The following is a 65,199-nucleotide window of genomic DNA, read 5'->3' as shown; positions in this document are numbered from 1 at the left end:
GTTCGAATTTTGTCCATATTTGTTTGACTATATCCGCTTGCAATTTGTGATGTATATTTGAATTACGCAACTCAGATTTAGCGCGCACATGATTTACAAAATGCAGGTAGCACCTCGGTTGAGAATGGTCGCAGTGAACTAGACCCACTTGCCTCAGATTGATCATAGTCAGTCCAATTTTGAACATATGTATCTCTTTCATCCTCAACAATCATATTAAGCAATATGATACATGACCTCATGATAATAGCCAAATCAGTTATGTCCCACATCTGAGCAGGTTCATGAATGATTTTGAATCGAGCGTGCAACACTCCAAATGCACGTTCGATGTCCTTCCGATATTCCTCTTGATATTGTGCAAATAACTTCTCTGGTTCACTCTGAGGAAGTCTAATTGATTAGACAAAAGTTGGATAAGAAGGATATATACCATCAACTAGATAGCATGCCATATTATATGGTTCACGAAGAACTTCACTTTTGGAGTATTTCCTTGTTGAACATCATCGAACACTGGAGAACGGTCTAGAACATTATGTCTTTCAATGTGCAAGGACATTGATGTCGTATCAACTGCATGAGGGAACAAGTTTTACCGTTAACAAAACAAATGAAAGCCGCAAGTGCACAACTAATCAGTTGTAGTATTTAGGGATCGAATCCACAGAGATTTGTGTGCCTGGTATTCTTCTACGGTTTTTAACTTTATGTCTAGACTAGATTGGTTTTTAAAGGTTGGTTTTTTGTTTTGCGAATTAAACTAAAAACAAAGAAAGCAAATAAATCTATCCTAAAAAGCAAGTAAGAAAATCGAATGAAATGCAATTAGAATAAGCAAAATATCGAATGAAAGACTAATAAGGCAAGTGAAATATCGCATGAAAGGTAAATTAAGCAAGTAAAATATCAAACTAAGGGAATTGAAATGCAGGTCTAAGAAAGGAAATAAAAATCGATGGAATTGTAAACTATGGCTAAAAACGCTGAGCTTTTGGGAACTTTAAGGGATCATAATCGGTTTTAACACTAGGGTAAATAGATTGGGATTGACAGATATCGATATATGGGTTCTAGAGCTAGAGTACGGTGGTATGACTACGTCACTGTCGTGATCATAACCAACTGTTTCTCGCAACCCTGACCAGTAGGTTTCCACTCTGGCCCTGGAAGGGAGAGAACGCAAGAGCTACACAAGACTCGTCAATACTCACGATCTCGCCGCAGGTAGGTTTCCACTCCTACGGAAAAATCGCCTGTTTCATTCTAGGGCTGATACATAATGAAAACTTTGGCAACCCTAACTATCTAGATCAGATACTAGGTGATCAATCAAGCATACATGCAATAAGAACAAGAATAAACAGAGAACAGGTCGAAATCCCAGATCTATAAACCTAGATGTTTTAATCGATTATGAGAGCCCCTTTCGGGAACCCTAAGCCCAACTCAGGATCTACTCAGACATGGCTGAGGTCGACATCATCATCGGTTTTAATAAAAGTAATGAAAAACAGTAAAGAAAAGAGATAAAGAAAGCTTCTCTATTGAAGAACTAGGACTTGAACAATCTTCTACAAAAATCTCATAAAAACGGCTAAAGGAAAAGGGTTTCTGTAAAGTGTGTATTGCTCTCTCTAAAAACGACCTAAATGACATGTATTTATAGTCTCCAATACTCCATGGTCTCTAGGGTTCCGGAATTGAGGCTGAGAATGACTTTGGGCTTCAGATACATGGGCTTTAATTCGGAGATTGATTGCCACGGTCGGGGAGTGTTGTGACCACAGGGATTGGCTGGTTGGCCGCGGTCGGGAAGCTTCTGACCGCGGGAAATAGGTTGATCACCGCGGTCACGTGACTTGCTGGCCGACTTCGAGTGGCTCCGGGGCTAATGGAATATCTTGAGATCCAACCGTTGGAATGTCTCCAAACCAAGTGCATTTGAAAGCTGGTGGATTCTTCTATAAGTTGTCCAATTTTGAGGGTGATCAGACGGTGAGAAGGTCTTTTTCTCTCCATGAGAGTTCTGACGGTCTGCATTTGTCCAAAAGAGTCTTTTTGTTCCATTTTGTGCCTCTTTATCCCAAATTACCTGAAAAGTCTTTTAAAATCCGGAAACATAGAAATCCTTTGAAAACCTTTGAAAATGGAGTAAAAACACCTGCAAAAGATATTAAAGCGATCCATAAAAATGGTCAAAATCCGGTGTTATCAGACATCCAAAAAAGGCATGCCAAATCCATAGATCATAAGATGCAACTGCTTCCAGAAAAACAGTTGTGGTTCCTTTATCTCCTTGAGTAAATTGACCTTCCCATGCCGTAGGACAATTTTTTCATTCCCCGAGCATGCAATCAATACTTCCAATCATCCCCGGAAACCCTCGCATTTCACTAACGTGCAAAAATTTTTGCAGGTCATCTTGAGTTGGAGCTCTCAGATACACTTGCTCATACAAATGTATGATTCCTTTACAAAACCTACGCGAGCACTCCAATGCTGTAGACATCCTAATTTAAAGTATTCATCAACCGCATCGTCCGCCACAGCATATGCTAGCATTTTCATGGCTGTGGTACATTTTGCTAATGAAGATATACCTTCTTTCTTGGCTGCGTCAAATCATTGAGTGACGTAGTTGTCATTGCTTGGTAGGTCTGCAACAATCTGAAGGAAAATATGTCTTCGCATCCGGAATCGCCGACGAAACATTGCATCATCATATATCGGTTGAATGGCATAGTAGTCACCAATCAATCTTTGATTGGCAGTTACGTGATCTCTCTTGAAATATTTTCTCTTGTTTCGAGGTGCATAATCCTCCTATATTTTGTTGTGACGATCTCTAAACCGGTTGACAATATGCTTTTTTCAATTTCACACTGCCTCTTGTAAGCTTTGATATCAAAAGAAAATTCTGATGGATCTATTGATATTTTTTAGTATGATGAGATTTATGGTATTAGTACACCAATGGAAGAATGACTCTTTATTTATAAGAAAATGAATGGTTGAAAGCACCAGAATCCAAACAAACATTTCATTACATTTTAATATATAAATATTAGATTTTTCTTTAAAAGCCAAAAAAGACAAAGACACATTATTAAAGAAGAAAAAGACAAGCACACATTATTAACGGAGAAAATTACAAACACACATTATTAATACTAGAAAATGATAAAACAGAGACATGCATTATTAAAGCAGAAATCAAAGATTACTGACAAAAAATAATAGTCCTGAAAGTCACAGATTACTTTGTCAAAAATTTAAAGATTACTGACAAAGAAAAATTATTAATGCAGAAAATGACAATGACACATTATTAAAGCAGAAATTATTAAAAGCACACACTTATTTAAAAGGACAAGCACACATTATTAAAAGAGATTACAAACACACATTATTAATGCTAGAAAATAACAAAACAGATACACACATTATTAAAGCAGAAATCACAAACAACATTATTAAAAAACCAACACATTTGACATCAATTAATTTCCAAATAGATCATGGTTTAGCTTCTCCAACAGCTCTTTTTGCGATCATCGAGATGCTCTTTTTCACTTAGCTTCAAAAACATCTTCATCTTCTTCAATTGGTTTGTCTCTTCTTGTTTAACAGCTATTTTGCCCTAATCGTTCCAACTCTTGCTCCTTGAATTGTTTAAATTAATTCCACTCTTCGTTGACCACTTCCAAAGCTGCTCTCTGGCCTTCTTTTTATCCTTCCTTTTAGCTGCATCTCTCCTCATTGGACGAGCACTGGATCCTACAGAGTTGGAGCCACTTGCATCACTCTCACGGGATCTCTTAGATCCACTACTTCCCGATCCAGTATTTTCTCCTATCTGACTACCATAACATGGTTGATTACAAATAGCGTGCAATTCTGACATTAAACTGAAGTGAACATTGGTACCATTTGAATAAAATTCATGCGTTTTTGCCAGTACATCATTCTCTGACCACCCATTTTGTTGTAGACGCTTAGCATTATCATAAGTTTTAATCTATTTGCCAAATATTTTGTTCATGTAGTTAAAATGATTTCTGCACGAAGATCCATCACACAGAGGTTGAAATGAGCAATGCTCATTACAATATTCAGAAATTTTTCCCCAATATGCTTTGCTTTTTTGGGAATGCTCATTTCAATATTCAGCAATTTTTCCCCAATATGCTTTGCTTTTTTGGTTTCTTCCAACAATACTGTCTGTTCCGTATTTGATCCATCCACTGAGTAGCACCAAATTTGGATCTGTGGTCCAGTTGCGGCTTTTCTTACGAGTAGGTGTTGATTCCTCCATAGTTGGACTAGTCACATGTGCACTGCTCTCATTTGGACCGCTCGTATAACCAAAAGCCATTTGTGTTGAAAATTCTAGAAATTTCTTTCCTTGAGATGAATATGGCATCATCGAGCCATAATACGGATAGTGAAAATGGTGGATAATTTGGAACATCTGACGGCATTGTGAAATTTGGTAAAAATCCATAACTTGTTATATTTTGGGGGGTGTGGTTGATTGGAAAACTAATTAGGAATTTGGTAATTTTTGGGATTTGGGTAGTGAAAAGGATGATTATTAAAATTTTGGGCATTGAAAGGGTTGTTATTGGGATCCTAGTTACCCAAAATGTGTTTAAAAATAAGAGTTTATGGAATGATAGTTGAAAATTATAGGAAAAAAATAATTTTTTCTGTGTCCAAATTAAATGAAACAATTCTCTATTTTTAGAGTACAAATAATAATAGGTTTTGGTATAAATTTTAAAAAAATAATAATAATAAAAACGAAATATTTGAGTTATAAAAGTTATGGACTAAATTGTTCAGGTTTTATTACTTTTTTATTTGATTCAACATTGTTGAATAAATTCAACAGCTGAATGTTCATGTCATCTTTTTTAATTATTTAACACCCCTATCTATATACTTATTTGTGCAGTGATTTGCTTAACTGTCGGCTTCTCGTCATGTTTAATAATATTTTGCTGACATGTCGCATTCTCAGAGAGTTTTGGCTGCGGAAAGTTGGGACTATGTGGTAGAGATGAAAATACACTTCTGGATGTTGATGATCTTATCCAAACTTGCTTCAGCAAGTGAGATATGCCGAATTATTTTCTTATAAGCAACAAAGTTGTCATGTGTTTACTACAATATATTTTTATAAAACAGAGTTTTATTACAATTCTTCTTTGTTTTGTTGAAGAATATCTCTTTCACCTTCACTATTTTTAATTGTTGGCCTTCTTCTCATCCTCTTTTTAATGTTTTGGATTATGTACAACAACATAATTATTCAGAGGGGCTTCTAATAATTATGATATCTTTGCTAAAAAAATTATTTTTTTATTTGTTACTCGATAAAATTAATGTGATTAAACTTCAAAACATGGGAAGGTAGGCGAGCAAAACTTAAGAAAACAATTTATTCATGAAAAATATTAAAACTACTTTTTATCCCTAAACTGGTATTGAAAAACATTATCCAAAGAATTTCCTTAAGTTTAAAAGCGAAATGGAAAATTTAAATACAAGATGGGTTTAGAAAATTGTGGTAGCTAAGATCACTTTCCAAACTCTCGAATATTTGGATAAGGGTTAATTTTAGGACGGGTATTTCAGGAAATTTGGAACCCTATGGATAATTTTAGGTATATTACTACTTTTTAAAAATTTTAATTCTCAAACGGATAATTCAGTTACCTTATTTCAGTTTCGCTCATTTCCTTTACTTTTTATGTACCCATTTGAATTAAGCAAATAGTTTCAGATATGAAATTATTTGAACGCGATTGAGGATAAGACGAGAAATTTGGGATGGATATGCATTGGGACCGGGTTTTCGTCCCAAATTGGATATGCCTAACTGATAGTATGAAGACTTTCGATACAAGTTATACACCCATGAATTTTTGAATATGGTCAAGATTTTTGGTTTGTCTAACTATATATTGGTTTTCAAAAACTGGTTCTCCATATATTGGTTTTTAAAAACTGTCCACACTAGAGTACTTCGGTGCGTTCCTACCGGGCCGACCGGATCAGCTGATAGGGTTTATCAAAAAAAAAAAAAAAAAAACTGGTTCTCCATCCTGATTGTAACGCCGCCTGTCTCTTCTCTAGATCCAATGGTGTGTGCTCTCTCTCACTCTCCTCGTATATTTCTCTCTGTTTATTTTCTGATCATATAATAATGGCTTCTCTATTTGATTTCAGGCACCTAAGAAGGACAAAGTTCCTCCTCCGTCGTCTAAACCCGCCAAATCAGGTGGTGGCAAGCAAAAGAAAAAGGTTAGATTTCTAAAAATCAAATATTTTCGGACAATTACCTATTTTTTATCCATAAAATGGATTAATCTCATCTGGGCATCGACACTGTTCCCATTTTCCCCTGTATTGTTCTACACTAAATTCGATTGGTATTTGTTTGGAATTAACAGAAGTGGAGCAAAGGAAAGCAGAAGGAGAAAGTGAACAACATGGTTCTATTTGACCAAGCTACTTACGACAAGCTTCTCTCTGAGGCTCCCAAGTTCAAATTAACCACCCCCTCTATTCTCTCCGACCGTTTGAGGGTAAAATTTTTCTTCGTCTCTTCTCTGTTGGATTTGTTAAAGTTGGAAACTTGTCTCTGATAGAATGCATTATTACTTGATCGTTAGTGTTTGCCTTCAGTGACTATGGATTAAGATTAAGCTAGCTATTTATCGTCTTATTTCCATTTAGTTTGTTGATACTTAAATGTTTCTTTATGGTTATGTAGTAATTGTATCACTGCACAACTGTATATGTTATAAAAACGGTAAAAAAATGTCTCCTCCTTTTCTCTGATAGAATGCGTTGGTGATACATCAGTTAAGTGTTAGTGTTTGACCATTAGCTTTGGCCTTATAGTATTTAAGGGTTTATTCAGTGACTATGGATTATGATTTTACTTGAATGTTTCTCTATGAGAAAAAGTAGTAGCTGTATCACTGCACAACTGTAGATGGTATAAAACAGGTAAAACTTTCTTCTTCTCCTCTCTCTCTTGGATTAGTTAAAGCTCAAAACTTCTCTCTGATAGAACGCATTGGTGACGCTTTAGTTATTAAAGTGTTACGACTTGATCATTAGTGTTTACCTTAGTATTTAAAGCTCTATTCTGTGACTATGAATTAAGATTTCGCTAGTTCCTTATCCCCCTTTCTTTTATTAGTTTGTTGATACTCGAATGTTTCTCTATGATTGATTATCTAGTAATTGTATCACTGCATAACTGTATGAGATAACCATCTATAGTGAGAGTGCGGTGAGAAGAGCAATGTTTATGATGCTTTAGAATGAGGTGAATGCCGAATGTCTCCTAATCACCATTTATGGCTGTACATGTTGCGAGATTGTTTCATGAAACCTTAAGATTTTGTTTTTAATGGAAACGTCTCTTAGTGTGTGATTCTTTAATGCACTCGACTTCTCTAGACTCTATTGGTAACACACGGGTTTTTTTTTTAAAAAAAGATCAATGGATCTCTTGCTCGGAGGGCGATCAGAGAGTTGATGGCTAAGGGAACGATCAGGATGGTCTCTGCTCACTGAAGCCGGCAGATCTACACTAGGGCAACCCACAACTAGTTTCTTTCGACTGTGTTTGCTGTATATCTATCTTTATCCAGTGGCTTAATGAACCATTATCCTCCTAGAATGAACCTTAACTTGCATACCTTGGAATTTTACTGTTTAATTCTATGAGAATATGGAGACAATTTTTTTAATCAAGATTCTTGAAGTTTACTTGTACGTGAGAGTCGATAGCTATCGTTTTTTCAGACACACCTCCCAAGTTTATTTGAAGTAGCGTTTAGTAATGTTTTGGACACCAGCGATTGCCATTGCGGAATGTTTGTTACCTTAGACCTGAGCATTCCAAACAAAGAGGGAGTTGCCCTTTCTTCTGGAATTAATTTTACAGTCACTTGTTTTTTTGAGGAAAGAAGTCTTTAGATAAAAGACCTTTTGATCAGTATCAGAATCTTAGAAAAATAAACATATTCCACGGGTTTTTTTTTTTTGGTCGAAACATATTCCACGGCTTAAATGAGGTTTTTAGGCGTCGACAAAAAGAAAAAAGAAAAAAAGGCTTTTAGACAAAAGACTTTCGATTTAAGTCGGTAAAAAAAAATCCATGACTTAAATGATGTTCTTAGACATAAGACTATAAGACTTTGGATTGATTTAGTTCCTAAAAAAAAAACTAGAACCCACGGCTTAAAAAGTTTTTGAACCCATTGGTACAGGTTGCTTCAAAAATGAATGTGTAAACCACCCACGGCCTAAAAAAAGTCTTTAGTGGAAAAAAATAAAACGTTCGATCAATATGCAGTTATTAAAAAAACACACTTCTTAAAATAAGTTTTTTTGACAAAATACTTTCTAATGATTTTGGTTCTTAGTAAAAAATAAAAAACAGAACCAACGTCTTAAATGTATTTAAGCAAAGACGAAAAACTAAAACAGAAACTCAGAAGCTTAAGGTTATTTTTTTTTTTTTTTTTTTGATAAGTAGCTTAAGGCTATTTCGAAAGCTGATCTCCAATCACCCATAGCTTAAAAAAAAGTCTAAAGAAAAAATTCGATCAACTTTTTTTTTCTTAAAAAAGAAAAGTATCCATAGCTTTTCTTTTGGGCAACAAAAATACCCACAGTTTAAAGGAAGTTTTTATGACAAATTAGATTTTGCATTCATGCAATGTATGAGTATTTTGTTGATAAATATTTTATACAATCAATTATATTTATTAATATGTTATTTTTATATATTAATATTTTCATAATATTATTAAAATATTATGGTATTAATCTCATAATAGTTAGGTAAATTGTGAGGTTTTTATGGTTTTGTTTTAATTATATATATGTCATGTTTAAAAAAATAATTTAAACATATTATTTCATCGAATACTTATAAATTAATATACCAAAACCAACTAAAACTGTTACAAATTAATCAATTTCTATTTAATAAACATAGTAGTGACATTAGATAAAATATTATATATAAAAAAATTCATCATTTTCATTTTCGTTATATATGTGTTTTATAAAAACAATAATAAGTAATAAAATTTAAAAGTTTCTTTTTTTCATCTCTACTTTAAGTAATACAAATTTCTATTTTGGTTTATTAATTTGAATAACATTGCTTTTAGATTAAAACAACTTTAAATTTGAAACCAAAACAATAGATAAATCCGAAATGAATAAAATCACATTAGTTACATGAATTAAATGATCCAAAATTGACTTCTAAGATTTCATCGCTGTCCTTCCCATTGAGACCTAGTCTCCGGTAAGAGGCTCCGATTTGCTCTTCCCCCCCCCCCCCACCCACCCACAAAAAAAAGCCAAAACTGTTTCTCCGAGCAAGTTCCCTTTATGGAGTGAAAAAGTCAGGGAATTCTAAATCTGCTATTCAAAAAGTCGATGTGGCCCTATGTGGTTATCAACGGAGTTTAGGGTTTTAGATGCTTGAAACAAAAACTAAGATTTTGGTTTTTATGGTTTTGCAAAGATTCATAAGGGAGAGGAAGAAGAAAATCAAGCAGAAGAGGTGGAAGAGGGTCAATAGATATGGATAGTGATACTGTTTTGGAGCCAAAAACTAAGCAACATAGTTTCATATTTCGTGGAAAATCCAAAAACATCCATAGGCCGCTTATGAACAAGAGGGACTTATTAAATGCAAGGTCGATTACCAACAACAAGAAATCTTCATCTCAGAAGAACTGATGATGTCCCTCTTCTCTTAGAACACGCATGGGTTCAATAAGCCACATAAGCACAATATAGTTCACCAGTTGGGTATAAGCTACTAAGCCTTTTTTTGGTTGTTTGATTGACACGAGAGTTAAAGAAGATAAGTATTGTTCTATTGTTGAATCATGTTTTCTTGGATGGGTCGTATTTAGGTTTGCTGGTCTGACTCGAGTTCAGTGAAACTGCTGCACAAAACTCCACAGATTGTTACCTGTGCAGTTCACATAGTTGACAACAATGATCATTTTTTATACTCATTTGTATACGCTTCGAATTTTTTACAAGAGCGACAACTCCTCTGGACAGATTTGCATGCAATTCTAGCTACCTATGCGCATTTATCTCTCCCTTGGATTGTCCTTGGTTATTTTAATGAAACTCTAACCTCATCAGAGCACTCACGAGCAATGGAATATTCTGTAGATCAAAATGAACCAATTTCAAGACATGACAATAGATTGTGAGCTAAATGATCTTGCCTTTACGGGCCTTCTCGACACATGAAGGAGTGAAAGAGGTTTGAATCCAATTGGAAAGAAGTTGGACAGAGCATTAACGAATGGAGAATGGTTGTCCACCTTTCCTCACTCTTTTGCTTCTTTTGAAATTGGTGATGTTTCAGATCGTGCTTGCTGCTAGATTCAGTTGACTAGCCAATGTTCAGGTAATAGGAAGCTGTTTAAGTTTTCCAACTACCTCATAGATCATGAGCTTTTTTCTATCCACAATAGCAAAGGTATGGGATGCAGCGAGCCTTTATTTCTGATATACTCATATTTTGTCATGTTTAGGATTGCATTTTTGTCCAAATATTGAGTCTCATGCATACATTTAGGTAGTTTTACATATATTTTTAGTTAGGAATTGCATTAGGTCCTAGAGTGTCCTGCATTTTTGGAGTGTTCTCAGGTAATTTGGAGACTTTTGGGAGCAACTTGGAGCTGGGATCATGGAGGAACCCTCACCTGTGTACAGCAACTCGGACAGAAGGTTTGGTACAGACAAAACCCTCACTTTTATTGCGTGGGACGAAGGACTTGCAATGCGATTAAACCTCCGGTGTCTTCATCAATAATCAAGAGGAATGAGTCTAGTTTCCGGAACACTTGGAATCAGACGATTTGGAGTCGTGAACTGGGAGATATCGCCATCGGAAGGAACACATGTCTCGCGGCCTGATCAGGTCTTATGCGATGCGCCTCAAAGAACCGGTGGAACGGAGCCCTTGCAGACGTTACTTGAACCCAAACCCTTCACCAAAGTTAGAGATATTTGAGTTGTCTTTCCAATGAAGTTGAAATCATGGAGCCATATCCTGTAATTTACTCTCCCCTCAATGTAAAGTGGTCCGAGAAGGCTTAGGTTGTGCGATACGGTACTGCGACTTGATTAACTCGCACCCATGAATGTTCAACGCTCTGGAAATAAGTTGAGACTTTAGAGATGAGTGTAAGGAGACCCTGAGCAAGGTAGAGACTTCCAGAATCAAATTTGAGTAAGTCCACAATGCTGTGCGAGATAGACCTGCGAGTTGGACATGAAGTGGAACCATGTAGCACATGTGTTCGCAAATTACACCGACTTGGGCATGCGACTTGGGCAAGGAAATGACCATCTCGCACACATATTATCTCCATAATGCATCCTGCTTGTGCGAGTTGAAGAGAAGGAAGCCTGAGCAGCACAAACATTCGCTGTTTACACCTAGATAGGCATGCGGCTGAGGCTGAGGGATTTATGGCGCACAAGGCTGCTTCTATAGCTGTGCGACTTGGGCCTGCGACTTGGGAAGCACCTGACCATGTCGCACACCAGCCACCAGACCCAACTGAGCCGGGTCAGCACCCAGTTTGTCCTGGGCTGACCCGGTCCATTAGCACTTAGTATATATAGTTTTTTGGAGAAAACCCTAAACATCTTATCTTCTACTTAGTTTTCTCTCTAGTTTTCTTTTCCCCTTTTGTTAAAAACGAGTTTGTTAAGAGATATCTAAGGGATTTGATCATTCCAAAGCTGTTTCTTATCATCTCATATTCTTATCTTTGCTTCTAATCATGATTAACACCACCTCTTGCAAAAGATTAGGTGTGTTAATCATGATTAGTGAGTAGAGTTCTTTATAGTCTTTGGGCATGGTAGATTAGGGGATTTTGATGTTAAATCTTTGATGTCTAGGTCTTAATCCATAGTTTCCTTTCTTGTTTAGTGTTCTTAATGCTTGATTAGGCTAGAAATAGTTAATCAAAGGTCTTAGGGAATTTCATGAACACAAGGTGTTTGATGAAATTCCCCAAAGAACTAAGCAAGAGTTTTTCATGATTAGCCTATGAGAATGGATGTCTAATGTGATTAATTAGTTAATGGAACTTATTTATAATGCTTTTGATTGCTAATTTCACTAATGAGAGTTAGTTCTTGAATTTGGTAAATAACAAAGTGATTAGTGCCTTGAGAGAGAATTAGTCAAAAATAGAGTTCTAGACTTAAGGATAAGCACTTTTGTGAGGTTGTAGACATCATGGGTTATCATTAAACATCCCCTAATCAATTACCTTGCCCAAAGACTTGTTTTTTATTGGTTGATATTTGAATTTTCGTTAATGACTTTTGTTGACTTTTTATGTTGACTTTTGTTGACTTTTAAGTTGACTTTTGTTGACCTCTTCTATTTTTGCTTTTTTTTTTTTTTTCTTGTTAATCTTGGTTGACTGTTTGATTGCTTATTTTAATCATTTGTTCAGTAGTTAATCAAACCAAAACCCCTGATTTGCTTAGCTTAAGTAATTTCTTGTATTCTTGGTGTGTTAATCTTAATCCCTTTGGATTGATACCTTAATATTGCAATGACATGAGCATATTAAGGAATTGATTTAGAAAAAAAATCTTTTATCAGTTTGGCGCCATTGCCATGGGGATTTAGCATTAGCCATTAGGATTTAGATTCTACTTGAGACTAAGCTTTTATTTTTACCTTGTTTCCTCATCTTTGGTTGAGATGATGAACTTATTTTTATTTATTGTTACTAACTTGTTTTCCTTAGTTCTCTTATGCTTTCAAAGTTACCAAAACAAGAAGAAGAGAAGTGAGAAGACAAGAGCATATGAGGTGTTGGAGGTGAACCATCAAAATGGTATTCAAGAGGATCCACAGCCTCAAGAGGTGGCTAATCATGGGAGCATAATTAATCAACAAGCTCTAAAACCTCAAGAATTGCCACTACATCAAGAATTGGCTTCAAGTCTAACCCAAGCTCCAAAGAAAAAGCCAACAATTGGAAGCTATGACACTCCTTGTTGTCATGGAAAATGGTATGGAATACACCCTCCTCCAATTGAAGCTGAGGCCTATGAGATCAAAGCAAGCTTGGTTAGGTTGATTCAAGACTCTAAGTTCTTGGGGTTAGGAATGGAGAACCCATATGATCATTTGGACTCCTTTGAGAGGTTGTATGACAGATTTAGAACTGGAGGAGTGCCCCAAGACAGTATCAAGCTCATCTTGTTCCCATTTTCACTTGGGGAAAAGGCAAGCAAATGGGAAAGAGCATTACCATCTCACTTGGTCAATTCTTGGGATGACTGCAAGATGATCTTCCTTCAAAGGTTTTACCCTATACAAAGAACTGTTCAAGCTAGGAAAGACATCTTGAGCTTCAAACAAGGAACCCATGAGACCTTTGATGAAGCATGGGAGAGACTTAAAGGATACACTAGAGAATGTCCTCATCATGGGTTCAAACAAGAAGCTATCCTTAGTATCTTCTACTGGGGAGTTGATGTAGAGCATAAATGGACATTGGATGTAGCTAGCAATGGGCGTTTTGCAAATCTTACCATAGAACAAGGAGAGCTACTTGTTGAGAATTTGGCCAAGAGTAATGAAAGATACAATGAGCTTGATATTGATGCTTGTAAAGATGGTCAAGGTGAGGTGGAGCTCTGTTTTCAGCAAGAGTTTGTTCCACAAGGGCAAGTTGCTTCAAAGCCTCAAGAAATGGAGTTGAACAGCATGTTCCAACAACTTCTCAAGGGACAAGATGAGATCACCAGAAGAGTGAAGAGTTCTTACAATGATCTCCACAACAAAATAGAGAGTTTAACCTCTCAAGTGAATCACATGGAGATCAAAGATCATGAAGCTGCTATAAATGAGATAGAACGTCTACTCTATAGTCCACAACAAGACATTGCTCTTAAAGGTCTTTCTTCACAAGACAATGAGGACATTGAGCAACTCAGTAGGGAGGTGACCCTTGAAACTGAAGTTTTTGCTATAAAAGACGTCCATGGATCTTCTAGAAACAAGGTTTAAATTGTTGCTGAAGAGAAGGCCAAACAAAGGCTCAAGAAGGAAGAAAAATCTATTGAGCCTCCAGCCTATGTGCCTCCAAGTCTCTGTGATGAGTTTCAACACTTTGAGATGAAGTATGTGGGGAATTGTGGAATGAAAGAGAAGGATCAGCATTTTAGAGCTTGTGAGAAAAAGAAAGAACGCCAAAGAAAGCTTGATCTTGAGTTCATTGATGGTGAGAAGTTCTTTTGTGATGATGAGGATTGCTTGAAACTTTAATCTTCTACACAAATTAGGAAAGAAGTTTCTTGCAAAGTGGTTCAAGAGAAAGGTGAAAGTCCTAAGTCTAAGATAAAGAAGCCTAAAGAAGCTCACTCTCCTACAATTTTCAAGAAGAAACCAAGCAAGACCAAGGAGGAAGAAACTTTGCTAGACAAATCCTCCACTATCACTCTCATTCCATTGACTCATCAAGATGGAGTGATTGAGTATAAGGTCAAGTGTAGAGGAGGGTCTAAGCCATTTTCAAAGGTCAGAGCAGTTCTCACTCAAGGGCTGAAGGACAAAGGTGAAGATGGTATTGAGGAGCTCATGAGGAAAGTGGTGAGGCTTGAATTCAAAGAAAATCCAGGGAGTTTCTCTACTCTCTCTATCTCTCACTAAGCAAAAGGTATGGAAATTCAAACTTAGTGACTTAAAACAAAGTGCACTTGGGAGACATTCCCATATCTATCATTGTATATACTCTTTTTATTTGATTTCCAATTTTAATTATATGTTTTGGGAGCCTTTTGATCTTTTTGTTAAGTGTGTGCAAGGTTATTTGATGGTCTAAGGGTTGAGAGGTGTTGGACATAGACCAAGGACATGCATCAGCTAGTCCATGGTGATGATTTAGTGTCCATCCCCGTCTCCAAAGGTAACACTCCAAACCTGTACATAGCATTCAAGCATCTAGTTTTTCATTTTCTTAGTCTATCTTTTTCATGTTTGTTTTTCCTTTTTCTCATGCTTTTATAACACAGGGGACTGTGTTATTTAAGTGTGGGGGACGGGTTTTGTGTTTACTAATCATGTTTTCTCTTGTTCTTATTTTTATTTGCATCTTGAGTCTGCATCCAAGTGCGTATAAAAACCATAAAAATTGAAAAATCTGAAATTTTTTCACAAAAAAATGCTCATGTAGTTGCATTCACATTTTAGGTTGAGTCTAGTTTGCATTTTCATATAGGTTGCATCATATGCAAATGGGAGTAATGATTGATTTTTTTCTTGAAGAGAGCATCATTTTAAGAGCTTGGTCCCTTAAGGCATTGCAAAACTGGTATGAAATCAAGTGTGAACCATGCTTTGAACTGGTGTATCAATACTTCTGTGCTAGCTGAATCAAGTTGTGAATAGCCTCAACCTTAATTAAGTGAGAACCCTTGAATTTGACATCTAATAATCATGTTTGTGCATATCATTGTGAATTCATGGGTACCACATACATATTTGAGCTTTCTTATCCCTTTTTATCACTCTTGCTAGCTTTAATAGCTGATCTCTCATCTTGAGACAGTTCCCTGCCTTTAGCCAAACCTTTCTTTGAAGCCTAAACACCCTTCTTGTGTGCATGATTTGTGAGGCCTTGTTTCTAGTAGACTTGGTAAAAAGTGTTGGGTTTAGAGCGACAAAGATAGTGCTGCATGTAGATACTAGTCCAACATCAAGGGCTAGTCTAGGTTTAGGTGAAAGTGAGAGCATTGATTTTGAGTGTGTGAGCTGAAAAGAAAAAAAAAAATCTGAGTGATGAAAGTGGAAAGAACCGGATTGGTTAGGGGAATGAATGCTTAAATGAAAGAAAGTGAGTATGTGCTGAAATGTAAAGCTCATGTGTTGAAATGAAAAGAGTCTCATAAAAAGAAAAAAAAAGAAAAAAAAAGAAAAAAGATTCAAAAAGAGGCTGAATTAAAGAAGAGCTTGTGTGTTAAAGAAAAGAAACCCACTAAGTGGTTGTTAAAGAAAGCATTCCCCTAAGAGATGAAATGAAGAGAGTGATGAGAGCTGATTGAGTGTCAAGGATAAAATGCCATTTGGGGTTAGTAGACTAGAAAAAGAATCTTGAGAGGTTTAAAGTTGAGTGTGAAAAGCATTTTGGGTGTGGGGTAGATGCAGTTCTATCTTTGTATGCATCCATTGCTTTTTACCCTTAGCATTTTACTAAAGTCTACTAATTTTGGAGTGATCCCCTTGCATGGAATACCAGTTACTTGATTGAGATCATTTTAATCTCAAAACCCAGTCCCAAGCCAAATAAATTCACTTGATTTGCATGAACATGATCCACTTGAAACTTTAAATGAATGTCAAAAGATTGAGGTTAGGAATGCTTGTGAAGGTTTGTGCTTGAGTTTGGTTCATTTGGTGACAAGTATGGCTAATTTTTATGAGTAAACCAGTTTGCATTGCAGTCTAGAATTGGTAACTTGAACAATGAGCTTTGAATTCTTTTAATGATGATCTCTCTTTAAAGAAATATGAACTCCCATGCATTCAACCTCTCTCTCTCATTTGTTCTTGTTTGCTTCAGGACAAGCATAGGACAAGTGTGGGGCAGTTGATATACTCATATTTTTTCATGTTTAGGATTGCATTTTTGTCCAAATATTGAGTCTCATGGATACATTTAGGTAGTTTTACATATATTTGTCTTTGCTTTTGTCTTTAGTTAGAAATTGCATAAGGTCCTATAGTGTCCTGCATTTTTGGAGTGTTGTCAGGTCATTTGGAGACTTTTGGGAGCAACTTGGAGCTGGGATCATGGAGGAACGCTCACCTGTGTACAGCAACTCGGACAGATGGTTTGATGCAGACAAAACCCTCACTTTGATCGCGTGGGACGAAGGACTTGAAATGCGATTCAACCTCCGGTGTCTTCATCAAGAATCAAGAGGAATGAGTCTAGTTTTCGGAACACTTGGAAGCAGACGATTTTGAGCCGTGAACTGGGAGATATCGCCATCGGAAGGAACACATGTCTCGCGGCCTGATCAGGTCTTATGCGATGCGCCTTAAAGAACCGGTGGAACGGAGCCCTTGAAGACGTCACCGGAACCCAAACCCTTCACAAAAGCTCTAGATATTTGAGTTGCATTTTCAATTCAGTTGAAATAATGCCATTTTGAGCCATATCCTGGAAGTTACTCTCCCCTCAATGCAAAGTGGTCCGAGAAGGCTTAGGTTGTGCGATACGGTACTGCGACTTGATTAACTCGCACCCATGAATGTTCAACGCTCTGGAAACAAGTTGAGACTTTAGGGTTGAGTTTAAGGAGACTCTGAGCAAGGTAGAGACTTCCAGAATCAAATTTGAGTAAGTCCACAATGCTGTGCGAGATAGACCTGCGAGTTGGACATGAAGTGGAACCATGTAGCACATGTGTTCGCAAATTACACCGACTTGGGCATGCGACTTGGGCAAGGAAGTGACCATCTCGCACACATATTATCTCCATAATTCATCCTGGTTGTGCGAGTTGAAGAGAAGGAAGCCTGAGCAGCACAAACATTTGCTGTTTACACCTAGATAGGCATGCGGCTAAGGCTGAGGGATTTATGGCGCACAAGGCTGCTTCTATAGCTGTGCGACTTGGGCCTGCGACTTGGGAAGCACCTGACCATGTCGCACATCAGCCACCAGACCCAACTGAGCCGGGTCAGTACTCAGTTTGTCCTGGGCTGACCCGGTCCATTAGCACTTAGTATATATAGCTTTTTGGAGAAAACCCTAAACATCTTATCTTCTACTTAGTTTTCTCTCTAGTTTTCTTTTCCCCTTTTGTTAAAAACGAGTTTGTTAAGAGATATCTAAGGGATTTGATCATTCCAAAGCTGTTTCTTATCATCTCATATTCTTATCTTTGCTTCTAATCATGATTAACACCACCTCTTGCAAAAAATTAGGTGTGTTAATCATGATTAGTGAGTAGAGTTCTTTATAGTCTTTGGGCATGGTAGATTAGGGGATTTTGATGTTAAATCTTTGATGTCTAGGTCTTAATCCATAGTTTTCTTTCTTGTTTAGTGTTCTTAATGCTTGATTAGGCTAGAAATAGTTAATCAAAGGTCTTAGGGAATTTCATGAACACAAGGTGTTTGATGAAATTCCCCAAAGAACTAAGCAAGAGTTTTTCATGATTAGCCTATGAGAATGGATGTCTAATGTGATTAATTAGTTAATGGAACTTGTTTATAATGCTTTTGATTGCTCATTTCACTAATGAGAGTTAGTTCTTGAATTTGGTAATTAACAAAGTGATTAGTGCCTTGAGAGAGGATTAGTCAAAAATAGAGTTCTAGACTTAAGGATAAGCATTATTGTGAGTTTGTACACATCATGGGTTATCATTAAACATCCCCTAATCAATTACCTTGCCCAAAGACTTGTTTTTTATTGGTTGATATTTGAATTTTCGTCATTGACTTTTGTTGACTTTTTATGTTGACTTTTGTTGACTTTTAAGTTGACTTTTGTTGACCTCTTCTATTTTTGCTTTTTTTTTTCTTGTTAATCTTGGTTGAGTGTTTGATTGCTTATTTTAATCATTTGTTCAGTAGTTAATCAAACCAAAACCCCTGATTTGCTTAGCTTAAATAATTTCTTGTATTCTTGGTGTGTTAATCTTAATCCCTTTGGATTGATACCTTAATATTGCAATGACATGAGCATATTAAGGAATTGATTTAGAAAAAAAATTCCTTTATCAGTTTGGCGCCGTTGCCATGGGGATTTAGCATTAGCCATTAGGATTTTGATTCTACTTGAGACTAAGCTTTTATTTTTACCTTGTTTCCTCATCTTTGGTTGAGATGATGAACTTATTTTTATTTATTGTTACTAACTTGTTTTCCTTAGTTCTCTTATGCTTTCAAAGGTACCAAAACAAGCTGAAGAGAAGTGAGAAGACAAGAGCATATGAGGTGTTGGAGGTGAACCATTAAAATGGTATTCAAGAGGATCCACAGCCTCAAGAGGTGGCTAATCATGGGAGCATAATTAATCTCCAAGCTCTAAAACCTCAAGAATTGCCACTACATCAAGAATTGGCTTCAAGTCTAAGCCAAGCTCCAAAGAAAAAGCCAACAATTGGAAGCTATGACAGTCCTTGTTGTCATGGAAAATGGTATGGAATCCACCCTCCTCCAATTGAAGCTGAGGCCTATGAGATCAAAGCAAGCTTGGTTAGGTTGATTCAAGACTCTAAATTCTTGGGGTTAGGAATGGAGAATCCATATGATCATTTGGACTCCTTTGAGAGGTTGTGTGACACATTTAGAACTGGAGGAGTGCCCCATGACAGTATCAAGCTCATCTTGTTCCCATTTTCACTTGGGGAAAAGGCAAGCAAATGGGAAAGAGCATTACTATCTCACTTGGTCAATTCTTGGGATGACTGCAAGATGATCTTCCTTGAAAGGTTTTACCCTATACAAAGCACTGTTCAAGCTAGGAAAGACATCTTGAGGTTCAAACAAGGAACCCATGAGACTTTGATGAAGCATGGGAGAGACTTAAAGGATACACTAGAAAATGTCCTCATCATGGGTTCAAACAAGAAGCTATCCTTAGTATCTTCTACTGGGGAGTTGATATAGAGCATAAAGGGACATTGGATGTAGCAAGCAATGGGCGTTTTGCAAATCTTTTCATAGAACAAGGAGAGCTACTTGTTGAGAATTTGGCCAAGAGTAATGAAAGATACAATGAGCTTGATATTGAAGCTTGTAAAGATGGTCAAGGTGAGGTGGAGCTCTGTTTTCAGCAAGATTTTGTTCCACATGGGCAAGTTGCTTCAAAGCCTCAAGAAATGGAGTTGAACAGCATGTTCCAACAACTTCTCAAGGGACAAGATGAGATCACCAGAAGAGTGAAGAGTTCTTACAATGATCTCCCCAACAAAATAGAGAGTTTAACCTCTGAAGTGAATCAAATGGAGATCAAAGATCATGAAGCTGCTATAAATGAGATAGAACGTCTGCTCTATAGTCCACAACAAGACATTGCTCTTAAAGGTCTTTCTTCACAAGACAATGAGGACATTGAGCAAATCAGTAGGGAGGTGACCCTTGAAACTGAAGTTTTTGCTATAAAAGACGTCCATGGAGCTTCTAGAAACAAGGTTCAGATTGTTGCTGAAGAGAAGGCTATTGAACGTCCAGCCTATGTGCCTCCAAGTCTCTGTGATGAGTTTCAACACTTTGAGATGAAGTATGTGGGGAATTGTGGAATGAAAGAGAAGGATCAGCCTCTTAGAGCTTGTGAGAAAAAGAAAGAACGCCAAAGAAAGCTTGATCTTGAGTTCATTGATGGTGAGAAGTTCTTTAGTGATGATGAGGATTGCTTGAAACTTCAATCTTCTACACAAATTAGGAAAGAAGTTTCTTGCAAAGTGGTTCAAGAGAAAGGTGAAAGTCCTAAGTCTAAGATAAAGAAGCCTAAAGAAGCTCACTCTCCTACAATTTTCAAGAAGAAACCAAGCAAGACCAAGGAGGAAGAAACTTTGCTAGACAAATCCTCTACTATCACTCTCATTCCATTGACTCATCAAGATGGAGTGATTGAGTATAAGGTCAAGTGTAGAGGAGGGTCTATGCCATTTTCAAAGGTCAGAGCAGTTCTCACTCAAGGGCTGAAGGACAAATTAAGGTGAAGATGGTATTGAGGAGCTCATGAGGAAAGTGGTGAGGCTTGAATTCAAAGAAAATCCAGGGAGTTTCTCTACTCTCTCTATCTCTCACTAAGCAAAAGGTATGGAAATTCAAACTTAGTGACTTAAAACAAAGTGCACTTGGGAGACATTCCCATGTCTATCATTGTATATACTCTTTTTATTTGATTTCCAATTTTAATTATATGTTTTGGGAGCCTTTTGATCTTTTTGTTAAGTGTGTGCAAGGTTATTTGATGGTCTAAGGGTTGAGAGGTGTTGGACAGAGACCAAGGACGTGCATCAGCTAGTCTATGGTGATGATTTAGTGTCCATCCCCGTCTCCAATTCCCTAAAAGGTAACACTCCAAACCTGTACATAGCATTCAAGAATCTAGTTTTTCATTTTCTTAGTCTATCTTTTTCATGTTTGTTTTTCCTTTTTCTCATGCTTTTATAACACAGGGGACTGTGTTATTTAAGTGTGGGGGAGGGGTTTTGTGTTTACTAATCATTTTTTCTCTTGTTCTTATTTTTATTTGCATCTTGAGTCTGCATCCAAGTGCGTATAAAAACCATAAAAATTGAAAAATCTGAAATTTTTTCACAAAAAAATGCTCATGTAGTTGCATTCACATTTTAGGTTGAGTCTAGTTTGTATTTTCATATAGGTTGCATCATATGCAAATGGGAGTAATGATATATTTTTTTCTTGAAGAGAGCATCATTTTAAGAGCTTGGTCCCTTAAGGCATTGCAAAACTGGTATGAAATCAAGTGTGAACCATGCTTTGAACTGGTGTCTCAATACTTCTGTGCTAGCTGAATCAAGTTGTGAATAGCCTCAACCTTACTTAATTGAGAACCCTTGAATTTGACATCTAATAATCATGTTTGTGCATATCATTGTGAATTCATGGGTACCACATACATATTTGAGCTTTCTTATCCCTTTTTATCACTCTTGCTAGCTCAAATAGCTGATCTCTCATCTTGAGACAGTTCCCTGCCTTTAGCCAAACCTTTCTTTGAAGCCTAAACACCCTTCTTGTGTGCATGATTTGTGAGGCCTTGTTTCTAGTAGACTTGGTAAAAAGTGTTGGGTTTAGAGCGACAAAGATAGTGCTGCATGTAGATACTAGTCCAACATCAAGGGCTAGTCTAGGTTTAGGTGAAAGTGAGAGCATTGATTTTGAGTGTGTGAGCTGAAAAGAAAAAAAAATCTGAGTGATGAAAGTGGAAAGAACTGGATTGGTTAGGGGAATGAATGCTTAAATGAAAGAAAGTGAGTATGTGCTGAAATGTAAAGCTCATGTGTTGAAATGAAAAGAGTCTCATAAAAAGAAAGAAAAAAAGAAAAAAAAAAGAAAAAAGATTCAAAAAGAGGCTGAATTAAAGAAGAGCTTGTGTGTTAAAGAAAAGAAACTCACTAAGTAGTTGTTAAAGAAAGCATTCCCCTAAGAGATAAAATGAAGAGAGTGATGAGAGCTGATTGAGTGTCAAGGATAAAATGCCATTTGGGGTGAGTAGACTAGGGAAAGAATCTTGAGAGGTTTAAAGTTCAGTGTGAAAAGCATTTTGGGTGTGGAGTAGATGCAGTTCTATCTTTGTATGCATCCATTGCTTTTTACCCTTAGCATTTTACTAAAGTCTACTAATTTTTGAGTGATCCCCTTGCATGGAATACCAGTTACTTGATTAAGATCATTTTAATCTCAAAACCCAATCCCAAGCCAAATGAATTCACTTGATTTGCATGAACATGATCCACTTGAAACTTTAAATGAATGTCAAAAGATTGAGGTTAGGAATGCTTGTGAAGGTTTGTGCTTGAGTTTGGTTCATTTGGTGACAAGTATGGCTAATTTTTATGAGTAAACCAGTTTGCATTGCAGTCTAGAATTGGTAACTTGAACAATGAGGTTTGAATTCTTTTAATGATGATCTCTCTTTAAAGAAATATGAACTCCCATGCATTCAACCTCTCTCTCTCATTTGTTCTTGTTTGCTTCAGGACAAGCAAAGGACAAGTGTGGGGCAGTTGATATTGATAGTAGGAATCTTTCAATCCTTGATCAATTCCTCAACTACTCATGTCATTGTAGCACTTGAGGTATCAATCCAAATAGAGAGATTCTAGACACTAAGACTATGAGGATCAATTCTTAATCCAAGTCTAACTAAACAGATGAGTTGGTAACCAAGATTATCTATAAGCATATAATAAAACAAGCAAGAACAGACAAACAGTAATTAAGAACTAAACAAGCAAGACAACAAAGCAAAGGCTCAAATTCAAATAAAGATAAAGTTAAACCTCTAGATGTGATCATTGATCAGGGTGCTTTCAATACTTAATTCATGATGCTAAGCAAACAATGCAACACTTGCAATTCTTTAGTCTAGACTTCCCAATCAGATTAATTCATTCTCATGAAAAAAATTCCCTTTGTTAATTACCAAATCAAGACTAATTCCCATTAGATGAATAAGCAATCAACAAGCATAAGGTTCCAAGTCTAAAATGACCAGACAGCCTCTTTGTGCATCAAAATAAGAGCTAAGAAAGACTGAATCTTATACGGAAAGATAAAGCCAGCATCATATGATCTCAAATTCCAATTAACTTAGAACTCTAATCTAGATTAATCCTCTCATGAAGGCATTAACCTCTACACTTATCCATTTTCAAACCAAATCATCATTTGTGAAATATGAATCAATGAGCATTAAGAAACAGTTCTAATATGTCATTCATGCATTTAACAATCATTCCCATGATGAAAAAGGCATAAACCCTTAAGTTAGCTAATTCAGGCATTTCATCAAACACCTTGTGGGTGGAGAAATGCCTAAGTTCTAGATCAAGCTTATAATGAGAGATCTAGAATTAGGAGCAGCTAACTAAGGAAAGGAAATGAGAATCTAGAACCTAAACATCATAAATCAAACATCAAAGCACCCTAATCTACACACCTAGAAGCTTAAAAGAAGACTACTCACTAATCATGATGAACACACCATTTCCTTTGCAAGAAGTGATGTTAATCATGATTAGAAGCAAAGATAAGAAGATGAGATGATAAGAAACAGACTTAGATGGATTAATCCTTGAGATATCTCTTAACAAACTCGTTTTTTAACAAAAGGGGAAAGAGAAACAAGAGAAAACAAAGCTTAAGTCTTGGAAAAAACCCTAAAAAACATATATAGTGTCTCTTGCGGACCGGGTCAGCCCAGGACAAACTGGGTTCTGACCCGGCTTCAAATGGGTCATGTCTCAAGTGTGCGACATGGTCAGGTGCTTCCCAAGTCGCAGGCCCAAGTCGCACAGCCATAGAAGCAGCCTTGTGCGCCATAAATCCCTCAGCCTCAGCCGCATGCCTATCTAGGTGTAAACAGCGAATGTTTGTGCTGCTCAGGCTTCCTTCTCTTCAACTCACACAACCAGGACGAGATGGTCACTTCTTTGCCCAAGTCGCATGCCCAAGTCGGTGTAATTTGCGAACACATGTGCTACATGGTTCCACTTCATGTCCAACTCGCAGGTCTATCTCGCACAGCATTGTGGACTTACTAAAATTTGATTCTGGAAGTCTCTACCTTGCTCAGTCTCCTTACACTCATCTCTAAAGTCTCATAATTTGGACTTAAATATGTATACTAAATGATGCAATTTATGAATATATCAACTCCCCCATACTTATCCTTTGCTTGTCCTCAAGCAAAAAGGAACAAATGAGAGGAAAATGTTGAATGCATTGGGAGCTCATTTTTCCTTTGAAAGAGAGAAGTGACCACTAAGAGTATTCAAGTTCATGCTCAATATGCAATGCAAGACCATACTCTGATGTATCAACTCAACAGTAATCTCCACAAGTTCTCCTATTCCTCAACTCTTTGACATTCATTAAGCTCTTTACCAAGTGGATCAAATGATGCAATGTTCAAACAAGCAGAGTTTTGCTAGGGTGAGGTAATGAGACTAAAATGATCTCATCAGCACCTGAGTGGGTTCAATGCAGCAAGGGGATCTCTCTATGAATGATCAAACTTTGGCAGAATGCTAAAGGTAAAAAGCAACCTATGCATACAAGGGCTATGACTCATCCCCCCCCCAACACTCAAAGCTTTCTCACTTGCTCGACCTCTCAAGAACCTCACTTTCCACACTCATTTTCCTCTCACTAGGGGACTCACTTTTCATTTTCACACTCAAGTCTTGGAGTTCAAACTTTACATAGCTCCTTTTCACTTTCTTTTGTAACCTCTAGCCTCTTTTTCTTTCTTTTTAAAACATTTGAGCTCTTGGGTTTCTTTTCTTTTCTTTTCACCTTGAGGCTAGACGTTTTCTTTTCAAAACACTAGAGCTCACTTTCTTTGACTCAAAACTCCAAGACTGATTTCTTTTCTTTTTCTATCCCCTAGTTCTCACCATTCTCCTTTTATTTCCACTCATCTCTCCTTTTTCCACTCACCAACAAGTATTCCCCCACACTTAGTTCTCACCAAATCTCTCAGCTCCTTGATGATGGAACTTAACACTCAATGAGACTTGCCCTTGTCGCTCTAAACCTAACACTTTCTTCTAAGTTTGATCCAAGGTGGCCTTTCAATCACACACAAACATTTGGCTTGAAGGAAGGATGGGTTCAGGGTGAGGAAAACTGATCCAGATGTGGACTCAGCTATTTGAGCTAAGGAAGAGGGTGGTAAAAACAGGATTCTAGCTCAAATATGTATATAGGTATCCACAAGCTTATTCAAACAATGCGTCACAAGATAAGTTCAAGTCAAGTTCAAGGTTTTCACTTATTAGAGTTGAGTTCAATTCAAACTTGCTTCTCAGATTCAAACCATTTCAAGCCTTGCAAGCACAGAAGTCATTTCACAAGCATATTTAATCCAAATTCTCAAAGTGATGTACTCTCAAGGAAAGAACCTATCATTACTCCCATGCACAATGAAACCTATATGATGCAACTAGACTCAATCTTAAAATTGTGAAATGCAACTAGAATGAACATTTTTTTTTGTGAAATTTTTTTGATTTTTCAGTTTTTTTGGTTTTTATAAGCACTAGACGCAGACTCAAGATGCAAATCAAAATAAGAACAAGAGAAAACATGGTTAGTAAACACAAAGCCTCTCCTCCACACTTAAATAACACAGTCCCTTGTGTTATAAAAGCATGAGAAAGAGGAAAAATCAAACATGAAATGCAAAAGATAAAGAAAAATGCTAAATGCTCATTTACAAGTGTTTGGAGTGATACCTGGTGTGGTTTTTACGCAAAGGTGGAGTGAGTAGCTGCACCAGGTGAGGCTAGACATCACTGGAGTTGGGTTTAGCTTGGCCTGTACTCCCTTGTGCGGCATGGACTTGTCTTGGACCAACTCGCACACCCAAGTCGCACATAAAGCTTGGTGAAAGTTCTGGCTTTCTTTGTTGCTGCTACATGGCCCTAGAAGACACCAACCCGCACACCCATGTAGGTGTGATTTGTGAACAGGTGTGCTACTTGGATCAGGGGAGAACTGACTCGCACACCCATGTAGGTGTGATTTGCGAACAGGTGTGCTAGATGGGACCTGACCTTGTCCAACTCGCACACCCAAGTAGCACACCAGGCGGCTCACCAGTTTTCATTCCTTAAGTCCTTCCTCAGCTTGTTCTCACACTCCTTTTCACATTGTCATTGGACCACAACATCCCTAAGTTACCTTAGACCTGAAAACACTTAACAAAACCCATCAAAATATCCTAAAACATGAAAAAGAAGAGAAAAAAATAAATAAAAACAGTTATGTACAAGGATAAGCTTGGGGTGTCTCCCAAGAGCACTTTGTTTTAAGTCACTAAGTTTGACTTTTCATACTCTTTTCTTAGTGAGTGAGAGGAGGAGCTTTGATGCTCCTTGTCTTGTCCATGAATTCAAGCATTAGGTCCCTGTTCATCAGCTCTTGAACACCAGATGACCCTTTGTCTATGAGCTCTTGTGTGAGGATTGCCCTGACTTTTGCAAAAAGTTTTGATCCTCCAATGCCTTTAACCTTGTATTCCACAGCTCCACCATCAAACTTCCATGGAGTGAGAGTTAAGACTTGAGAAGAGGACCCAAGAGTGAATGATTTGGTGCTTGGGTTCTTGTCTTGAGACCCTGAACCATTGCTTTTGTTGCTGCTGACCTCCTTCTCACTTGGTGTGGGAGAAAAAGATTCCAAGCAAGCTTCAACATCACTAAAGAAATCTCCTTCAAACTCAAGATCAGGTCTTACTAAGGATTATTTCTTCTTCTCAACAGATGCAAGGGGTTGAGCTTCTTCTATAGTTCCAATACTCCCCACATACGTCATCTCATAGTGTTTCAACTCATCAGAATCATCAGATATAACCCCACAAAACCCAGCAAGAGGAGGTTTAAGGGGATAAGATACTTCATCATCCACCTTAGTAAGCACCACTCTTTGAGTATCAAAGTCCATCCTTGCTCCTGTGGTGTTCAGAAATGGAGTTCCAAGCAAAAGAGGTAGCTCTTTGGTCTTTTTCATCTTCATGACTACAAAATCAGTTGGAACTGTGCATTTGATATGTCTATATTTTACATCATTTAGATTGCATTATAGAGTCCTCATCATGTGTTTTCTCATGTAAATTGAGTCTTTAGGCGTTAAAATAGGACTTAGGGCTTGCATTAGGTCCCAAAGAGTTTTGCATATTTTGAAGTCTTTATTAGGAGCTTTGGAGACCAATTGGAGCCTAAGAAGAGGAACAGAAACGAAAACGGTGAAGAAAAGGGTCAAAAATGGTGAAAACCGCTTGGAGGAATTTCTCGGCCAAATCTCGTACCGGCTGGTCGGAAACCTCGGCCAAAATGTTTACCGGACGCTCATTACCGGCCAAAAACCTTACCGATCGGCCAGAATCGAGTATCGAGTGCAAAAATACCACGGGACAAGTTTTTGACCGAGGCAAGAATTTTTACGACCAAAAAGCTTACCGCGGTACACAGCCCTCAGCCATTTTTCTTACCGCGGGAAGGTTTTTACGACCAAAAGTTGTCCTTGCCCGCGCAATTCAGAGATCAGCAATCCGGGAAACCTTCCGGTCCGAATCAGTTGGCAGGGTCTTCACCAAAGTTGGAGATAACCAAGCAAAGATTCCAGAACAGTTGGAATCATCCAATTCGGACCAGTGGAGAGAAAGATATGGCTTCCGGAGCATTCACCAGCATTGCGCGTACCCGAGAACTGAACGGCGAACTTCAAAGATCATGGCGGACGGAGCCCCTCCAGACCGAACCAGCTTACCCGGTCTTCACCAAAGTTCGAGATCCATGGAAGATCTTCTCAGAGCATTTAGAATCGCTCAATTCGGAGCAAAGGTTTGGAAGATAGGGTCTCCGGAGTTCACATCGGTCTAAAAGTCTATTTTCCGGTGATTTCAATGCGGCGCAAAGATGTTAAATCCAGGAAGCCTTCCACTCCCCAAGCTCCGATAGTTTCTTCACCAAAGTTCGAGCTTATTGAGTCATCTTGACTGTGGAACTGGTCCCAGAGCAATTGGAGTTACTGCTGAAAGTTACTGCTTCCGGAAGGTGACATGGTCGATATAAGCCTAAAAGAGTTGCGATACGCGCTAAGTATTTTCACAAGCCTCGGTATCTTTACCTTGGCGTCACTCAAGTCGAGGCTCATATCTTCGAAGTATTCTGGACTAGACCTCGTGCCAAAGCCTTGGCATGTTTAGATCGAGGCATGCATACGTAAGAACTGAAGCTGGAAACGACTAAGTGTTGAAAGTACACCTCGGTGTAATGACCCCGGCGTGCATGCCGGACTGTGTTCTCCCAAACACCTCGACATCATGACCCCTCGACATTTTATCCCGAGGTCCCTTGTCACGAACCCAGAATCAAGAACAGAATGGCTCAAGATACACGTGAGGATAGATCAAAGACTAGGGTTCATGCATGTTCTTGACGTGTTCTTCACGAGATCTTCATCTGGATCCTGACTCACGTGCAAGCCTCGGCATGAAGACCTCGGCTTCACTTTCCGACACACCGTGGCACTCACCCATCAACCCAAGAAGGCGGTTCAGTACCCGGTTTGTTCCGGGCTGACCCGCGACACTTTCCCTTTGCTATAAATACATTTTGAGACCAAAAACCTAGTTATCTTATCTCTTATCTGTTTTTAGCTCTAAGAACTTGCCTCTTTTGTGAAACTTGATTAATCTAATCCGATATCTCATTTTTGCATCGGAATCTTGTTCTTTCTTTATTTCTTTTATCATCCAACATCAAACTCCTTACCATGACTAGCTACACGTCTTGTAAAGGACTTAGTGAGCTTGTTATGATCAGTGAGTAGTCGTTTAAGCGGCTTTAGATAGGTAGATTAGGGTGCTTTCAAGGTGGATTAATGGGTTTAGGTGTCCAGTCTTGCATGTTTCATTCCTTAACCGACGAGATCTCTAAGCTGGATCCAAGCACATCACTTGAGGTTAAGATCTGAAACATATCTCGCATCAGAAGTGTTTGTAGAAATGTCTGAACCACTCGGTTAAGGGTTTAAGAGTCTTTCATCGCGAGAGTGATAGTTTGTTCTCTTAAATGACGTTTTTGAACCGATTCTTATTGCTGACTGATTCGTGCTTCTCAAAAGGGATTTTTGTATGAAAGAGGATCAGTTTAGACGTTTAATACTTTCATGAGAAGATTAACGTGCCTTGAGTTCAAAGTCAAATGAAATCGCTTGATAAAATGATTCATTAGCCCCTTAGTCTAACTTGGAAGCACCCGAGTCAAATATCCTGTCTAAAGCTTCTGCCTTTATCATTCATTACCATCTTCTGAATCACCTGTTTGTTATTTGCATCTTGATTAGTTTAAATCTCTGCTTTTATTTAACTTTATTGCTCATTTGCCTGTTAATCATCGTCACCAAACTTTTATCATTTTGTCTTGACTTAAGTAAACAAATGACATAGGCTAGTGTCTCGTTTACAAGCTTGGTTTGACACCCCTTATACTACTTTGACAAGGGGATTGATAACCCTTCTAAGAGCCTGAAAACTCTTAGTTATCAATTGGCGCCGTTGCCAACTTGTAGGAGCATTAGTCTCTTGTTTGTTCTTGAGTTCAAGCTTTTCTTTCCTTTGTTTTACTAACTTCTTTCCGAGTTCTTGTTTTGTTTTCAGGTGCATGAATACCAGGTCTCGGAGCACAGGATCGCTTTTCCCATACGACGATAACATCGACAGATTAGAAAGGCGAGCTCGCGAGAGAGAACGGCACTTTGACAGACTTGGAATGGCAGAACACCAGAGAATGGAGCAACAGGCTCAGGCAGCCGAGCACCAGGCTCAGGCTAATCAGGCGCAGGCAAGAAGAAATGAACAACAAGCCTATGTTAATCAGCAACAAGCTCAAAGAAACGAACGGCTTGCTCAGCAAAACCAACACCAAGCGAATAGAAATGAACAACAAGCCCATCATGTTCATCCGCCACCGCCCCAAGTTCAGAGACAACATCCTCCAATCTGTGTTGGAGAGAATGACCGAGCTAATGCGCACCAATACCGAGCTGGGATTCAAGCTCCACCAGTTCAAAACAACAACTTTGAAGTTAAAGCTTCCCTGCTCAATATGGTGCAAAACTCAAAGTTCCACGGTCTGGCTGGAGAAGACCCTCTCGAGCATCTAGATCAATTTGATCGGGTTTGCGACTTAACCAAGATAAATGGCGTCTCCGAAGATAGCTTCAAGCTACGCTTGTTCCCTTTCAGCCTCGGTGATAAAGCACACCAGTGGGAAAAGAATATACCGAGGGGTTCTATACAAACCTGGGAGCAGTGTAAGCTGGCGTTCTTATCAAATTTCTTTTCCACATCACGCACGGCTAAGCTCAGGAATCAGATCTCAAGTTTCACGCAGCACAATAACGAGAGCTTTAGTGAAGCTTGGGAACGGTTTAGAAGCTACACTAACCAATGCCCACACCACGGCTTCTCAGAGGCATCCCTCTTGAGTACTTTATACCGAGGTGCACTCCCCAAGATCAGAAACCAACTCGATACAGCTTCAAATGGGAATTTTCTTGGAAAAGAGATCACTGCGGCAATGGAACTAGTTGAGAACCTAGCCATGTCTAATGACACGTATGGAGAGGACTTTGATAGAGCAAACCGTACAGAGGGATCTAGTGATGAACAGCGCATGAAAAAGGATATAAGAGAGCTTCAGAGTAAGCTTGACAAGGTTTTGATGGCGACTCAAAAGCCAATACACTTTGTATGCGAGTTTGATGAGCAAGGGCCAAGTTTTGACAATGTCAATGAAGATGGTCTAACACAAGAGGAGCTGAATTACATAGGGAATCAGCAGAGGTATCAGCGGTTTAACAACTACAACAGTAACCCTAACCTCTCATACAGAAACCCGAATGTAGCTAACCCTCAAGACCAAGTGTACCCTGCTCAACAACAACAACAAAGCTATGCTCAAAAGGCTCCTTTTCAGAATACCTTCCAGCACAAGCAACAGTTCAGTGGGCAACAGCACGGCTACACTCAGCAGAATCAAGCGGCTCAGAGTAACAACTTCAACAACCAACCGCAGCAACACAAGTTTCCACCAGGGTTCCATCCGCAGCCGATGGGTGACAACAGATTCAGGCAATGGGTCAGAATCAAATGGGGAACGACGTTTGTTGGATACTACAGCAACTGTTACAGGGCCAGCAAAGGGTTGAGAGCCAGCACGCGACAATACAGCAAGATATCAGAGAGCTTAAGCAGAATCAAGCTTCTACATCATCAAGAGGCCCGGCTTTACCAGGTAAACCGGAGCCGAACCCTAAAGAGTATGTGAACGCCATCACATTGAGGAGTGGTAAGGAATTACAAACTCCAACGCCTAAGACAAAGCTCATTGAGGCCAATGAGCAATTAGAGGGGGAGGCAGCCTCAGACGATGCGTGTAAAGAAACGGTCTTAGAGAAGGAACCGATCAAGGACAAAGGAAAAAAGGTGGAAAAGACAACCGAGCTTGAAAAGCCCTATGTTCCACCACCACCTTATCAACCCAAGATACCGTTCCCAGGGCGTTTCAAAAAGAAAATCCTAGACAAGGCCAAGGCGGTCTTTGAGAAACACTTGGAGAACACGCAACTCACCTTACCCATTATAGATGCTTTCTTAGCTATACCCCAGCTTGGGAAGTTTCTAAAGGACGCGATCCTCAACAAGACAAAGGAGCTCCAGGGTATGGTGATACTGAGCCATGAGTGCAGTGCCATAATACAAAGAAGATCTATACCAAGGAAGCTATCTGATCCGGGCAGCTTCACTTTGCCGTGTGCTTTAGGTCACCTGAAGTTCTCAAACTGTTTATGTGACCTTGGAGCTTCTGTGAGCTTAATGCCTTACACGGTGGCCAAGAGATTGGGATACAAAAGCTACAAGCCAGCCAAGATCTCTCTTGTATTAGCTGATAGATCGGTTAGATTACCGGTGGGGTTGCTTGAGGATCTACCTTTTAGGATCGGTGAGATAGAAATCCCCACGGACTTCATAGTTCTTGAGATGGACGAGGAACCATTAGACCCTATCATCTTGGGCCGACCGTTCTTAGCAACCGCAGGAGCCATAATAGATGTGAGAGGAGGAATGATTGAACTACACATCGGTTCTGAGACTATGAAGTTCAACGTGAAGGAAATGATGAAGAAACCGACCATTGGAGGTCAGGTTTTCTATGTGGAGGTAATGGAGGAGCTGGCTGATGAGCTCCTTGAAGAGTTGAACGCAGAGGATCCGTTACAAGTGGTCTTAATGCGGGAACAAAGCGAGCACGGGTACTTGAATGAGCAAAGCGAAGTGTACAAGCGTCTTTTGGACCAACCGAGGGAACTTGGAGCTGAGGCGAGGTTTTTGGAGCTCCACACAAGCAGCCTCGACATTCTAGAAAGCGAGGAGTCAAAGGGAAAAGAAGAGACACCTCGGGATATCATGGCCGTAACAACTCATACCGAGGCCGATGGTAAACCGCGCGAGAATGAAGCAAAGGCCGAGGAAGCTGTTCTGGGCCAATGCAGCTTTGATGCCGATTGGAATGAGGCAGACGCACCCCCTGTTGAGCTCAAGCCTCTACCAACAGGGCTCAGGTATGCATTCTTAGGTCTAAACTCTACTTTTCCTGTGATCATAAATGATAACTTGCTTGAGCATGAGGAACGTGCATTACTTAGTGAAATAAGGAAATTCAGGAGAGCCATAGGGTATTCCTTGGCTGACATTAGAGGAATCTCTCCTGATATATGCACCCACAGGATCCACCTAGAGGACCAAGCCATGTCCTCTATTGAGCACCAACGTCGACTTAACCCGAACCTCAAAGAGGTGGTTAAGAAGGAGATACTAAAGCTCCTTGAGGCAGGGATAATATATCCAATCTCTGACTCTCGGTGGGTATCTCCTGTACACGTTATGCCCAAGAAAGGTGGGATCACGGTGGTGAAAAACGATAAGGATGAACTCATAGCCCAAAGAACTATAACCGGCTATCGCATGTGCATTGACTATAGGAAATTGAATTCTGCATCAAGAAAAGATCATTTTCCTTTACCATTTAATTATCAAATGCTTGAACGGTTAGCTAATCATCCTTATTTTTGTTTTCTCGATGGATACTCGGGGTTCTTTCAAATACCTATAGACCCCCGAGATCAAGAGAAAACGACATTCACCTGCCCTTATGGCACTTATGCTTATAGAAGAATGCCATTCGGTTTGTGTAATGCACCAGCCACTTTTCAAAGATGTATGATGCACATTTTCTCTGATCTAATTGAAGAGAAAGTTGAGGTGTTTATGGATGACTTCTCCGTATACGGCTCCTCTTTCTCCGAATGTCTTGCTAATCTTTCTCAGGTTCTCAAGCGATGTGAGGAGCATAGGCTTGCCTTAAACTGGGAAAAGTGTCATTTCATGGTCCAAGAAGGCATTGTCTTGGGACACAAGGTATCAGAGAAAGGCATCGAGGTGGATAAGGCCAAGATCGAGGTGATGGTTGATAGTAGGAATTTTTCAATCCTTGATCAATTCCTCAACTACTCATGTCATTGTAGCACTTGAGGTATCAATCCAAATGGAGAGATTCTAGACACTAGAACTATGAGGATCAATTCTTAATCCAAGTCTAATAAGCAGATGAGTTGGTAACCAAGATTATCTAAAAGCATATAACAAAACAAGCAAGAACAAACAGTAATTAAGAATTAAACAAGCAAGAGAAACTAAACAAACACTCAAATTCAAATAAAAAGAAAGCTAAACCTCTAGATGTGATCATTGATTAGGGTGCTTTAAATGTGAATTCATGATGCTAAGCAAACAATGCAACACTTGCAAATCTTTAGTCTAGACTTCCAATTCAGATTAATTCATTCTCATGACAGAAATCCCTTTGTTAATTACCAATTCAAGACTAATTCCCATTAGTGAATAAGCAGTTAACAAGCATAAGGTTCCAAGTCTAACATGACCAGACAGCCTCTTTGTGCATCAAAATAAGAGCTAAGAAAGACTGAATCTTATACAGAAAGATAAAGCAAGCATCACATGATCTCAAATTCCAATTAACTTAGAACTCTAATCTAGATTAATCCTCTCATGAAGGCACTAACCTCTACACTAATCCATTTTCAAACCAAATCATCATTTGTGAAATATGAATCAATGAGCATTAAGAAACAGTTCTAATATGCCATTCATGCATTTAACAATCATTCCCATGACATTAATGCATAAACCCTTAGTTAGCTTTCATTCAGGCATTTCATCAAACACTTTTGGTGCATGAAAAACCCAGATTCTAGACCCAAGTGATGTGCAAGGATCTAGCATTAGGATCAGCTAACTAAGGAAAGGAGAAGAGAATCTAAGCTTAAAAAATCATTAATCTACATCTAAGCACCCTAATCTACACACCTAGAAGCTTAAAATATGACTACTCACTAATCATGAAGAACACATCTAATCTTTTGCAAGAGATGATGTTAATCATGATTAGAAGCAGAAATGAGATGATGAGATGATGAGAAACAGACTTAGATTGATTAAATCCTTGAGATCTCTCTTAATCAAAAACGTTTTTACACTAAAAAGGAAAGAAAACTAGAGAGAAAACTAAGAGAGAAGATGATCTCCTTGGGTTTTTCTCCCAAAAAACTATATATACCTAGTGCTAATGGACCGGGTCAGCCCAGGACAAACTGGGTACTGACCCGGCTCAGTTGGGTCAAGTGGAAATCCTGCGGGTCAGTCCAGTATGTCCCAGGTCGCACACCTAAGTCGCAGTAGATGAAGACTTGTCTTGTGAAGCCTGAATCGCCTTGTCTTAGCCGCACGCCTAAGTAGGAGTGTTTTGCGAGTGTTGCTGCGGCTTGGTCTCCTTCCTCTCCAACTCGCAGGGCTAAGGCGGTTTCTGGGGAATGTACAAACTGTGCGGGTTGGTCTCTATTGCACCTAGGTCGCAGGCTCAAGTCGAAGTGATTTGCGAGTGTTGCTGCGGCTTGGTCTCCTTCCTCTCCAACTCGCAGCATCCAGAGCAGCTTAGACCACTTCGCATTCCGGAGAGTGTAACTCCTATGAGACTTGTCCGAATTGAATGATTTTGGTTGCAGAAGACAGAGGACTCATTTATCTCCAACTTTTGTGAAGAAAGCTTCGGTGCTTGGGAAGTGTAAGGCTTCCTGGAGGGCACATCTTTGCAGTGCATGTACACGACCAGAGAGAGGCGTCTAGACATGTGTCCATTCCGGAGACTGTATCTTTCTGCTCATAGATCCGAATTGAATGCTCTTGGACGTTCTGGAAAGAAGGCTCAAATGTCTATGGTTCTCATGAAGGACCCGGAAACTAAATCGGCCTGGAAGTGCACCGTCCTTCGCATCCTTTAGAACTGATCTGCTCGGTCCGGAATACCTGCGAGACTGGGGTTCCTTCCGACAAGCTTATCTCTCTGCTCACGCGTCCGAATTCCACGATTCTACTTGCTAAGAGACCGTGATGCAATTCTCTCCAACTTCTATGAAGCACCCGCCGTCTGAATCGGACCGGAAGGCTCCCCGGACAGGCGATCATTCAGGGGTATCGGATTGCTCCGGAATGAATGCGAGACCTGTTCGTCTTCCGATTACCATATCTTTCAGTTCTGTGGTCCAAATGCCTTGATTCCAACTGTTATGAACTCTTGACTCAATTATCTCCAACCTTTATGAAGACTCCGACAGCTAAATCTGACCGGAAGGTTCCCCGGACAGGCGATTTCGGAAACGTGTCTGCACCCGGAGATTTTGGCCGAGAGACTTGACCGCGGTACGTGTTATTGGCCGAGAAAGCTACCCGCGGGAAGGATTTTGGTCGAGAACCTTCGACCTTCAGTACACCATTTTGCCGAGAAACCCAAAATTGCTCCTTTTCACCATTTTTGATCATTCCAACTCCATTTCTTCATCTGAATCACATCATCCACTCCAAATTGGCTCCAAAAGCACCTGTTTAACACTCCAAAACATGCAAAACTCTCTTGGACCTAATGCAATCTCCTAAGTCCTAAAACAATGCCTAAAGACCTAAAATGCATGCAAATGAGACATGATTTTGACTAGAATATGTACATTAAATGATGCAATTTATGAATATATCAATGGTGAACTTACAAGCCCCGAATTCTGTGAAAGGAATAAGAAGCTTCCTTGGCCACGCTGGGTTCTATAGACGGTTCATCAAGGATTTATCCAAGATAGCCAGGCCTTTGACCAGGTTATTGTGCAAAGAAGTGGATTTCAACTTTGATGAAGAATGTGAGGAAGCGTTCAAGAGAATCAAGGAGGCTTTGATCAGTGCACCGATTGTACAAGCCCCTGATTGTTCTTTACCATTTGAAGTGATGACCGATGCATCTGATTATGCTGTAGGAGCTGTCTTGGGACAGAAGAAAGATAAGAAGCTCCATGTGATCTACTATGCCAGCCGCACTTTGGACTCGGCTCAAGAAAAGTATGCCACCACCGAGAAGGAAATGCTTGCCATTGTGTTTGCATTTGACAAATTCAGGAGTTATCTAGTGGGATCAAAGGTCACGGTTTACACAGATCACGCGGCCTTGAGGTACCTGATGTCTAAGAAGGACGCTAAGCCGAGGCTTTTGAGATGGGTCTTATTGCTCCAAGAATTTGACATGGAGATACTTGATAAGAAGGGCATTGAAAACGGAGCCACAGATCACCTCTAAGGCTGAAGATTGAAGAATAGGTCCCTATAGATGATGCTTTACCCGAGGAACATCTCATGTTAGTCCGGTCTTACTTAGAGGTGGAGGAAGCCAATACGATCAAGGAAAGAAGCCTTCCATGGTTCGCGGATCTTGTGAACTACTTGTCTTGCGGATTAGAGCCACCAGACCTTGATACTTATCAGAGGAAGAAGTTCTTTAGAGATGTGATGAGGTATCATTGGGATGAGCCGTATCTTTACGTGCTTAACAAGGACCATCTCTATAGGCGATGCTTGGCCGAAGAAGAGATCCATCCAGTGCTACAAGAATGCCACGGCTCATCGTATGGTGGTCATTTAGGTGCGTTCAAGACAGTTGCCAAGGTTCTACAGAGCGGTTTCTGGTGGCCGACCATGTTCAAAGACGCCCAGGAAGTGGTCTCGAGGTGTGAAGCTTGTCAAAGGCACGGAAACATATCCAAAAGGAATGAAATGCCCCAAAACCCAATCTTTGAAGTAGAAGTCTTCGACTGTTGGGGCATTGACTTCATGGGTCCCTTTGTAAGCTCATATGGGAATCAATATATCCTTGTAGCAGTGGATTATGTGAGTAAATGGGTTGAAGCGGTTGCATCTCCGACCAACGATTCAAAGTGGTGGTAAAACTCTTCAAGAGTATCATCTTCCCACGGTTTGGAGTACCAAGAGTAGTCATCAGTGATGGGGGAAGCCATTTCATCAACAAGACTCTTGAGAGTCTTTTGAAGAAGCACGAAGTAAAGCACAAGGTGGCCACCCCTTATCATCCGCAAACCAGCGGCCAAGTGGAGGTTTCCAACCGTCAGATAAAGGCCATTTTGGAAAGGACCGTGAACTCATCCAGGAAGGATTGGAGCAAGAAACTTGACGATGCTCTGTGGGCTTACAGAACCGCCTACAAAACCCCCATTGGAACCTCACCGTTTAACTTGCTCTATGGGAAGAGCTGTCATCTACCGGTTGAGTTGGAATACAAAGCCTTGTGGGCAGTGAAACTTCTGAACTTTGACATCAAGACCGCACAAGAGAAGAGGGTTTTACAGCTTCATGAGCTTGAGGAGATCCGGTTAGATGCTTTCGAGAGCTCTAAGATCTACAAAGAAAGAACCAAGGCGCTCCATGACAGGAAGATACACAAGAGAGAGTTCAAAGAAGGGGACCAAGTTCTGTTGTTTAACTCAAGACTCAAGCTGTTCCCTGGGAAGCTGAGGTCTAGGTGGTCCGGTCCGTTCACAATTCTTGAAGTAAGACCCTATGGAGCCGTGGTTTTGAAAGGAAAAGATGGACAAGGCTTTGTGGTAAACGGCTAGAGGGTAAAGCATTACTTGGCATCAGAACAAGGGAGGGAGCTACCTCAGTTCCTCTACTTGAACCGGAATCAGCCTGAAAAGGTATGAAAAGTCAAACTTAGCGACGTTAAACAAAGTGCTCTTGGAGACACCCCAAGCTTATCCATGTACATATTTCGTTTTTCATCTTCTTTTTCTTTTTATTTGAAGCTTTTTGAAGGGTTTGTTAAGTGTTTCAGGAGTTAGACAGTGAACCTTGAGGGTGAAAGTGAGAGAAAGCTTGAAAAAGACACGGCCTGATGAATTAAGTCAAACCCCCAAGCCTCACGTGTTCTTTGCTAAAAACAAGTGACCTCGGCATGATGCCCTCGTGGTGGAGCGTGCCGAGGCACTCGGTTCCAAGAAATGATCAAAAGCAAGAACACATGAAACACTTAGAACGAAGAAGAGGCTTTGCGAGGTCCAAAGAAAAGACGTGAAAGCTATGGGGATTTACTCGTTGGCATGGGCTCAGACAACTCGGCTTGGTACCCTCGGGGTGGAACAAGTCGAGGCAGATCAGAGTAACATGAGAAAATTTGGCTTGGTCCGTACAGCCCACGTCATCCCCATACCGCGTCCATTTGAAGGGTTGCGCGGCATTTTGAATTTGAACACTCGGTCAAAGTAGTTTTTGGCGCAGTCAACGGCTGGAGCTGGAGCAGAAGGGGGGGACCAGTCCCACAACAGTCCAAATGCCAGCTGGAAAGGGCGCTCCAGCCCATACCGACCTCCATACTTGGCCAAAACGCAGAGTTTGCCCTCTAGACTCTTTTCTCTGCATTTCACGAACACAACTCACTCATTTCTCGTTCATTTTGCGTGATTCCAAGCGTTCTAGACTCGTTAGGGTGTTGTCTACTCTGCATAAGCATCTCGTTCAGCTTAAATCTTGCATTCCCAAAGGTATTTGCATCTTAAAGAACTCATCTTTTTCCTTCATTCTTTGCGAGCTTAAATATTTTTAAAATGTGGAATCGATTCTTTTAGAGCATATCGGCCTTTGGGAACAATTTTGTAAATTCCACCAGGGTAGACCACACACGAAAAACCGGTCCTTGCATTTAAAATCACTTATTCTTGAATTTTTAAAATTCTTGAGAAAATGCGCTTGGAATCGGTCTTAATGATGATTTGTGTGTTTGAGCTGAAATGTCTAGATAACTTGTCTCTAATCGGTTGTTCTGGCTTGTTCTTACTTTCCTTGATGTTTGAAAAAGCTATGAATATCAGTTCTGCTAGAGAAAAAGTTTTGTACTTGCCAATCTTGAGATACATGTGCTTAACGATATACTTGGCCTTGACGGTTTCTTTGAGAATCTCCCTTGCAGATGACCGGAGACCGAACCGTTCCTACCCACGAGACAAACAGAAGTGCGGGCCAGAAGAGAGTTTTGAAGGGTAAAGCCGTTGCCATGCCACGTAGTGGAGAGACCAGCAAGAAACCCTTGATGCGACCCGATGACGAGCCAACCCCCAAACGAGCAAGAAATACTGAGCTCACTCTGCACCAGCTCTCGAGTCAAAGAGGAACGGGAAGAAAGCAGCTGTGGGATCTGATGACGACGAGCCCGGAGCCTTAGTCCCTTATGTAGACAACGGTGACAAAAAGTCCAAGAAAGAACCAAAGGCCGAGCCCGAGTATGAGCACTTCCCAACCACTGAGGAATACTTGGACCACTTTAACTCAATCAGAGTGGCTCAAGGTCGATTCCCTGACTTGGAGTTGCTGAAGAAACTCGAGATACTTGATGACGTGACCCTCATTTTTGAGAATATGGGCTTGGCAAAGTTCTTTGAGATGAGCGATGTTGCCTATGAAGGGATTACACAGCAGTTTCTTGCAACCTTGGAGGTCATCATCTACCCCAAGAGAGATCCAAAGCGTTTACATGGCATAGGATTCGGCCACATTGAGTTTGAAATGGATAATGTGCACTACAAGGTCAGTTTCAAGGAGCTTGATGAAATATTTGGGTTTGAAAGGAATGGAAGCTCACTTGACAAGTTTGTGTACCCTCGTGATGAGTTGGCCGCCTTGTGGGAAATGATATCTTTTGGACCCTACCTCGGAGGCAAGAGCAAGACAAGCTGCATAAGGAACCCTGCGATCAGATACAAAAACCGCGTCCTAGCATCAACATTCTTCTCGACCTTTAACCCTGGTGTTATTCACATGGCCGAGCTTGAACTATTGGGACTCGGACTGAAGCCGTTCATCACTCAAATGAAGAACAATAAAGAGTTCCAAGGGCCGCTGCATGTACCATCATTGGGTGCATTCTTTGCCATTCAAATGCTCACTTATCGGCACAATGTATGGTGCGACCGCAAGAAGCGAGGAGCAAGAAGACTTCAGAACGGTTGGATAGTCACCAAGATCCTGAGGGCTCAAGGGTTTATATTCCCTGATTCACCGAAGAAGCCGAATCTCATTGATGAGTTATACCTAAGCAAAAGTGGTTTCTTCGGAGGCAAGTCAGGGGACAAATGGGTTTACAACTTCACCCTACTGCATAGAGACGGCACACAGGTTCTACTGCCTAACCGAAGCCTCACCATGCTCGACAAGCAGTGTAACGTCTCATTCTACGTTCTCAAAGACCAGTTGTATAACCCAGCTCTCGACCCACCAACACGCAAATGCACCAAGGCAACACCCAGCAAACCCGAGAACACTAATGGCCCAGAAGATTGTGATAACGAGGAGCAGAGACACTATGAGAGAAGGATCGGAGCAGGCCGCTATCACTTTGATCCGCAAGTGTGGGGTGAGCCTGAATACCACACCAAGAAGCTGTATTCGCGAGTGAACACCCTCCAAAAGTGGTGTAAGTGGCAAGACAAAACCATCCACGCATTAGTGGATTGTGTGAGGCATTTGAAGAAGAAGGTAAAGCAGCTCACGAGGCCATCCTCACCGGATAAGAACTCAGCGACCTCAACCGCACCGATTACAGAAGAAGGAGTTGGAGAAAGCTCAAACGCGAGGAACCCGGAGTTTCCACCAGGGAAAGAAGACTGGATCGATCCAGCCACGGCTTTCCTGCCTGAACCCTCAGAAAGCAGCCCACCACGTCAGCCCACTCCATCCTGCTCAACATCGAATCCCTCGCACTACTTGGGATCCGACCTCTCCGACTAAGGTATCGACTTCAAACCTTGTACATATGCATCTTGTATATATCATCTTGCATTCGTTCAGTTTGTCTTTTCACTTCTCTCACACGCTTTTATAACACAAGGGACTGTGTTATCTAAGTGTGGGGGAGGAGCTTTGTGTTTTCTGATCTTGTTTTCTTTGTTCTTATTTGACTTTTGCATTCTTGAGTCTCATTTAGCTTAATACATGTGATAAATTACATCATTCTAGTTGCATCTCACATTTTAAGATCGAGTCTAGTTGCATCATGTAGGATTGCATCAGTGCAAGGAGCAATGATAGTTTTTTTCCTAGAGAGTAAATCACTTGAGAACTTGAACTAAATATGCTTGTGAAACTCATTCTGTGCTTGTAAAGCTTGAAACGATTTGAATCTGAGAAGCAAGTCTGAATTACACTCAACTCTAGCTAAGTGATAACCCTGAACTTGAAATGAAAATATCCTTTGATGCATTGCTTAAATAGGCTTGTGGATACTGATATACATACTTGAGCTAGAATCGTTGTTTTTACCACCCTCCTTCCTTAGCTCAAGTAGCTGAATCCGCATCATGGATCAGTTCCCTCACCTTGAACCCATCTTTCTTTCGAGCCAATTTTTGTGTGAGAATTGTAAGGCCACCTTGGACTGAACTTAGCAGAAAGTGTTAGGTTTAGAGCGACAAGGGTTTGGCTCATTGAGTGGTATGTTCCAACATCAAGGAACCAAGAGTATTGGTGAGAAATAAGTGTTGGGGAAAAGACTTGTTGGTGAGTGGAAAAAGGTGAGCTGAGTGGAAAAGTGAGAGTGGAAATAGCCAGGGGAATGAATGAAAATGAATTAAGTCTTGGATGTGAAAAGATAAGCTCTGAAATGAAAAGAAGCCAAAGGCTCAAGTGCTCTGAAATGAAAATGAAAGAGGCTATACGTTATGAAAGAAAAGAGCTGTGTGAATAAGTGAAAACCAAGGCTTGAAAATAAAAGAAAAAGGCGAGTCCCCTAGTGAAAAGAAAACAATTGTGAAGAGTGAGGATTCTGAGAGGGTGAGCAATTGAGAAACGCTTTGAGTGGAGTGTGGGGTGTGATGAGTCTTGCCCTTGTATACATCGGTTGCTTTTTACCTTTAGCATTCTGCCAAAGTTCGGTCGTTCATAGAGAGATCCTTGTTGCATTGCACCCGCTTGAATATTGATGAGATCATTTTTATCTCATGACCTTACCCTAGCCAAGCCAGCCTATTTGAACATTGCATTATTTGATTCACCGGTTACGAACTTAATGAATGTGAAAGAGTTGAATGTGATAATGACTTGTGGAGATTCCGTGTTTTAGTTGGAAAATATCCGATTATAGCTTTGCATTGCATATTTGAGCATGAATCCGAGTTCTCTTGTGGTCACTTCTCTCTAAAGGAAATATGAGCTCCATCTGCATTACAACCTCTCTCTCTCATTTGTTCTTTTTGCTTGAGGACAAGCAAAGGACAAGTGTGGGGGAGTTGATATGTCTATATTTTACATCATTTAGATTGCATTATAGAGTCCTCATCATGTGTTTTCTCATGTAAATTGAGTCTTTAGGCGTTAAAATAGGACTTAGGGCTTGCATTAGGTCCCAAAGAGTTTTGCATGTTTTGAAGTCTTTATCAGGAGCTTTAGAGACCAATTGGAGCCTAAGAAGAGGAACAGAAAAGAAAACGGTGAAGAAAAGGGTCAAAAATTGTGAAAACCGCTTGGAGGAATTTCTCGGCCAAATCTCGTACCGGCTGGTCGGAAACCTCGGCCAAAATGTTTACCGAATGCTCATTACCGGCCAAAAACCTTACCGATTGGCCAGAATCGAGTATCGAGTGCAAAAATACCACGGGACAAGTTTTTGACCGAGGCAAGAATTTTTACGACCAAAAAGCTTACCGCGGTACACAGCCCTCGGCCATTTTTCTTACCGCGGGAAGGTTTTTACGACCAAAAGTTGTCCTTGCCCGCGCAATTCAGAGATCAGCAATCCGGGGAACCTTCCGGTCCGAATCAGTTGGCAGGGTCTTCACCAAAGTTGGTGATAACCAAGCAAAGATTCCAGAACAGTTGGAATCATCCAATTCGGACCAGTGGAGAGAAAGATATGGCTTCCGGAGCATTCACCAGCATTGCGCGTACCCGAGAACTGAACGGCGAACTTCAAAGATCATGGCGGACGGAGCCACTCCAGACCGAACCAGCTTACCCGGTCTTCACCAAAGTTCGAGATCCATGGAAGATCTTCTCAGAGCATTTTGAATCGCTCAATTCGGAGCAAAGGTTTGGAAGATAGGGTCTCCGGAGTTCACATCGGTCTAAAAGTCTATTTTCCGGTGATTTCAATGCGGCGCAAAGATGTTAAATCCAGGAAGCCTTCCACTCCCCAAGCTCCGATGGTTTCTTCACCAAAGTTTGAGCTTATTGAGTCATCTTGACTGTGGAACTGGTCCCAGAGCAATTGGAGTCGTGTGCTGAAAGGTACTGCTTCCGGAAGGTGACATGGTCGATACAAGCCTAAAAGAGTTGCGATACGCGCTAAGTATTTTCACAAGCCTCGGTATCCTTACCTTGGCCTCACTCAAGTCGAGGCTCATATCTTGGAAGTATTCTGGACTAGACCTCGTGCCAAAGCCTTGGCATGGTTAGATCGAGGCATGCATACGTAAGAACTGAAGCTGGAAACGACTAAGTGTTGAAAGTACACCTCGGTGTAATGACCTCGGCGTGCATGCCGGACTGTGTTCTCCCAAGCACCTCGACATCATGACCCCTCGACATTTTATCCCGAGGTCCCTTGTCACGAACCCAGAATCAAGAACAGAATGGCTCAAGAACATACACGTGAGGATAGATCAAAGACTAGGGTTCATGCATGTTCTTGACGTGTTCTTCACGAGATCTTCATCTGGATCCTGACTCACGTGCACGCCTCAGCATGAAGACCTCGGCTTCACTTTCCGACACACCGTGGCACTCACCCATCAACCCAAGAAGGCGGTTCAGTACCTGGTTTGTTCCGGGCTGACCCGCGACACTTTCCCTTTGCTATAAATACATTTTGAGACTAAAAACCTAGTTATCTTATCTCTTATCTGTTTTTAGCTCTAAGAACTTGCCTCTTTTGTGAAACTTGATTAGTCTAATCCGATATCTCGTTTTTGCATTAGAATCTTGTTCTTTCTTTATTTCTTTTATCATCCAACATCAAACTCCTTATCATGACTAGCTACACGTCTTGCAAAGGACTTAGTGAGCTCGTTATGATCAGTGAGTAGTCGTTTAAGCGGCTTTAGATAGGTAAATTAGGGTGCTTTCAAGGTGGATTAATGGGTTTAGGTGTCTAGTCTTGCATGTTTCATTCCTTAACCGACGAGATCTCTAAGCTGGATCCAAGCACATCACTTGAGGTTCAGATCTGAGACATATCTCGCATCAGAAGTGTTTGTAGAAATGTCTGAACCACTCGGTTAAGGGTTTAAGAGTCTTTCATCACGAGAGTGATAGTTTGTTCTCTTAAATGACGTTTTTGAACCGATTCTTATTGCTGACTGATTCGTGCTTCTCAAAAGGGATTTTGGTATGAAAGAGGATCAGTTTAGACGTTTAATACGTTCATGAGAAGATTAACGTGCCTTGAGTTCAAAGTCAAATGAAATCGCTTGATAAAATGATTCATTAGCCCCTTAGTCTAACTTGGAAGCACCCGAGTCAAATATCCTGTCTAAAGCTTCTGCCTTTATCATTCATTACCATCATCTGAATCACCTGTTTGTTATTTGCATCTTGATTAGTTTAAATCTCTGCTTTTATTTAACTTTATTGCTCATTTGCCTGTTAATCACCGTCACCAAACTTTTGTCATCTTGTCTTGACTTAAGTGAACAAATGACATAGGTTAGTGTCTCGTTTACAAGCTTGGTTTGACACCCCTTATACTACTTTGACAAGGGGATTGATAACCCTTCTAAGAGCCTGAAAACTCTTAGTTATCAAGTAGTCACCTTAATGAGGTTCTAGATGTGTAGGTTAGGGTGCTAAAGTGTTAGATTAGGAGTGCTTAGGGCTAGATTCATTGATTCATCTCTCTAAACAGCTGTTCTCTATGCTAGATCCTTGCATATCACTTGAGATCTAGATTCTGGGAATTTCATGCACCAAAAGTGTTTGATGAAATTCCTGAAAGAGCTGTATTAGGGGTTTAAGCATTTGCTGCATGATGATGTATTGTTATTTGCTTGAATGATCATTAGAACTGTTTATTAATGCATATTGATTCATATTTCACAAATGATGATTTGGTTTGAAAATGGATTAGTATAGGGGTTAATACCTTCATGAGAGGATTAACCTAGATTAGAGTTTTAAATCATTTGAATCATGTCTCATCATTGTCATTAGCATTTCTAGTTTAGCACCAAAGCACCCTAACCAACTATCATGTCTAGAATCTCATGCCTCCATCATATCATATTCATATCACTTGTCATTGTTTAGTTCTTCTTTAGTCTTTAATCCTGTTTTTAAGTTTGTAGTTGTCATTAGTTAATCAAAACCACTCTTGTTTGCTTGAATTAAGAATCTGATCACATAGTTTAGTGTCTAACACCACATATGGATTGATAAACCCCTTGTACTACAAGACAGGGGATTGATAACCTCTACAAAGAGCCTTGAAAACTCTTAGTTATCAATTGGCACCGTTGCCAAATTGTGGATTGTTTAGCATTAAGCTTTGATCTGTTCTTGAGATCAAGTGTTTTCTTTTTTGTTTTTACTGATTACTTTCAAGTTCTGTTTGTGATTTCAGGTTTATGAACACCAGGTCAAGATCAAGAAGCTGTGGTCCACCTTTCCCTCTCAACGACAACATTAATCTTTTGGTACCAAGGAGGAGAAGGGACAGACGTGGAAGACAGATTGATCAGGATGATATGGAAGAACAAAGAGAGAACGTGGTGGATATAGAACAACCGGTTCAGGAGCAACAGACTCAGGGTAATGGAGCTGGTAATGGAGTTGGTCAAGGGTTAAATCAGGGTAATGTTCATCAGGAACAGGTGCATCACCAACAAGCTTATGTCCACCAGGGACAAGCTCCAGCTCATCAACAGAGGCATCAGGCCAATGTACAGCAAAGACAACAGGTGCACCACCAACACCAGCCCTTCCAACACCAGCAAAGAAGATATGAGCAACCATAAGTCTATGTTGGAGAGAATGAGAGGGCCAATGCTCATCAGTATGGAGCTGGAATCCAGGCACCACCTGTGCAAAACAACAACTTTGAAGTGAAGGCATCCTTGTTGAATATGGTCCAGAACTCAAAGTTCCATGGATTAGCAATGGAAGATCCCTTGGAACAATTGGATCAATTTGATAAGGTGTGTGACCTGATTAAGATTAATGGTGTTTCAGAGGACAGCTTCAAGCTAAGACTATTCCCATTCAGTCTTGGTGACAAAGCTCACCAATGCAAAAAGAATCTTCCAAGAGGCTCCATTCAAACCTGGGAGCAATGCAAGCAAGCTTTCCTATCTAAGTTCTTCTCCACCTCAAGAACTGCAAAACTGAGGAACCAAATCTCTAGCTTCACTCAGCACAGCAATGAGAGTTTTGGTGAAACATATGAGAGATTCAGGAGCTACACAAACCAATACCCACACCATGGGTTTAGTGAAGCTTCCCTTCTCAGCACCCTATATAGAGGAGCTCTTCCCAAGATTAGAAACCAGCTGGATACTGCTTCCAATGAGAACTTTCTGGGAAAGGAGATTCATGCCGCTTTAGGGCTAGTGGAGAACTTGGCAATGAGCAATGACACTTATGGAGAAGACTATGACAGATCAAATAGATCTGAAGGTTCAAGCTCAGAACAGAGGCTCAGCAGAGAAGTTAAGGAGTTGAGAAGTGAATTGGACAAGTTGAAATTCACCACTCAGAAGCCAATGCATTTTGTTGGAGAGTATGAGGAACCTTGTCAAATATTTGAGAACATAAGTGAAGAAGGTCTCACCCAGGAGGAGCTTAACTACATTGGGAATCAGAGGTTCCCGAGATATCAATATCGTAATGCCAATCCAAACCTTTCCTACAGGAACACCAATGTAGCTAACCCACAAGACCAGGTCTATCCCAATTCTCAAGCTCCAAAGAACTTTGTTCCCAAGAACAACTTTCAAGGGTCTTTTCAAGTCAAGAATCAGTTTGCTCAGAATCAGGGTTTTGGTCAGCAATAGCAACCATTTCAGGGTACTGGTTTCAATTCACAGCAGCAGCAAAAGGCACCACCAGGGTTTGGTCCACCACAGTTCCAGCAGCAGGCGCCGGTTCAACAACAGTTTCAGCCACCACAGGTTCAGCAGCCACATATGGGGTCAGATATGGTTGGTATTCTGCAACAACTACTTCAGGGTCAACAGATATTTGCAAGCCAGAATGAAGCCATGCAACAGGAAATCAAGGAACTGAAGCAAAACCAGGCATCAAGCTCAAGGAACCAAGGTCACCTACCTGGAAAACCAGAACCCAATCCCAAGGAATATGCTAAGGCCATTACACTGACAAATTGAAAGGAGTTACCTGGTATTGAAAACAACAATGTGATCATTGAGGACAATGATCAAACTGAGGGGGAGGCAGCCTTAAAAGATGATCCAGTTGCTGAGAAATCAAGGACAGAAAAGGGTAAAGAGGTAGCAAAGGAACCTGAACCAGAAAAGGTATATGTGCCACCACCTCCATACCAACCCAAGCTCCCATTTCCAGGGAGGTTTAAGAAGCAACTTGTGGACAAGGCAAGAGCTGTTTTTGAGAAGGCACTCAATGAGACACCACTCACTATGCCTCTCATTGATGTATTCTTAATGATACCAAAGATGGGGAAGTTCTTGAAGGATGCCATTCTGAACAAGACTAAAGAACTTCAAGGCATAGTGGTACTAAGTCATGAATGCAGTGCTATCATTCAGAAGGAGTCCATTCCAAGGAAGTTAACTGATCTAGGGAGTTTCACACTCCCTTGTGCCATTGGACCACTTCTATTCTCTGGATGTCTTTGTGATCTAGGAGCATCAGTCAGCTTGATGCCATTCTCCATAGCAAAGAAGCTGGGCTTTAGAGTCTTCAAACCTGCAAGGATCTCTCTTATCCTTGCAGATAGATCAGTTAGATTGCCTGTTGGTATGTTGGAAGATCTACTTGTCAAGATTGGTGGTTTTGAGGTTCCAACAGATTTTGTTGTGCTGGAGATGGATGAGGAACCAGTTGATCCTCTTATCTTGGCCATAATTGATGTGAGAGGTGGGATAATAGAGCTTCAACTTGGGTCTGAAAAACTCAAGTTTGATGTGAATGAGATGATGAAGAAACCCACCATTGAAGGTCAATGTTTCTATGTGGAGACAATGGATCAGTTGGCTGATGAGTTGCTTGAGGAGCTGACCACTGAGGATCCTCTTCAAGCTGCTCTAACTCAAGAACAAGGAGACAAGGGGCTCTTAGCTGAAGCAAGTGAAGGGTAAAAGTTGTATTTGGAAAATGCTAGAGAGCTAGGTCCTTAGACAAGGTTTTTGGAGCTGGAACAAAGTGTCTCTGTGGTTTTTGCTATCAAAGGATCAAACACCAGCCAAAGCAGCTTGGAACAGGATTGGAATGAGGCTGATGCACCCCCTGTTGAGCTCAAGCCTTTACCAACAGGGCTCAGGTATGCTTTCTTGGGCTTAAACTCCACATATCCAGTAATCATCAATGATAGCTTATTAGAGCACCAAGAGAGTGCATTGCTTAGTGAGATAAGAAAGTTCAGGAGAGCCATAGGATATTCCTTGGCTGATATTAGAGGGATCTCTCCTGACATTTGCACCCATAGGATCCACCTAGAGGACCAATCTATGTCCTCTATTGAGGATCAATGACGTCTTAACCCCAACCTTAAGGAAGTGGTTAAGAAGGAGATACTAAAACTTCTTGAGGCAGGGATAATTTACCCAATCTCTGACTCAAGATGGGTGTCTCCTGTTCATGTTGTGCCCAAGAAGGGTGGGATCACAGTGGTTAAAAATGAGAAGGAAGAGCTGATAGCTACTAGGACTGTCACAGGACACAAAATGTGTATAGACTATAGAAAGCTCAATGCAGCCTCTAGAAAGGATCATTTTTCTTTGCCTTTCATTGATCAGATGTTAGAGAGGCTTGCAAACCACCCCTTCTTTTGATTTCTCGATAGGTACTCGGGATTCTTCCAAATTCCCATAGATCCCCGGGATCAAGAGAAATCAACATTCACATGCCCTTATGGCACATTTGCATACAGGCGAATGCCTTTTGGTCTCTGTAATGCCCCTGCCACATTTCAACGTTGCATGATGCATATATTATCTGACATAATTGAAGAGAAGGTGGAGGTGTTCATGGATGATTTTAGTGTCTATGGCTCCTCCTTCTCGGATTGTCTCTCTAATTTGTCACATGTCTTGGAGAGATGTGAGCAGCATAACTTGGTGTTGAACTGGGAGAAGTGCCACTTCATGGTGCAGGAAGGAATAGTTCTTGTGCACAAGATATCTGAGAAAGGCATAGAGGTTGACAGAGCAAAAGTGGAAGTAATGGTGAACCTGCAAACCCCCACTTCAGTCAAAGGGATAAGGAGTTTCCTTGGGCATGCAGGATTTTACAGAAGATTTATCAAAGACTTCTCAAGAATTGCCAGGCCCTTGACAAGGCTGTTGTGTAAAGAAGTTGATTTCATCTTTGATGCTGAATGTGAAGAGGCCTTCAAGATGATCAAGAATGCATTAGTCAGTGCACCAATAGTCCAGGCACCAGACTGGTCCCTTCCTTTTCAGGTTATGACAGATGCATCTGATTTTACAGTTGGAGCAGTACTTGGGCAAAGGAAGGACAAGAAGCTACATGTCATCTACTATGCCAGTAGAACACTTGACTCTGCACAAGAGAAGTATGCTACTACTGAGAAGGAAATGTTGGCAATAGTCTTTGCCTTTGATAAATTCAGAAGCTACCTGGTGGGATCAAAAGTCATTGTATATACTGATCATGCAGCACTCAGGTATCTGATGACCAAGAAAGATGCCAAGCCAAGACTGTTAAGATGGGTTCTTCTACTTCAGGAGTTTGATATGGAAGTACAGGACAAAAAGGGTATATAGAATGGAGCTGCAGACCATCTCTCTAGGCTGAGAATTGACTCTGAAGTCCATCTTAATGACAGTCTTCCTGAGGAAGCACTGATGGTGCTCCACTCTTACTTGGAGTTTGAAGAAGTAGATAGCATTCAAGAGAAGAGGATGCCCTGGTTTGCTGATATAGTGAACTATCTTGCTTGTGGAGTGGAACCACCTGAATTAGATGCTTACCACAGGAAGAAGTTCTTCAGAGAAGTTCAAAGATACCATTGGGATGAGCCCTACCTCTATGTCCTGAACAAAGATCAGCTGTATAGAAGGTGTCTTGCTGAGGAGGAGATGCAACCTGTGTTGCAAGAGTGTCATGGTTCAGCTTTTGGGGGTCACATGGGAGCATTCAAGACTGTGGCAAAGGTTCTTCAGAGTGGGTTTTGGTGGCCTACAATGTTCCAAGATGCTCAGTTAGTTGTTTCAGCATGTGATGCCTGTCAGAGGCATGGAAACATTTCAAAGAGGAGTGAGATGCCTCAAAACCCAATTCTAGAAGTTGAGATCTTTGATTGCTGGGGGATTGACTTCATGAGGCCCTTCATTTCATCCTATGGGAATCAGTATATACTTGTTGCTGTGGACTATGTGTCCAAATGGGTTGAGGCCATTGCTTCCCCTACCAATGATTCCAAGGTTGTGGTGAAGCTGTTCAAGAGCATTATCTTCCCGAGATTTGGAGTTCCAAGGGTTGTTATCTCTGATGGAGGATCTCATTTTGTGAACAAGACTTTGGAGGGTTTGCTGAGAAAGCATGGAGTGAAACACAAGGTAGCTACTCCTTATCATCCTCAAACTAGTGGCCAGGTTGAAGTATCTAATAGACAGATCAAGGCCATTATTGAGAGGACTGTTAGCTCAAGCAGAAAAGATTGGAACAAAAGGCTAGATGATGCATTGTGGGCTTATAGGACTGCCTTTAAAAATCCTATTGGGACATCACCTTTCAATCTGCTATATGGGAAGAGCTGCCACCTTCCTGTTGAGTTGGGGTACAAGGCTTTGTGGGCTGTGAAGTTGCTGAACTTTGATATCAAGACAGCTTAAGAGAAAAGGGTCATTCAACTCCATGATGAAGAGATAAGGCTTGGGGCTTTTGAGAGCTCAAAGATCTATAAGGAGAAGACCAAAGCTCTGCATGATCAAAAGATTCTGAAAAGGGAGTTCAAGGATGGTGATTTGGTGTTGCTGTTCAACTCTAGACTTAAGTTGTTTCCTGGAAAACTTAAGTCTAGATGGTCTGGACCTTTTAAAGTTCTTGAAGTGAGACCATATGGTGCTATTGTCTTAGAAGGAAAGAATGGTCAACAGTTTGTGCTAAATGGCCAGAGGATCAAGCATTATCTGGTTTCACAAAAGAAGGAGGAAGCTACAACAGTTCCCCTTTTTGACCCACCACCAGCCTGTTAAACAGATTTCCAAAGTCAAACTTAGAGACTTTAAACAAAGTGCTCTTGGGAGACACCCCAAGCTTATCTTTTGTAAATACGCTTTTGATCTTTTGATTTCTTTCTTTTTTTATGTTTTAGGATGTTTTGATGGGTTTGTTTAGTGTCTACAGGTTACAGGTTTGAGTTTGGACCCTTGGAAAGTGAACAAAGGAAAAAAGAAATGAGGAATGGACCTGAGTTCGGGACTTGACACGGCCAGGAGACATGGAACGGAAACTGGCCGTGGCAAAAGTTACAATTGTTTGGTGTTTGCCACGGGTAAAAGGCACGGGACCGCAGGCAGGCCGCGGCAAAGAAAAGAAGACTGAGCAATCATTCGGTTCCTGCCACGGCCACGAGACACGGACATGAAGGTGACCGTGGCAACACAAAGATAACAAAAACCTGGGTTCGGGCTTTGACAAGGGTAAAGGACGAGGGAAGAAGCCAGGCCGTGGCAAAGCAAGGAGAAATTGACCGAGGTTCGGACTTTGCCACGGTTAGAAGACACGGTTAAAGATCAGACCGTGGCAAAGCAAAAAGAAATGGGCCGATGTTCGGTGATTGCCACGAGGAGATGACACGGGAAGGAGGTGTGACCGTGGCACAGATTGGAAAAGAAGCCGACATTCGAACATTGACACGGTCGGACGACACGGGACGACCCAGGCCGCGGCAAAAAGAGAGCACACACACGTTCTTTGACACGGTCACGTGCCACGGTCAACGATGGCGCGACCAAATTTTGAAAAATGTTGACCGTACGGACGTTGACCGGTCAAAGAACGCACCAATACAGCTGTGTCCCACCGAGTCTTCTTCTTCTTCACGAGTTTGCTTCCTTTCTCACCATTTATTGAGCTTTAAACACTCATATCTCTCTTGTTCTTGCATCAAATTGAGAAATTCCAACTGCATTGAACTCGTAATCCTGTCTAGTTTCTTGCTGCACATTCATTTTTCACTCGAAACCTGAAGATTCCAAGGTATTTAGTCTGTTAAAACTCACCTTTTCCATGTCTTAGTGTACTGCTCATGAACAGGAAAACAAATGGAATCGATTTTAATAGGCCTCTTGATACCTTGGAATCATTTTGTGAGTATTGTGCAAGTAGAATGGATAGGAAATGCATGGATCTTGCTTGAGAATAACCTGTTCTTGGAATTTTTTTTTAGAAATTTCTTGAAATTCACCAAGTATCTCGATTTTGTTTTAGAAATTGTGTTTCAAGCTGAACTCTTTGTGTGCATTGCTTCTTGCCATTGCTTTGAGTTTATTGAGTTTTTAATCAGCCTAAGAAACATTCTTTTCTAGTGAAAATGAACTTGGTGAATTTTTTTGGAATTTTTTTGTTATTCTCTTGTTTTGGTGCTCACAGCTATTTGAGAAAATGCAGGATGGGAGGAACAAAAAGAACAGCAGCCATGGAGAAATCGAAATAAGAGAAAACTGGAGCTTCAGAGGATCAGATTATGCCTTTTGGGCATAAAGTTTTCAAGAAACAGAAGAAACAGAGGAAGCCAAAGGATCTAGCTGAGAAGAAGGCAAAGAGTGTGGCTGCACCAAAGAAAACAAAGGCCTCTACTTCAAAGACTTCTGGTAAAGAACTGGCACTGGTTGAGGTTGTTCACAGGGCAGGAAAAGAGGTGGCTGTGGCTGAGGATGAAGAAGAAATAGAGAGTGATCCTGAAATCCCATTGCAGCCGGTTAAGAAAGTCAGAACCTGAGGACAAAGAACCAACTTTTGATGACTACTTTGCTGTGTTCAAGAATGTAAAGGTGCTGCAAACCAAGTTCCCTGAAATGGAGCTACTGAAAAAGATGGGGATTCTTGAAGAGGTTCAGCTCATTTTTAACAACATGGGATTTGGTTGATTCTTTGAGATGAAAGATGTGGCTCATGTTGGTGTAACACAAGAGTTCCTTGCATCCCTTCAAGTTTGTGGATATGGCCCAAGCGATCAAAAGATCATGGAGGGAAATGGTCTTGGGCACATAGAGTTCACAATCAATGGTACACAATACCATGTAAGCTTCAAGGAACTAGATGAGATCTTTGCCTTTCCAAGATCACAGGATGAAACACTGAAGTTCACATACCCTGATCACATGATTACTGACCTGTGGGATACAATTGCTTTTGGGAGTTTCAGAGGAGGAAGATGCCAGAGTTCATGGATAAGAAACCCAGCCATCCGCTATGCTCACAAGGTGCTTTGCCAAATGTTCTTTACCAAGCACAATGATGGTGTGGTGCATCTAGCTGATATGGAACTACTGGGTATGGGTCTACATCCTCTCATCAGTCACTTTAGGAGCAAGAGAGCATTTCGCCTCCCACACTACATCCCATCTAGTGGTGCATTCTTGGCACGCCATATGCTGATATACAAGGACATTGCTTGGAGTGAGGGTAAGAGAAATAAGCTCACTAAGTTGCACAATGGATGGCTAGTGACAAAGATTCTGAAAGCAAGAGGTTTTGTCTTTGATGATGTTGAGGTCAGGCATGAGTTGATTGATGAAGCTCCACTCAAGCTCTTACAAGATGAGAAAGTTCAAGTTCTGTTGCCATACCCAGCCATCACCACCCTCAGAGAAAGGCACAATGTCTCCTTTATTGTTCTAAAGGATCAGCTCTACAACCCAGCCATTCACCCTCCAATTCGCAAATGAAAGAGGACTGCAAGTTCTAAGGGTAACGAGCCAGTTGAAGAGCAGAGCACAACTAGGACAGCCGGTTGTGAGAATGAGGAGCCAAGAGATTTTGAAAGAAGGATAAGAGCAGGCCGGTATCACTTTGATCCTTACTTTTGGGGTGAGCCTGATTATCACACAAGGAAGCTGTATTCCAGAGTTAACAGCCTTCAGAAATGGTGCAAATGGCAAGACAAAACGATCCACAAGCTCGTTGACTGTGTTAGGCAGCTTAAGAAGAAGGTTAAGAAACTCACAGCCCCAGCCACCTCACCCAAACAGGATGCCAGAGAAGATGTGGGAGAAAGTTCAGCTGCTGATGACCTTGTGTTACCACAAGGAAAAGAAGATTGGGTGAACCCGGACACAGCGTTCTTACCAGACTCACTTGAGAGAGTAAAAATGGAAAAATCAGTAAAATTTTCACAAAAAATGATCATGTAGTTGCATTCTCATTTTTAGGATTGAGTCTACATGTTCATGTAGGTTGCATCTTGCAGGGAGTAATGATAGGTTTTCTAGAGAGTACATCACTTTGAGAACTTGAACTGAATATGCTTGTGAATCTTTTTCTGTGCTTGCAAAGTCTGAAATGATCTGAATCTGAGAAGCAAGTTTGAATTGAACTCAACTCTAATTAAGTGGGAACCTTGAACTTAACTTGAAAATATCTGGTGATGCATTGTTTGAAAAAGCTTGTGGATACCGATATACATACTTGAGCTAGAACCATTGTTTTTACCACCCTTTTTCCTTAGCTCAAGTAGCTGAATCCGCATCATGGATCAGTTCCCTCACATTGAACCCATCCTTCTTTCACGCCAATGTTTGTGTGTGAATTGAAAGGCCACCTTGGATCAAACTTAGCAGAAAGTGTTAGGTTTAGAGCGAAAAGGGCAAGTCTCATTGAATGCTGTGTTCCAACATCAAGGAACTGAGAGTGTTGGCAAGGAATAAGTGTGGGGGAAAAAACTTGTTTGTGAATGGAAAAAGGTGAGATGAGTGGAAAAGAGAGAGTGGAAATAGCTAGGGGAATGAAAGAAAAAGAAATCAGTCTTGGAGTTTTGAGTTAAAGAAAGTGAGCTCTGGTGTCTTGAAAAGAAAGAGTCTAGCCTCTAAGTAAAAAGAAAAGAAAAGAAGCCAAAGAGCTCAAATGTTTTGAAAAGAAAGAAAAAAAGAGGCTAGAGGTTGCAAAAGAAAAAGAGCTGTCTAAAGTTTAAACTCCAAGACTTGAGAGTGAAAGAGAAAAGTAAGTCCCCTAGTGAGAGGAAGACAAGTGTGAAAAGTGAGGTTCTTGAGAGAGTGAGCAAGTGAGAAAGCTTTGAGTAGAGGGTGGGGAGTGATGAGTCTTTGCCTTTGAATGCATAGGTTGCTTTTTACCTTTAGCATTCTGCCAAAGTTTGATCATTCATAGAGAGATCCCTTTGCTGCATTAAACCCGCTTGAACACTAATGAGATCATTTTAATCTCATAGCCTCTCCCTAGCCAAGCCAGCTTATTTAAACATTTTATCATGAGATTCACCTGATAAAAGCTTAATGAATGTGAAAGAGTTGAGAGAGAGAAGAACTTGTGGAGATTCCTTGTTGAGTTGATATATATCTGAGTATGGCTTTGCATTGCATAATTGAGCATGAACTTGAATTCTCACTGTGATCACTTCTCTCAAAAAGGAAATGTGAACTCCAATGCATTCAACCTCTTTCTCTCATTTGCTCTTTTTGCTTGAGGACAAGCAAAGGACAAGTGTGGGGGAGTTGATATGTTCATAATTTGCATCATTTAGGTTGCATAATTCATTCCAAATCATGTTTTATTCAATGCATTTTAGGTCCTTAGGGTTTGTTTTAGAACTTAGGAGATGCATTAGGTCCCAATGAGTCTTTGCATGTTTTGGGTGTTTATCAGGTGTATTTGGAGCTATTTGGAGCTGAAGAGATGAATCCAGGAAGTGGAATGGTGACCAAGGCTTAAAAAATGGTGAAATTGGGTTTTTGGAGGTTCTTGGCCATTCTCGCGCACCAGGAAGATTTTTCTCGGCCATTTTCACGTACCGCGGGTGGATTTTATCGGCCAAAACGCGTACCGACTAAAGGATTTCTCGGCCAAAATCTCCGGGTGCAGACACGTTTCCGAAATTGCCTGTCCGGGGAACCTTCCGGTCCGATTCAGTTGTCGGGTGCTTCATCAAAGTCGGACGTGTGAGCAGAAAGTTAAGCTCGTCGGAAGAAACTCCTGTCTCGCTGCCGTTTTGGTCCGACCCGATGAGCTCTGAAGAATGCGAAGGACGGTGCACTCCCACGCCGATTCAGTTTCCGGGGCCTTCATGAGAATCAGAGATATTCGAGTCCTATTTCCAGAACGTCCGAGATCATTCAATTCGGAGCTATGAGCAGGAAGATAACGTTTTCGGAATGGAGACATGTCTAGACGCCTCTCTCTGATCGTGTAAATACACTGCGAAGATGAGCCCTCCAGGAAGCCTTCCACTTCCCAAGCACCAAATCTTCCTTCACCAAAGTTGAAGATATATGAGTCTTCTGTCCTCTGCAACCAGAATCACACGATTCAGACCAATATCCTGGAAGTAAATCCTTCCGGAATGAAAAGTGGTATAAGCAGCCCTGAACGATGCGAGCTAAGTGAAAGATGCCACGATGGAATGCCACGGTCCACACTTGGCCGTGGAACTTAATTGCAATCCTTCGGCGTTTGACACGATCTTCATGCCACGGTCTACACTTGACCGTGGCAAAGTAACATTTGACCGGGAAGGATTTACAAGCATTCGGCACTTGACACGGTTTCAATGCCACGGTCTAGGGCTTGACCGTGGCAACTTTGTGCAAACATTCGGCTCTTGACACGAACTCAATGCCACGGTCTAGGACTTGACCGTGGCAACTTTTTACACACTTTCGGCGATTGACACGGTCTGAATGCCACGGTCTAGGACTTGACTGTGGCGACTTTTTACACACTTTCGGCAATTGACACAGTTTGAATGCCACGGTCTAGGACTTGGCCGTGGCAACCTTGCACAAACTTTCGGCGTTTGACACGACCACTTGCCACAGGTATTGAACCAAGACTTGCTAGACCGTGGCACCAAGATTCATCCAAGAACACGCGAACAAGACTTTGACACGGTCACTTGCCACGGCCTGACCAAGAACATACTAGACCCTGGCAAACTCATCTTTTACCCACCAAGGCCGGGTCAGTACCCGGTTTGTTCCGGGCTGACCCGGTTCGTTTAAGGCTCCTATAAATAGTTTTTACACCTAATTTGGAGAGAACTTTTATCCCATTTTTGTCTCTTTTTCTTTTTGGTGAAAAACCACTTGTTATACCTAGCTTTTGAGTTTAATATCGATTTGAAGAGTGTTTTTCTCCTTAATCTATCATATCCATCTCTATTTATCATCATTAATCATGCCAATCTTCTCAACTTGCAAAGGTTTAAGAGAGATTAGTATGATTAGTGAGTAGTCACCTTAATGAGGTTCTAGATGTGTAGGTTAGGGTGCTAAAGTGTTAGATTAGGAGTGCTTAGGGCTAGATTCATTGATTCATCTCTCTAAACAGCTGTTCTCTATGCTAGATCCTTGCATATCACTTGAGATCTAGATTCTGGGAATTTCATGCACCAAAAGTGTTTGATGAAATTCCTGAAAGAGCTGTATTACGGGTTTAAGCATTTGCTGCATGATGATGTATTGTTATTTGCTTGAATGATCATTAGAAATGTTTAATAATGCATATTGATTCATATTTCACAAATGATGATTTGGTTTGAAAATGGATTAGTATAGGGGTTAATACCTTCATGAGAGGATTAACCAAGATTAGAGTTCTAAATCATTTGAATCATGTCTCATCATTGTCATTAGCATTTCTAGTTTAGCCCCAAAGCACCCTAACCAACTATCATGTCTAGAATCTCATGTCTCCATCATATCATATTCATATTACTTGTCATTGTTTAGTTCTTCTTTAGTCTTTAATCCTGTTTTTAAGTTTGTAGTTCTCATTAGTTAATCAAAACCACTCTTGTTTGCTTGAATTAAGAATCTGATCACATAGTTTAGTGTCTAACACCACATATGGATTGATAAACCCCTTGTACTACAAGACAGGGGATTGATAACCTCTACAAAGAGACTTGAAAACTCTTAGTTATCAATTGGCACTGTTGCCAAATTGTGGATTGTTTAGCATTAAGCTTTGATCTGTTCTTGAGATCAAGTGTTTTCTTTTTTGTTTTTACTGATTACTTTCAAGTTCTGTTTGTGATTTCAGATTTATGAACACCAGGTCAAGATCAAGAAGCTGTGGTCCACCTTTCCTTCTCAACGACAACATTAATCTTTTGGTACCAAGGAGGAGAAGGGACAGACGTGGAAGACAGATTGATCAGGCTGATATGGAAGAACAAAGAGAGAACGTGGTGGATATAGAACAACCGGTTCAGGAGCAACAGGCTCAGGGTAATGGAGCTGGTAATGGAGTTGGTCAAGGGTTAAATCAGGGTAATGTTCATCAGGAACAGGTGCATCACCAACAAGCTTATGTCCACCAGGGACAAGCTCCAGCTCATCAACAGAGGCATCAGGCCAATGTACAGCAAAGACAACAGGTGCACCACCAACACCAGCCCTTCCAACACCAGCAAAGAAGATATGAGCAACCATAAGTCTATGTTGGAGAGAATGAGAGGGCCAATGCTCATCAGTATGGAGCTGGAATCCAAGCACCACCTGTGCAAAACAACAACTTTGAAGTGAAGGCATCCTTGTTGAATATGGTCCAGAACTCAAAGTTCCATGGATTAGCAATGGATGATCCCTTGGAACAATTGGATCAATTTGATAAGGTGTGTGACCTGACTAAGATTAATGGAGTTTCAGAGGACAGCTTCAAGCTAAGACTATTCCCATTCAGTCTTGGTGACAAAGCTCACCAATGGGAAAAGAATCTTCCAAGAGGCTCCATTCAAACCTGGGAGCAATGCAAGCAAGCTTTCCTATCTAAGTTATTCTCCACCTCAAGAACAGCAAAACTGAGGAACTTAATCTCTAGCTTCACTCAGCACAGCAATGAGAGTTTTGGTGAAGCATATGAGAGATTCAGGAGCTACACAAACCAATGCCCACACCATGGGTTTAGTGAAGCTTCCTTTCTCAGCACCCTATATAGAGGAGCTCTTCCCAAGATTAGAAACCAGCTGGATACTGCTTCCAATGGGAACTTTCTGGGAAAGGAGATTCATGCCGCTTTAGGGCTAGTGGAGAACTTGGCAATGAGCAATGACACTTATGGAGAAGACTATGACAGATCAAATAGATCTGAAGGTTCAAGCTCAGAACAGAGGCTCAGCAGAGAAGTTAAGGAGTTGAGAAGTGAATTGGACAAGTTGAAATTCACCACTCAGAAGCCAATGCATTTTGTTGGAGAGTATGAGGAACCTTGTCAAATCTTTGAGAACATAAGTGAAGAAGGTCTCACCCAGGAGGAGCTTAACTACATTGGGAATCAGAGGTTCCCGAGATATCAGTATGGTAATGCCAGTCCAAACCTTTCCTGCAGGAACACCAATGTAGCTAACCCACAAGACCAGGTCTATCCCAATTCTCAAGATCCAAAGAACTTTGTTCCCAAGAACAACTTTCAAGGGTCTTTTCAAGTCAAGAATCAGTTTGCTCAGAATCAGGGTTTTGGTCAGCAACAGCAACCATTTCAGGGTACTAGTTTCAATTCACAGCAGCAGCAAAAGGCACCACCAGGGTTTGGTCCACCACAGTTCCAGCAGCAGGCGCCGGTTCAACAACAGTTTCAGCCACCACAGGTTCAGCAGCCACAGATGGGGTCAGATATGGTTGGTATTCTGCAACAACTACTTCAGGGTCAACAGATATTTACAAGCCAGAATGACGCCATGCAACAGGAAATCAAGGAACTGAAGCAAAACCAGGCATCAAGCTCAAGGAACCAAGGTCACCTACCTGGAAAACCAGAACCCTACCCCAAGGAATATGCTAAGGCCATTACACTGACAAATGGAAAGGAGTTACCTGGTATTGAAAACAACAATGTGATCATTGAGGACAATGATCAAACTGAGGGGGAGGCAGCCTTAAAAGATGATCCAGTTGCTGAGAAATCAAGGACAGAAAAGGGTAAAGAGGTAGCAAAGGAACCTGAATCAGAAAAGGTATATGTGCCACCACCTCCATACCAACCCAAGCTCCCATTTCCAGGGAGGTTTAAGAAGCAACTTGTGGACAAGGCAAGAGCTGTATTTGAGAAGGCACTCAATGAGACACCACTCACTATGCCTCTCATTGATGCATTCCTAATGATACCAAAGATGGGGAAGTTCTTGAAGGATGCCATTCTGAACAAGACTAAAGAACTTCAAGGCATGGTGGTACTAAGTCATGAATGCAGTGCTATCATTCAGAAGAAGGGGATGAGAAAACCCTCAAACACTACTTTCACTAAAAATGAGAGTGAGGGGATGAGAAAAACCCAGCAAATGGCCTTTGAGAGTGAACCCGGGAAGACAAACACTTCTTTATTTGTGAGGCCGAGTGAGATCAAGCATGCCATGCTTTTGAGACAGCCTTTTGTCTTACTTGTTTTTAAAGAAGCTTTGGCTAGCACTACTGATCCAAAGCCGGAACTCCCGAGCAGCATTTTTTCCGTTTACAGGACTTTGCCGATGTATTTCCGGAGGACGATCCAGGCAGTTTACCACCGATCCGAGGGATCGAACATCAGATTGACTTTGTGCCTGGTACCTGCCTGCCAAACCGTCCTGCGTATCGAACCAACCCGGTGGAAACTAAGGAGCTGCAGCGGCAAGTCGACGACCTTGTGGCCAAGGGTTATATCCGGGAGAGTATGATGGAACCTGGAGGATGTGCCCTTGTGCTGTACCCGTGTTGCTGGTGCCAAATAAGGATGTAACCTGGAGGATGTGAGTGGACTGCAGAGCCATCAACAACATTACAGTTAAGTATCGCCATCCCATTCCTAGGTTAGATGATATGTTAGACGAATTGCATGGGTCTTGCATATTTTCTAAGATTGATTTAAAAAGTGGGTATCACCAAATCCGGATAAAGGAAGGTGATGAATGGAAAACGGGTTTCAAAACTAAGCACGGTCTTTATGAGTGGCTAGTCATGCCCTTTGGTCTTACCAATGCACCTAGTACTTTCATGCGCTTGATGAACCATGTCCTTAGGTCTTTTATAGGTGTTTTCGTTGTAGTTTACTTTGATGACATCTTGATTTATAGCAAGACCTTAGAGGAACATGTTTTCCATTTGAGAAAGGTGTTAGATATTCTTAGGCAAGAACGACTGTTTGGAAATTTCAAGAAATGCTCTTTTTGTACGGATAACGTTGTCCTTTTAGGCTTTGTTGTGAGCTTGTAGGGCATTCAGGTCGATGAAGAAAAGATCAAGGCCATTCGGGATTCGCCGATTCCTAAGACGGTTGGAGAAGTCAGAAGCTTTCACGTACAGGCTGGGTTCTATCAGCGTTTTTTCCGAGATTTCAGTACCATAGCTGCACCATTGACCGAGGTCATCAAAAAGGACGTGGGGTTCAAGTGGGAACAGGCTCAGGAGGACGCCTTCCAGCTTCTAAAACATAAGCTTACTCACGCACCTTTACTTGTCTTACCAGATTTCCTTAAAACCTTTGAAATTGAATGTGATGCATCTGGTGTAAGTATCGGGGCTGTGCTGATGCAGGAAAAGAAGCCGGTCGCTTTCTATAGTGAGAAGCTGGGTGGAGCCACTCTTAACTACCCAACCTATGACAAAGAGCTCTACGCCTTGGTCCGTGCACTCCAAACGTGGCAACATTACCTCTGGCCGAAGGAGTTCATGATTTATACGGATCACCAGTCTCTCAAGCATCTTAAGGGCCAGCAGAAGCTGAACATGATACAATCTCCCGAAGAAATCACACACTTGGATCGACGGGGTTGATAAATACTTGACTCCGAATGATTCTTGGAGCAGATGCTAAGGCGTGAGAGAATGACTCTCGAAATTCCTTAGGCCCAAACTCACGAAGAATAATTTGAAACAAGGGGGTGGAACAAAGATAAAAAGAACTCGTCGGTAAAATGATGTTAAGGCGTGAGAACTAGGTTCCCGAAAATCCCTAAGCCCCGATTACGACAAACAAAAACTTTAAACTTTGCAGACGAAGGCTGCGTCAAATCCGATGAAAAGAACTTGATAAACCGAAAATAATTCTAGGCTAACCACCTGAGAATCAAAGAAGTTCAAAAGAACAAAGGAGAAAAGTCCCAAATTTTATTAAGAAAAGTGAATGACTGAAAATGAGAGGGGTTCATCGCCTTATATAGGGGCTGATCAGACCAAGGGTCATGCATAGGAAATTACAAAGAAAATAAATGAGTTTGACTAAAAACTTGGACTGACTCTTCGCCTAGCTTTGACTGACCCTTGAGCTGCCTCAGAGAAAAAGACTCTTAAGCTTTTGACCCGTGAACCAAGCACGTACTGAACCGCGGCCGTGTGGTGGTATAGCCTTTGACCTCGTTAAAACCCCACCCTGTAAACCCATAGGGACAAACCCGGATGTAAGGAAAAAAGTACCAAAAACTATACCAGGCCAAAGTCAGTAAGTAGCCTGGTATTTGAGAAGGGTCACGGCTTCGGTTGTAGCTGGTTCCATGTTCTGGTTCCTGAGCTCGGTAAGTATCCTCTGAATGGCTCCTGCCAACCTCCTGGTGCGTGATCTCATCATTGGCCCGTCCGGAATGACCAAGGCCGCGTCCGGTTCCTGCTCCACGATCTGATCATTGACCCGCGGTTCAGCCTCTACTTCCATGATCGCATCATCCCCCCCCCCTCTTGAAAATGACTTGTCCTCAAGTCGGCTCCATCTGGTACAAAAGGGATAAGGTCTCAAACATTAAAATTGGAACTAAAAGCATACTTACCTTTTGTAAGCGTTGTCATTAATTTTCTCCAAAATGGTGAAGAGACCGTCCACTTTAGGCAGCAACTTGGATTTTCTCTCTTCCAGAAATCGTTCCTTCCTTAGATAAATCCACACCAAGTCGTCTTATGCTCGATGTTCTTCTTGGCTTTCTCATGCATCTGCTTAACCAACTCAGCTTTCTTTTTGCCATCCATGCTTACATGTTCACTCAGAGGTAAAGGGGTTAGATCCAAAGGAGTAAGTGGATTAAAACCATAGACAAGCTGAAATGGTGAATGCAAAGTACTAGAATGCACAACATGATTGTAAGCAAACTCGATATGGGGCAAGCAGTCTTCCGAAGTCCTAATGTTTTTCTTAATCACAGACCTCAAAAGAGTAGACAAGGTCCTATTGACCACCTCGGTTTGACCGTCGGACTGTGGGTGACAAGTTGTAGAGAAACGAAGCTTGGTTCCTAGTTTAGACCAAAGGGTCTTCCAGAAGTAGCTAAGGAACTTTGTATCTCTATCCGAGACTATGGTCCTAGGCTTCCATGCAAACGTACTACTTCCCTAAAGAACAGGTCAGCAACGTTCGATCCATCGTTGATCTCATGACATGGTGTAAAATGTGCCATTTTTGAAAACCAATCAACCACAACAAAGACCGAGTCCCTACCACGTCTAGTCCTAGGCAGACCTAACACAAAGTCCATCGATATGTCGGTCCAAGGTGCACTAGGAATGGGTAAAGGAGAGTACAAACCTTGGTTTTGGCTTTTGGACTTAGCGTACTTACAGGTCGTGCACCGGCTGCAGATCCGTTCCACATCTCATTTCATGTGTGGCCAGAAAAAGTGATCCTGAACCATGGCTAGAGTCTTAGTTACTCCAATATGTCCCATAAGACCGCCTCCATGAGCTTCCCTAACAAGTAAATCACGAAGAAAAACGTTAGGTATGCAAAGGCGATTCTCATAAAACAAATAAACATCATTACGAAAGTATTTTCGCGAAGCAAACTTAAGACAGGATTCATAAACTCTCTGAAAATCTGGATCAGAAGCATAAGCTTCCTTAATCAGTTCCAAACAAAGGACCTTAGCGTCCAGGGTAGAGATCAGTGTGTATCTCCAAGACAAAGCATCGGCTACGACGTTTTTCTTGCATTGCTTGTATTAGATCACATACGGAAACGTCTCTATGAACTCCACCCATCGGGCATGCCTCTTGTTCAGCTTCTGCTGGCCATTAAGATGCTTGAGAGATTGGTGATCCGTGTGAATCACGAACTCCTT

General features: G+C 40.9%; 1 protein-coding gene and 5 non-coding genes across 6 annotated transcripts; 1 reads left to right on the top strand and 5 right to left on the bottom strand.

The window, feature by feature from the left end:
- The first annotated feature begins 6,066 nt into the window (after positions 1-6,066).
- LOC18022491 (40S ribosomal protein S25-3) lies at positions 6,067-7,797 on the top strand. The gene is made up of 4 exons (XM_006405204.2): positions 6,067-6,152; positions 6,238-6,312; positions 6,462-6,596; positions 7,522-7,797. Exons 1-4 carry the CDS (start codon positions 6,150-6,152, stop codon positions 7,597-7,599), a joined length of 291 nt encoding a protein of 96 aa, XP_006405267.1. The 5' UTR covers positions 6,067-6,149; the 3' UTR covers positions 7,600-7,797.
- Positions 7,798-13,445: 5,648 nt separating this feature from the next.
- On the bottom strand, positions 13,446-13,551 carry LOC112088667. Its single transcript, XR_002900612.1, has one exon. It is a non-coding gene; the product is annotated as a small nucleolar RNA R71 (small nucleolar RNA).
- Positions 13,552-19,592: 6,041 nt separating this feature from the next.
- On the bottom strand, positions 19,593-19,697 carry LOC112088700. The gene has a single exon (XR_002900645.1). It is a non-coding gene; the product is annotated as a small nucleolar RNA R71 (small nucleolar RNA).
- Positions 19,698-30,702: 11,005 nt separating this feature from the next.
- Positions 30,703-30,809, bottom strand: LOC112088659. The gene has a single exon (XR_002900604.1). It is a non-coding gene; the product is annotated as a small nucleolar RNA R71 (small nucleolar RNA).
- Positions 30,810-47,170: 16,361 nt separating this feature from the next.
- LOC112088653 lies at positions 47,171-47,277 on the bottom strand. The gene has a single exon (XR_002900598.1). It is a non-coding gene; the product is annotated as a small nucleolar RNA R71 (small nucleolar RNA).
- Positions 47,278-59,985: 12,708 nt separating this feature from the next.
- On the bottom strand, positions 59,986-60,092 carry LOC112088634. Its single transcript, XR_002900580.1, has one exon. It is a non-coding gene; the product is annotated as a small nucleolar RNA R71 (small nucleolar RNA).
- Between the last annotated feature and the right edge of the window lie 5,107 nt (positions 60,093-65,199).

This window comes from Eutrema salsugineum, unplaced genomic scaffold, assembly GCF_000478725.1.
Source record: "Eutrema salsugineum unplaced genomic scaffold, Eutsalg1_0 scaffold_14, whole genome shotgun sequence".
In the NCBI taxonomy this organism is placed as follows: Eukaryota; Viridiplantae; Streptophyta; class Magnoliopsida; order Brassicales; family Brassicaceae; genus Eutrema; species Eutrema salsugineum.
The sequence above is the reverse complement of the archived record's forward strand: the minus strand, read 5'-3'. Positions and strand labels throughout refer to the sequence as shown.

Excerpts from the sequence above, each read along its gene's own strand:
- LOC18022491 (XM_006405204.2), top strand. Across the intron at positions 6,313-6,461 it reads GTGGCAAGCAAAAGAAAAAG|AAGTGGAGCAAAGGAAAGCA; the intron begins GTTAGATTTCTA and ends TGGAATTAACAG. Across the intron at positions 6,597-7,521 it reads TTCTCTCCGACCGTTTGAGG|ATCAATGGATCTCTTGCTCG; the intron begins GTAAAATTTTTC and ends TTTTAAAAAAAG.